Consider the following 72,089-nt stretch of genomic DNA (forward strand, 5'->3'; position numbering starts at 1 on the left):
CTGAATTACGTATTATAACACTAGGTTTATCTTAGCGTTTAGCGAGTGCTTTTATAGTGAATTAATAGTAAATGGATTCTTTAACAAAAATAAAGGTATTCTCAGAGCAATGTTTAATGTATTTGAGGTGGAGTAACGTTATGGAGGATGTAATTCACGGCTCGTATTTTTCATTGTGCCGAGCACCTTTGCTTCATGTTTCGGTTTACTTTCTGAGGCGAACTAGCAGGTAGGTATTTCAAGAACTTTTTTAGTCAAATAGATATTGTCATTATCTCATATCCTTGGTTCGAAACCAAAAAGTGCGGCGAAAAAGGGTCACAATAAACTCTACTGCCATAATAGGCATATTACCCTATAACTTGATATTTTTATTTGATTCATTCATAATAGTTTTAAAGTACCACACGCGACAAAAAAAATTTACTATGACTGACTTTAATATAATTTTCGATAGTAGTTTTACTTAGGATATATTTCTTAAATGTAACTAACAACAAAGATATTCAGCGCAACGGTTGGTATGCGTATCGATAGGTAGCATGCATGATTTATGTTGTATCTGAACTCTATTAACGACCGGGATCGGAACAATGACAGATTCACCAACCAAATGGTTTATTCGGATTCTGTGAATGTTGTTGCGCTTGCTGGGTAGCATAAGCTCCCGGGTACGTGCCATAGTAGGCAGTGCTGGGGCCTTGTGGAAAGCCCTGATATGCATCTGGAAGGTAAGAATAATTAGAGGATTTTTTTTATTTTGCGCAAGACCATTTCGTTTACTAGGATAAGGAAGTGTAGCGTACGGATTAAATCCTTGTGGCATGGGAGTTGGCACATACGCTGGGTACGGAACATTCGGTGTAGCACCATACGGCAACGGCATACCTTGAGGTTGCATCGGATACGGTGTGGCTTGTACAGGTGCAGGTGGTGATGCCGATTGTTCTAAAATGTTAACCAAAACTGTTATCATTTACTAAAAATCCTTTTTTTTTTTCAAAAACTTACCTTGCGTGGGAGTTGTCGATGCCAGATGCACAGGAATAGTAGGTGCTGCAGGTTGTACATGGCGACTTGCCTGTTGCGTTAAATCTTTCATCAATTCGTCCTTTTCAGTTTTTCGTGCAAAGCAATAATCGGATATTTTGTTTTGGAAAGTAATTAGCAATTGAGTTAAATCGTTGTAGAATTTGACCCCATCTTGAAGATTGTGTTGCAGTTCGGAAAATACATCATACGCAGAAGCGAGCTGAGTCAATACTGTTTCATTTGACTTATCCGATGTTCCTGACTCCGCTAGAAAATCTTGATGGGCCAGTTTAATGTCCTGAATCAATGATTCTTGGCGTGACAAATTGTCTTGAACCTGAGTCTGCAGTGGAGCGATAACCTTTCCAATTTCTGCAATAGAGATAGCAGGTTCATTGATAACGCCATCAGCCGCAAGTGCGGCTAAAAATTGATCTCTGAGGTTAACAGTTGCTGATCGAAGCTCAGATTCGACTACATCCCGCTCAGCTTTGATCGTCTCCACTGATTCCATAAAATTTTGCAACTTTTGTGCTGCTGAGGAATTGCATGCAGCACTGTTTACTGTACCACACGGAATTTCTACTGATAGTTGTTCTTGGGTCATCGACAACAACTCAATTCCTTTTCGATTTTTCTCGAATTTCTCGCTCACTGTCTTGTCAGCAGTAATGGCATTATCTATAATTTTACGATATGTTGCACAATTCTCACGAAATGTTTGGGTTAGTTTATTAGAAGGAGTTCGCGTCCATTGTTCGTTGAACTTATTCCTTAGCTGTTCATCCGAATCTCGTTCATCGTTTAGCATTCGTTCAGCCTGTGAAGATTATCATATTATATACAAAACAATTTTTGATTGAGTATTAAAAATTCGTGTTGCCCAACATTAGTCAACTTTTACTTGGTTATATTGATATTTCGAAAAATAAAATGATATTTTTATGAAGATTTAACAAATGCCCATGTCTTTTCAATGACTGTCAGTAATTTAAACAAACAACACTGAACTGAACATTGCATTGTTTTATGCCATATTTATCATACCATTTCCAGCAGATCTAAAACTTCAACTAACTGTTAAGTAAAAACAATTTAAAGTAACCGGCCCTGTAAAGACTAGCACATCCCTTTTTTACACTGAGCCGGTGTACTTTCCAAAAAATATTTAAATCTAATCTTATTTATACATATAATTAAAGGCAGCAAAAGATCTCCAAATCTAAAACCTAAAGCAAAAACATGAAGTCATTAATGGGGTTTTCGATTGATTGACAACGGTGTAGTGGAGTGCACTGAAACTGCACCGTTTTTGCACTTTCTAGCAGAAGTGCAGAAAACTGGGTATGTTCCATTGACACTTTTGCTAGAAAGTGCAAAACCAGTGCAATCCACTACACCGGTGTCAATCAATCGAAAATCCCATAAGAGTCAACTCCATTCTTTCGTTCTATAACAAAAACTACAAGGTAGCCCAATGGGGTTGCACGGGCTGTAGACGTAGGACTATACTACTTAATGTAAAATATTTATTTACTTAGCACATTTATAGTAATAATAAATCAAACATATTTCTTACGTATGGTTTAATCACAACCAATCAACATCGAATATTACATATTGAACCAAACCTTCTTGGTTATCAGGTCATTTCATTTGTAGTAGGTGATCGAATCCGATTAAACTTACTTAAGAAGATCTGAAGAAAGAAGATAGAAACTGTGACCGAACTAATATCTGGAACTAAATCTTTATAGAATAAGATTAGCTTGTGAAACCTTTTCGATTGTGTGTGGTAAAAAACCCGGATCAGTGAAGAAAAATCAAATTTTAGACAATATACAATCTTTACATTTCATGTATAGATCAAGCATTCTAGTTATATTTTGCCATTATTATAACTTTCCTAAAGTACGCATACAAATATAGCGAATGCAGGGGTCTTAATCATATATCGAAACTATAAAAATATAAGAATCGAAAACAATTTTATATATGCACAAGATGCGTTTTTGCAACGGGTTTTCAAGTGGCAGTGTATTCATTCATAAATAGGCTTTGTAGTATGTACCTATTAGTAGAATCAAAGTACTATAGGCTGAGTGGAAATGAATCACGTGATGGGGAAATGAATCAATGAATTGATCGAACGTAAATAATAAACTTTCGTTGTGCAATTTAGTAACAAATTAGATCTACCTACCTACACATTAGCTTCAAACATTAAACCCAAGCGCACAAAGCAAAATGAATCAACGCTGATGATGATGGGTAGAGCGAAAGAGACAACTAATACCACGACACTATGTTAACCGTGTTTGCAAATGGAGCTCGCATGAACAAACTATTTTGTGTACGAATAATTATACATAAAAGTGTGCTGGAAACGAGCACAACACAAAAGATAGCATACGGACAAGCTCATTCGCATTCACTGGGTAGCGTACCTCCACAGGCAGTGTAACGGACTTCTAGCTCAGCTACACTGGCTGTAAAAGCACACAGCGCAGTGATCTGCTTCGCCTGCCGCTCAACAGCGACTGAGCCGCTTCGGCGAAATCTGTCCGTTTAAATAGTCGATGATGACGTCATTAATAGAAGCGTAGCGCGCTAGGTACACAAATCTGTCGTGCTGGACTAGGGAAGCGCTATCTTCTGTGTGTAAATGCGCGATATTTTGATTAGGTTGTTCATTATTTAAATTTTTAATGCCATGATATCAAAAATCTTTGGGTTTATCTATTGGAATCTATTCTTAGAAGTATTTCGGGGCGACATGCGCAAAAAAATTAAAGGGTTGTGTACAGGACACGACCACGGTGACAATAAAAATGTAGCTTTTTTCAAGAGCGTGCAAATGTATTTTATCTATCACACATATCGACTCAAGTTCTTACTCACTCGCCTGTTTTTTATGTTACAATTTGCTATATACCCTCCCCATTAAAACATAATTTATTGAAGGTCTTTTAACGGTAATCTATTAATTAATCAAGTATCTCACTAGGTGATTGGCATTATTTGGCTAATCCATCTAGTAAAAATAGGCTGGTCTGTCCAGAAAATATATTTAAAAGAAAAGTTCCATATTTAGAACCGTGACGAGGAAGCCCACGCCCAGCAACGGAAATATACAGATTCTTCATGAAATATGAAATTTCATTTTCCATTTAAATTTTCAATAATGTATTAATGAACTTAAGTAAACAATCTTAAGGTTAAGTATTTCTTGATCGATTAGTGGTGAAAAAAATGAAATTATTTGATAAATTACATTGTTATGCAACGTTCGCACTACCAGTTAAAACGGGTTTTATGCTATCTTGGTGACATTTTCTCTTGTTGCTAATTATTAAAACGTGTTATAACTCTGTAGTGTAAACATTGTATTATTAAACCAATTCTGCAGCGTTTTATGTTATATAGGTGTTTTATGTGGTAATAGGACTGACATAATTATATCTTCAGTACAGCGGTTTGTTGCATAATTTCAAACAGATATATTTTAAAATTTAAATTAGTATACCTAACCGTTCTATTTGTTGTATACTTTAAAACGCAATTAGAACTGTGTTTTAACTACATAAGGCAGGACAGATACTCTGACTGGATAAACTGGGAAAACAATTTTAAGTCCAGTAACGATTAAGACATGGCTTGAATTTGAATCGAAAAAGAACACCCGCCTAAACTGCTGCTGGGACGGTAAGTTCTGTTTTAAAATTTTCCGTTGTGTACAGTACGAAACAAAAGTGTTTGAAATTAGAAAACAAAAAGTTCTGCTGGGAATGTGATTGTTTCCGATGCAATTACACTCAGGTTTTTTACGCAGGGGATACAGGCCGTGCAAATGAAAACCGCCGAAATTTCAAAAAAACGCGTAAATGAAAACCGCGGAAATTTCAAAATTCGCGTAAAAAATACCGCGTAATAAAACCTGAGTGTACTCCCCTATATAAAATACTACGCTGCTGAACAGTGCAATAACTACAGAAGCACGTTGTCAGATGCCTTACTGATAAAAAACATATAACCAAAATATGAAACATATGAAAACCAATAGGCTCTTTACCCTAGGCAGCTACAATGCGCCGTAAACATGGATTAACAAGTTACAACGCACACGCATGCATAAAAATAAATATATTTTATTCAAACGCAACACTCTTAAGCAGCACACACCGTATTGAATTCAATCCAAACCACCCCGTCCACCCACTTTGCAAATCATTCTGTGACACCGTGCTGGTACCCGAAAAATCCGCACACGGCCACCGCTGCCGAAAATGCATAGCGTCTACCGCTTATTGTAGTGCCCACACGCTGCAGCCATGATCTTACCCGTTCGACATAAGAACAAAAACTGATTCAAACGGGTACGCGTCACCTCCATTTATAAACTAACCGTATATGGTTTAGTCACATAGGTGCGAGTGTGTGCAAATGCCAACGTTGCCGAAAATCGATAGCGCTTATTGCATCGCCCGGAGACGATGCTGTTCGTATGAGACAAGAGCAACAACTGATTTGCGTCGCTTCTATTTATGACTTTTCGTCTTTCATTGAGTCCCTAAGCTGCCCTCTTTTGACGGCTGTGTCTGAGAAATCTGCCTCACGAATGGTAATTTTCCCGTTTTTCGTGAACTTTTTAATTTTACCAATTTCCAAAAGTCTACTTTTATTGGGGAGATATTAAATTATTACCAATATTTAAGTTAGGTGTTTCTGAATCGGTTGGTGTAGGAATGATTAAAATCCATCTAGTAATATCGGAGTTATAAGCGTGCAAACCTTACATAGTTTCGTTACATGGGAGATAGTTTAGATTTTAGAATGACACCTAGCCCCAGATAGTGGAGTAAGACATTTTTAATGTCAAAAGTTTAATTCAAATCCCCGAAATGTGAACATAAATTAATGATGCTCACAAACAAAACCTTACATCTATCTTTAAATACCTGCTATCAAATAAATGTTTGCAAGCACGATAGAAAAATAACTGGTCATAAATCAAATTATTCGTAAACGAAGAAAGTTTAACATATGCATCTTTATATATTCGGTGGTTTAATTAACATTAACTCTGAAATGTTCTATATGGACCCCACGTCCATTGATGGAATCCTGAAAAGGACTATTTGTGGGATGCACAAACACGCGTGCTATGGAATGAAAAGTACTAAACTAACTAAGGGCATTTGGTTTAACAAAAATAACATGCAGAATGGAATAATTAGTCAGCTGCACAAAAGGTTTGCCATCTTTTCTAACCGCACGCTACTTACATCAGATAAATATTTCGAAATGAAAAGAAACAACTTTTCTCTTCAGCATCTAATATGAAATACTGATAGCTTGAAACGTGACATCGGCTTTTATCACTTTCGCACTGATGATGGAAGGACTTCCTTCATGCAGAATAACGAAAAAATATTTGCGGATTTTTCACATCCTCCAATTTCTATAATACTTTTAAATAACTGTACATTTTTGTATTGTTTCGGAAGGATAATATTAAACAAATCACTGATTGTTGTAAATTTCAGGTTGTCAATGTACGCGCAAGCAAAACGTAACGAATATAAACGGCGAATTTAGGTTATCGCAGTCATTGTCAGGAATTTTTCAAATTTGTTCATCTTTGTTGGTTATAGCCCTGAAAAGGGCTTTTAATTTACAAAAATAACATGCGAAATGGAACAATCAGTCAGTCGCAACTACGGTTTGCCGTCTGTTCCAGCCGCGCGCTACTTACATCGGATAAATAATTAAAATTGGAAAGAAACAAACAACCTTCCCCTTCAGCAGATAATTTGAAATACTGATAGTTTGAAACGTGACATCGGCTTTTATCAGTTTCGCATTGTTGATAGAAGGACTGCCTTCATACAGAATAACGAAAAAAATATTTGCGGATTCTTTTTAGTACGGCTTTCGCTAGTTAGCAGTGTTGCCACATCCTCCAATTTTCTTAAACATTGCAGAATTTAGGATTATTTTTCCGAAAAATTATATTTAATAAATCACAGGCTTTCACCAATTTCAGCCTGGAAATGTACTTTAAGTAGCTTAAATTTAATTGGAACAAATGACAGATTGTTGCAAATTTCAGATTGTCGATATACGCGCAAGCTACAAATAACGAATATAAACTGCGCAATTGGATTATCGCTGTCAATGATTGGAAATATTCCAATTTGTTCTTTATTGTTATAGCCTTTAAAAGGACTTTTAATTTAACAATAATAACATGCAGAATGGAACAATTATTCAGCTTTAACTGAGGTTGTGCTTTCCGCATCAGAACAAAAGACGAAAGGTGCACGAATGCTAGCCGATTTTTTTTCCGTGATGCTCGAATTGACGAGTCTGCTTTACTGCTTTCTTTTGTGGCTTTCGTCCAACTAACGCACAAAAACAGTAACGCTTTGAGCGGATTTCTGAGAGGATTGGGATAGATTGGCGTAGCGGCGCTAGTGTTTATCGTATATTAATTCAAATGATTACACACGTTTTGACGTAGGACTACGTCTTTGTTTTCGATATAGGGGTGCACGTTGCAAATTGTAACGAAAAGTGGTCCAATTTTAAACGCATATAATTTAGCCATCTCACGATAAATTTTCAAATTTTTTGCTCGTATCGCCCCGAAATACTTCTAAGAATGGATTCCAATAGATAAACCCAAAGATTTTTGATATCATGGCATTAAAAATTTAAATAATGAACAACCTAGTCAAAATATCGCGCATTTACACATAGAAGATAGCGCTTCCCTAGTCCAGCACGACAGATTTGTGTACCTAGCGCGCTACGCTTCTGTGAATGACGTCATCATCGACTATTTAAACGGACGGATTTCGGCGAGCACGTTCAGTTGTCTGTTGAGCGGCAGGCAAAGCAGATCACTCCGCTGTTTAGCTAACTCAGCCAGTGTAGCTGAGTTAGAAGTCCGTTGCACTGCTTTCCAGCACACTTTTATGTATAATTATTCGTACACAAAATAGTTTGTACATGCGAGCTCCATTTGCAAACACGGTTAACATAATGTCGTGGTATTAGTTGTCTCTTTCGCTCTACCCATCATCATCAGCGTTGATTCATTTTGCTTTGTGCGCTTGGGTTTAATGTTTGAGGCGAATATGTAGGTAGGTAGATCTAATTTGTTACTAAATTGCACAACGAAAGTTTATTATTTACGTTCGATCAATTCATTGATTCATTTCCCCATCACGTGATTCATTTCCACTCAGCTTATAGTATTTCGATTCTACTAATAGGTACATACTGCAAAGCCTATTTATGAATGAATACACTGCCACTTGAAAAACCGTTGCAAAAACGCATCTTGTCCATATATAAAATTGTTTTCGATCCTTGTATATTTATAGTTTCGATATATGATAAAGACCACTGCATCGCTACATTTGTATGCGTACTTTGGGAAAGTTACAATAATGGCAAAATATAACTAGAATGCTTGGTCTATACATGAAATGTGATTATATTGTCTAAAATTTGATTTTTCTTCACTGGTCCGAGTTTTTAACCACAAACAATCGAAAAGTTTTTATAAGCTTATCTTATGCTATAAAAATTTAGTTCCAGATATTGGTTCGGTCACAGTTTTCTGTCTTCTTTCTTCATATCTTCTTAAATAAGTTTAATCGGATTCGATCACCTACTACAAATGAAGTGACCTGATAACCAAGAAGGTTTGGTTCAATATGTAATATTCGATGTTGATTGGTTGTGATTAAACCATACGTAAGTAGTATAGTCCTACGTCTACAGTTCGTGCAACCCCATAGGGCTGCCCCTTGTAGTTTTTTAAATATTTTTGTCCGATCATGGATGTCTGTTCTCTGTGTTATTGGTTTGACCATCTGGAGCATAATAAAATGAAATGGTCGGTTTTCCTACACACAATCGTTCAAAATACTACTTAATGGTCCTGTCAAAGATGTGATACAGCGCCATCTGGTCCAGGGGATTTTAGTTGTTTTGCGGCATGTTCAATCAATCTCGCAATCAATTCAGGCGTAACAACAAAAGTGCCCAAATTAATTACAACGGTGGGAACATCGGAAGCAGCATCTTCCACCTCTTGTCTTGAAGTAAAACTGCTCGAAAAAACTTCAGTGAAATGCCTCGCAAATCGTTCACATGAATCTGAAGCTGCAGTAGCGATTGCACTACCAAGAAAGATATTCGACAGTACCGATGGGTTTTTTCTTTTGGAATTTACAAATCGCCAAAAACACCGTGGATTTCGTCGCTGGTTAGTCTGTTAGTCGATACGCATTTACCGATCAATGGAAGTTAAAAACATTGGTAAGGGTCCGATGGCTGCGAAGTCTACGATGATAAGCGTTCCGCTCACGTTATAACTGACGCAACTTCAACGTACTCCAAGCAGGGGAAACGGGCGATTTGCAAGAGGAATATTCAAGCCACCGGTTAATTTACCCACAAAAACTATATATTAATATTGTTCAAATAATCAGAAAGAACAAAAATTATTCAACCGATAATTCAATTGGCGCCTGTTGCTACTATCGTTAACCGTCGACGATGGGATGCTTTCAGTATTTGTATGGATTGTAATGGCAAGCGGTGTATAATGTTTATCTGCGGGTAGTAGCAAAATAACGTTACTAGCGAAACTGTAGTTTCACAGTCGAAGGAGCAGAAAGCAAGATCGAGTGTGCGTCCGAGTAAATTACATATAAAATTTTTCTGCTCAAGACCCAAACATTACATTGTTACGAGCCGAATTTTAAATGCAGATGAAAAAAATCTCGGTGATCAGCAATCAGCCTTGAAATAATTGATTGCTTCTATCCGAAATTGCATTGCCGCTGATTCTTTCCTGTGTACTGGATGCAAAAAGTTTGTTTTGATTGTAATAGTGTGATAAATATGGCGAAAATGTGTACCAATGTGTTTCTGAATTACGTATTATAACACTAGGTTTATCTTAGCGTTTAGCGAGTGCTTTTATAGTGAATTAATAGTAAATGGATTCTTTAACAAAAATAAAGGTATTCTCAGAGCAATGTTTAATGTATTTGAGGTGGAGTAACGTTATGGAGGATGTAATTCACGGCTCGTATTTTTCATTGTGCCGAGCACCTTTGCTTCATGTTTCGGTTTACTTTCTGAGGCGAACTAGCAGGTAGGTATTTCAAGAACTTTTTTAGTCAATTAGATATTGTCATTATCTCATATCCTTGGTTCGAAACCAAAAAGTGCGGCGAAAAAGGGTCACAATAGACTCTACTGCCATAATAGGCATATTACCCTATAACTTGATATTTTTATTTGATTCATTCATAATAGTTTTAAAGTACCACACGCGACAAAAAAAAATTACTATGACTGACTTTAATATAATTTTCGATAGTAGTTTTACTTAGGATATATTTCTTAAATGTAACTAACAACAAAGATATTCAGCGCAACGGTTGGTATGCGTATCGATAGGTAGCATGCATGATTTATGTTGTATCTGAACTCTATTAACGACCGGGATCGGAACAATGACAGATTCACCAACCAAATGGTTTATTCGGATTCTGTGAATGTTGTTGCGCTTGCTGGGTAGCATAAGCTCCCGGGTACGTGCCATAGTAGGCAGTGCTGGGGCCTTGTGGAAAGCCCTGATATGCATCTGGAAGGTAAGAATAATTAGAGGATTTTTTTTATTTTGCGCAAGACCATTTCGTTTACTAGGATAAGGAAGTGTAGCGTACGGATTAAATCCTTGTGGCATGGGAGTTGGCACATACGCTGGGTACGGAACATTCGGTGTAGCACCATACGGCAACGGCATACCTTGAGGTTGCATCGGATACGGTGTGGCTTGTACAGGTGCAGGTGGTGATGCCGATTGTTCTAAAATGTTAACCAAAACTGTTATCATTTACTAAAAATCCTTTTTTTTCAAAAACTTACCTTGCGTGGGAGTTGTCGATGCCAGATGCACAGGAATAGTAGGTGTTGCAGGTTGTACATGGCGACTTGCCTGTTGCGTTAAATCTTTCATCAATTCGTCCTTTTCAGTTTTTCGTGCAAAGCAATAATCGGATATTTTGTTTTGGAAAGTAATTAGCAATTGAGTTAAATCGTTGTAGAATTTGACCCCATCTTGAAGATTGTGTTGCAGTTCGGAAAATACATCATACGCAGAAGCGAGCTGAGTCAATACTGTTTCATTTGACTTATCCGATGTTCCTGACTCCGCTAGAAAATCTTGATGGGCCAGTTTAATGTCCTGAATCAATGATTCTTGGCGTGACAAATTGTCTTGAACCTGAGTCTGCAGTGGAGCGATAACCTTTCCAATTTCTGCAATAGAGATAGCAGGTTCATTGATAACGCCATCAGCCGCAAGTGCGGCTAAAAATTGATCTCTGAGGTTAACAGTTGCTGATCGAAGCTCAGATTCGACTACATCCCGCTCAGCTTTGATCGTCTCCACTGATTCCATAAAATTTTGCAACTTTTGTGCTGCTGAGGAATTGCATGCAGCACTGTTTACTGTACCACACGGAATTTCTACTGATAGTTGTTCTTGGGTCATCGACAACAACTCAATTCCTTTTCGATTTTTCTCGAATTTCTCGCGCACTGTCTTGTCAGCAGTAATGGCATTATCTATAATTTTACGATATGTTGCACAATTCTCACGAAATGTTTGGGTTAGTTTATTAGAAGGAGTTCGCGTCCATTGTTCGTTGAACTTATTCCTTAGCTGTTCATCCGAATCTCGTTCATCGTTTAGCATTCGTTCAGCCTGTGAAGATTATCATATTATATACAAAACAATTTTTGATTGAGTATTAAAAATTCGTGTTGCCCAACATTAGTCAACTTTTACTTGGTTATATTGATATTTCGAAAAATAAAATGATATTTTTATGAAGATTTAACAAATGCCCATGTCTTTTCAATGACTGTCAGTAATTTAAACAAACAACACTGAACTGAACATTGCATTGTTTTATGCCATATTTATCATACCATTTCCAGCAGATCTAAAACTTCAACTAACTGTTAAGTAAAAACAATTTAAAGTAACCGGCCCTGTAAAGACTAGCACATCCCTTTTTTACACTGAGCCGGTGTACTTTCCAAAAAATATTTAAATCTAATCTTATTTATACATATAATTAAAGGCAGCAAAAGATCTCCAAATCTAAAACCTAAAGCAAAAACATGAAGTCATTAATGGGGTTTTCGATTGATTGACAACGGTGTAGTGGAGTGCACTGAAACTGCACCGTTTTTGCACTTTCTAGCAGAAGTGCAGAAAACTGGGTATGTTCCATTGACACTTTTGCTAGAAAGTGCAAAACCAGTGCAATCCACTACACCGGTGTCAATCAATCGAAAATCCCATAAGAGTCAACTCCATTCTTTCGTTCTATAACAAAAACTACAAGGTAGCCCAATGGGGTTGCACGGGCTGTAGACGTAGGACTATACTACTTAATGTAAAATATTTATTTACTTAGCACATTTATAGTAATAATAAATCAAACATATTTCTTACGTATGGTTTAATCACAACCAATCAACATCGAATATTACATATTGAACCAAACCTTCTTGGTTATCAGGTCATTTCATTTGTAGTAGGTGATCGAATCCGATTAAACTTACTTAAGAAGATCTGAAGAAAGAAGATAGAAACTGTGACCGAACTAATATCTGGAACTAAATCTTTATAGAATAAGATTAGCTTGTGAAACCTTTTCGATTGTGTGTGGTAAAAAACCCGGATCAGTGAAGAAAAATCAAATTTTAGACAATATACAATCTTTACATTTCATGTATAGATCAAGCATTCTAGTTATATTTTGCCATTATTATAACTTTCCTAAAGTACGCATACAAATATAGCGAATGCAGTGGTCTTAATCATATATCGAAACTATAAAAATATAAGAATCGAAAACAATTTTATATATGCACAAGATGCGTTTTTGCAACGGGTTTTCAAGTGGCAGTGTATTCATTCATAAATAGGCTTTGTAGTATGTACCTATTAGTAGAATCAAAGTACTATAGGCTGAGTGGAAATGAATCACGTGATGGGGAAATGAATCAATGAATTGATCGAACGTAAATAATAAACTTTCGTTGTGCAATTTAGTAACAAATTAGATCTACCTACCTACACATTAGCTTCAAACATTAAACCCAAGCGCACAAAGCAAAATGAATCAACGCTGATGATGATGGGTAGAGCGAAAGAGACAACTAATACCACGACACTATGTTAACCGTGTTTGCAAATGGAGCTCGCATGAACAAACTATTTTGTGTACGAATAATTATACATAAAAGTGTGCTGGAAACGAGCACAACACAAAAGATAGCATACGGACAAGCTCATTCGCATTCACTGGGTAGCGTACCTCCACAGGCAGTGTAACGGACTTCTAGCTCAGCTACACTGGCTGTAAAAGCACACAGCGCAGTGATCTGCTTCGCCTGCCGCTCAACAGCGACTGAGCCGCTTCGGCGAAATCCGTCCGTTTAAATAGTCGATGATGACGTCATTAATAGAAGCGTAGCGCGCTAGGTACACAAATCTGTCGTGCTGGACTAGGGAAGCGCTATCTTCTGTGTGTAAATGCGCGATATTTTGATTAGGTTGTTCATTATTTAAATTTTTAATGCCATGATATCAAAAATCTTTGGGTTTATCTATTGGAATCTATTCTTAGAAGTATTTCGGGGCGACATGCGCAAAAAAATTAAAGGGTTGTGTACAGGACACGACCACGGTGACAATAAAAATGTAGCTTTTTTCAAGAGCGTGCAAATGTATTTTATCTATCACACATATCGACTCAAGTTCTTGCTCACTCGCCTGTTTTTTATGTTACAATTTGCTATATACCCTCCCCATTAAAACATAATTTATTGAAGGTCTTTTAACGGTAATCTATTAATTAATCAAGTATCTCACTAGGTGATTGGCATTATTTGGCTAATCCATCTAGTAAAAATAGGCTGGTCTGTCCAGAAAATATATTTAAAAGAAAAGTTCCATATTTAGAACCGTGACGAGGAAGCCCACGCCCAGCAACGGAAATATACAGATTCTTCATGAAATATGAAATTTCATTTTCCATTTAAATTTTCAATAATGTATTAATGAACTTAAGTAAACAATCTTAAGGTTAAGTATTTCTTGATCGATTAGTGGTGAAAAAAATGAAATTATTTGATAAATTACATTGTTATGCAACGTTCGCACTACCAGTTAAAACGGGTTTTATGCTATCTTGGTGACATTTTCTCTTGTTGCTAATTATTAAAACGTGTTATAACTCTGTAGTGTAAACATTGTATTATTAAACCAATTCTGCAGCGTTTTATGTTATATAGGTGTTTTATGTGGTAATAGGACTGACATAATTATATCTTCAGTACAGCGGTTTGTTGCATAATTTCAAACAGATATATTTTAAAATTTAAATTAGTATACCTAACCGTTCTATTTGTTGTATACTTTAAAACGCAATTAGAACTGTGTTTTAACTACATAGGGCAGGACAGATACTCTGACTGGATAAACTGGGAAAACAATTTTAAGTCCAGTAACGATTAAGACATGGCTTGAATTTGAATCGAAAAAGAACACCCGCCTAAACTGCTGCTGGGACGGTAAGTTCTGTTTTAAAATTTTCCGTTGTGTACAGTACGAAACAAAAGTGTTTGAAATTAGAAAACAAAAAGTTCTGCTGGGAATGTGATTGTTTCCGATGCAATTACACTCAGGTTTTTTACGCAGGGGATACAGGCCGTGCAAATGAAAACCGCCGAAATTTCAAAAAAACGCGTAAATGAAAACCGCGGAAATTTCAAAATTCGCGTAAAAAATACCGCGTAATAAAACCTGAGTGTACTCCCCTATATAAAATACTACGCTGCTGAACAGTGCAATAACTACAGAAGCACGTTGTCAGATGCCTTACTGATAAAAAACATATAACCAAAATATGAAACATATGAAAACCAATAGGCTCTTTACCCTAGGCAGCTACAATGCGCCGTAAACATGGATTAACAAGTTACAACGCACACGCATGCATAAAAATAAATATATTTTATTCAAACGCAACACTCTTAAGCAGCACACACCGTATTGAATTAAATCCAAACCACCCCGTCCACCCACTTTGCAAATCATTCTGTGACACCGTGCTGGTACCCGAAAAATCCGCACACGGCCACCGCTGCCGAAAATGCATAGCGTCTACCGCTTATTGTAGTGCCCACACGCTGCAGCCATGATCTTACCCGTTCGACATAAGAACAAAAACTGATTCAAACGGGTACGCGTCACCTCTATTTATAAACTAACCGTATATGGTTTAGTCACATAGGTGCGAGTGTGTGCAAATGCCAACGTTGCCGAAAATCGATAGCGCTTATTGCATCGCCCGGAGACGATGCTGTTCGTATGAGACAAGAGCAACAACTGATTTGCGTCGCTTCTATTTATGACTTTTCGTCTTTCATTGAGTCCCTAAGCTGCCCTCTTTTGACGGCTGTGTCTGAGAAATCTGCCTCACGAATGGTAATTTTCCCGTTTTTCGTGAACTTTTTAATTTTACCAATTTCCAAAAGTCTACTTTTATTGGGGAGATATTAAATTATTACCAATATTTAAGTTAGGTGTTTCTGAATCGGTTGGTGTAGGAATGATTAAAATCCATCTAGTAATATCGGAGTTATAAGCGTGCAAACCTTACATAGTTTCGTTACATGGGAGATAGTTTAGATTTTAGAATGACACCTAGCCCCAGATAGTGGAGTAAGACATTTTTAATGTCAAAAGTTTAATTCAAATCCCCGAAATGTGAACATAAATTAATGATGCTCACAAACAAAACCTTACATCTATCTTTAAATACCTGCTATCAAATAAATGTTTGCAAGCACGATAGAAAAATAACTGGTCATAAATCAAATTATTCGTAAACGAAGAAAGTTTAACATATGCATCTTTATATATTCGGTGGTTTAATTAACATTAACTCTGAAATGTTCTATATGGACCCCACGTCCATTGATGGAATCCTGAAAAGGACTATTTGTGGGATGCACAAACACGCGTGCTATGGAATGAAAAGTACTAAACTAACTAAGGGCATTTGGTTTAACAAAAATAACATGCAGAATGGAATAATTAGTCAGCTGCACAAAAGGTTTGCCATCTTTTCTAACCGCACGCTACTTACATCAGATAAATATTTCGAAATGAAAAGAAACAACTTTTCTCTTCAGCATCTAATATGAAATACTGATAGCTTGAAACGTGACATCGGCTTTTATCACTTTCGCACTGATGATGGAAGGACTTCCTTCATGCAGAATAACGAAAAAATATTTGCGGATTTTTCACATCCTCCAATTTCTATAATACTTTTAAATAACTGTACATTTTTGTATTGTTTCGGAAGGATAATATTAAACAAATCACTGATTGTTGTAAATTTCAGGTTGTCAATGTACGCGCAAGCAAAACGTAACGAATATAAACGGCGAATTTAGGTTATCGCAGTCATTGTCAGGAATTTTTCAAATTTGTTCATCTTTGTTGGTTATAGCCCTGAAAAGGGCTTTTAATTTACAAAAATAACATGCGAAATGGAACAATCAGTCAGTCGCAACTACGGTTTGCCGTCTGTTCCAGCCGCGCGCTACTTACATCGGATAAATAATTAAAATTGGAAAGAAACAAACAACCTTCCCCTTCAGCAGATAATTTGAAATACTGATAGTTTGAAACGTGACATCGGCTTTTATCAGTTTCGCATTGTTGATAGAAGGACTGCCTTCATACAGAATAACGAAAAAAATATTTGCGGATTCTTTTTAGTACGGCTTTCGCTAGTTAGCAGTGTTGCCACATCCTCCAATTTTCTTAAACATTGCAGAATTTAGGATTATTTTTCCGAAAAATTATATTTAATAAATCACAGGCTTTCACCAATTTCAGCCTGGAAATGTACTTTAAGTAGCTTAAATTTAATTGGAACAAATGACAGATTGTTGCAAATTTCAGATTGTCGATATACGCGCAAGCTACAAATAACGAATATAAACTGCGCAATTGGATTATCGCTGTCAATGATTGGAAATATTCCAATTTGTTCTTTATTGTTATAGCCTTTAAAAGGACTTTTAATTTAACAATAATAACATGCAGAATGGAACAATTATTCAGCTTTAACTGAGGTTTGCCAACTCTTCCAGCCGCGCGCTATTTACATTGGATCACCCCCAGCGGTAGCAGTGATCATCGCAGCGCATTGTCAACATGCATGACTGCTACTGCTGTTCTTTACGGCCCGACGTTCGAAGGGAGAATGAAGTCGCTCAAGGAATGAAATTCTTTAAATAGTCGAGGATGACGTCATTCATAGAAGCGTAGTGTGCTGGGTGCTCCAATATGTCGTACGAGTCGCTATAGGCACGATGTTACTTGTCTGGCAAAACAGCAACAACTGATTCAAACAGTCACGCGGCACATTTATTTATAACTTTTCGTGCTCGTTTGAATCACTAAGCTGCTCCCTATCGACGGCGCTGCCGGGGATAGTTTGACTGATGTGTGGGAATTTTCACGTTTTCGAGATCTGTTCATTTTTGCTTGTTTTTCAATAGCGTGCTATTGAAATACAAAAACACTATAGCAATAAAACATAATTTCAGTTAATTTCGAATTGTTTGGTGATAACCAGACGGAAATCCGTTTATAAATAAGAAAGTTATTAGCGTTCAAAATAGTGACGCAAAAACGTGACATCGTTTGATTTTAGATTTTAGAATGACACCCTGCCTCAGATAGTGCAGTAAGACATTTTCAATGTCAAAAATTGAAAATTTATCGTGAGATGGCTGAATTATATGCGTTTAAAATTGGACCACTTTTCGTTACATACCTTTTTTGTAGAATTTGCAACGTGCACTATATCGAAAACAAAGACGTAGTCCTACGTCAAAACAATAACATCAGCAACAATAATAACTATGTCCGGAAGCAGGTACAGGCATGTCAGCACATCGTGGGAGACACCCGAAAACGGAGGCGACTAGGTATATCACGCAGTAGTGACTTCTTGATTAGCCTGACAAGGTCTCTGTATATCATAGAGCGAACAATAAATTCATGATGTTTGGCACGCTCGAAGCAGTAACGCCTGTTTATTTTTTAATGTAGAATACATTAAATCTTTCAATCTAGGGGGGTCGCGTCTCAAAATATTGGCTGTGGCAGCCCCGTCAGAAGTTGAACGTTAATAACTTTCATTATTCTAAACAGAATGATTTATTGTTTGGGCCACTTTGTCGAACATATGTTCAGCAATGTTGTTTCAAAATTTGGAGTATGTATAACATGCATTAATAACGAAAAATTGTGTATTGAAAAATCTTTCGAAAACTACTCGAAAATGGCGAAAATCTTCAGCGCATCTCGGTCAGAAACGTCAGTCAATATGGTGTACCAACCGAACACTTTAGTGATGAAAAGTTGTAAATATAGGTCCATTACAGATTTGTTTCTATTGTCATACGTATTTGACTGCTTGATGGGATTCCCTATACACATGAGACAATTATGCGTAGATCGGCAGTGTACATAGCTGGTCGATGTATCAATTTGGGTCGTTAAGTGCTACTTGCAAAGGGTATTATTGTCATTTCCGATGGGTGGAAGATAGCACACACACACACTCACCCGACATAATCGCGAAGAAAAGGGGAGCTAATTGGTTCACGAACACTGGTACCGAGAGAAATTCCGTTGCAGGGGAACTCACAGTCGGAGTAGGATAATATCCAAGGCAATCTCGATAAAGCTGGGAGCTAAATGGCTCAAGGAAGCGGGTATCGGTGTCGGGGGAAATTCTTCCGTCGGGGGACTATTGGTCGGAGTAGGTTGAGTTCACCGTTGAGGACTATCCATGTAGATCGTGATAAGGCCGGGAGTTGAATGACTCACGGAAACTTGAGCTAAATGGCTCAAGGAATCAGCACATCAACGGCTCACGGGGACGAGAGTTAAACGGCGACGTCATAGATGAAGACAAGAAGCGATAGAAGAGTCGTGAGATAAATCAAAGCTCATAGGTCGATCCACTCAATGAACCAAGTGAGGCTCCGAGATAGAGTAGAAGAAAGAGGTGCGACGAAAGCACCACTATGCCCCCACGAAGTAATGCCTTGTCGTAGTTCCGGGGGGAAGAAGGTCGTACAAAGTAAGGATTGTTTTTAGTGGATAGGTACGAACGTGAGTCCCGAACAGTGCCTATACACTTCAGGCCAGGTTTTTGAAGCTTTTAAAGCCTTACTATAAAAAACACACACAGCGCACGTATCGTCGACGATAGGTCGTCGGGACACCTGAGAACCAGAAGTCAAACCCTCCCCCCAACCCCCGGAATCGCAGGACTGACCTCGGCACCTAACCGACCAGCATCGAGATAACGGTTTCGAGCGAAATTTCAACGTCGGGAAATTTCTCTGTCGCTAGGCCTACCGTCGGGGACTAGTTAGAGTAGATCGGAAAGTAGCACCGGCTAATGGTCGTCGGGGCGCCTGTGAGCTGGAAGTCACCCTCCGCCCAGAATTGCTGGAGCGACTTCGGCATCTGCCCGGGTAGCATCAGTTTCGGAAGATTTTCCACTACCGGGGAACTCTTCGTTGGAGTAGGAAAGATTCACCGTCGGGGACCATTCCGAGTAGTCCGTAGCGAATCGTCGGCTTAAATCGTCGGGGCACCATTGAACCGGACGCAATCCTCTACCCGGAATCGCTGGACTGGCCTCGGCATTCTGCCGGACTGCATGGTCTAACTACTGAACGTGTGCAGGGTCGGCGTAAAAGCTTTGCCACCAGGTAAAAAAACACACGAAAAGACCGAGTTAAATCATCTGACCGAAGCTCGTTCGTGATTGGTTCCCGCTAATTTCATGCACCAAGCAAATCTTGAACAGTTTTTGTTCGAAGCTCCTCTTTCTCGATGGAAGTGAATTGATTTCATTCGATTGCCGAATTGATTTCAGTCGGTTGCAGCAAGTCTTAATAGGTGTCCGAAGGCTGCATGTCAAAACGAGGCGAGATGATTATAAGGATTTCGTGGATTAAAATCTCCCACCCGGAGAATATTTTCTATGACAAACAAATTAGCCCTTATTAGCGTTATAAAACCACTCAGAAGATTTTTATTTTCTGTGGGTGGAAAAATGCACGTATATGGTAAAAAACCGATTTTAAACCGAAGCTCGTTCCTGATTGGCTCGCTCTAATTTCAGGTACCGAGCTGCTAATCTTCAGGAAGTATTGATTGGAATGGCCGGTTTCTATTTGGTTGGACTACGTTTGGTCAGTGTTAAGTCAGACCGGACTAAGTGACATTGCATCGATTTCGAGAAAAACGAGTTTAAAGTATGAATCGCAGCATCCTTTACGTTATAATTAGAAATTTATTGTTGCCACAACTTTTGCTTAGGGGGTGACCGTAGCGTAGTTGGTAAATCGATTGCCTTGTACGCAGCGCACCTGGGTTCGAATCCCGACCACGCACATAGGATTAAGAATTTTCATGAGAGATTTTTCTAACCCGAAGAGGCGAATGACCTTAAGGTTAAAACCTCTATAATCAAAAAAACAAAAAAAAACTTTTGCTCATTGTAACATATTTCAAATCCGTTAAAATTCGAATGCAGCTGAAATTTTTTTTATCCAGTGCTATCATTATCTCATTGTTCATGATTTTGTCACTTAGTCAGGTCTGACTTAACACCGACCATTTAAACACTGGGGAGAAGGTGATTATTAAGATTCAGCCAGCTCCGTGAACCGACTGCAACAATTAGTTTGTGCTAGTAACGAGGGCCAATTGGAACAAGCATCTCCCACCCAGAGAACCTTTTCCTTTGGAAAATTAATTAGCCCTTATCAGCGCTATCAAACAGGAAACATAGAATTAAATTTGAACATCGCTTCCTTCACCTACTATTATTTTTATTTCCGTCGGGTCGAAATTAGCATACACACATGGAAAACCCCAATTTTAAATCATCTGACTGAATCCATTCCTTATTGGTTTCCGCAAAATACACGCAGCGAGCCAGAATCTTGAACTGTTTTTGTTCGAAGCTCCTCTTCTTTCTCAAAGCAAGTGAACTGATTTCATTCGATGACCTGCCCATTTGGCTTCGAATGCAAACTGAACCGATCACAAACACACTATTGGTAAGGGGTAGTGTGCGAGGGACGCGAGCGTTGATTTTCTTTTCTTTCTATGGATAGCCCCTTTGGCTTCGAACGTAAACTGAACCGAGTACAAAACCGGGGGTCGTATGCGAGTGCGGCATCATTCGTGTACTGACAACATTCGCTCGTCTGGTCGCGGTATAGAAGGAAAGGTGAACGAAAAGTAAAAATCCCGCTTGGTTCGTGCCGGTTTCCCGTTTCCTATCGATTGTTTGCTGAGAAAGGATCGCCGAGCGTGTCGGTGTCGTAGTACTCGTCTACCTGGCATCAGTGAATTTCTTGCCATCGTATTGGAGCTGACAGGAAATGCTACCCGTGATAACGAATAGATCAAAAGAAGGTTTGCTCAACTTGAAAAGCAAACTTTCAACTTAAAAAACAAACTTTCCGAAACAACGAAAAACCGCCCATTTCAGGGCGACTATTTTCTTCGCATAATGAATTTAATTGTTTCCAATACGGGCCATGGCGCGAATAATTCTTCGTTACTGCTGCTGATGCTGGCTGCCAATACGACAGTCAAATGAATGGTGAGAAAAATCGATTCGCGGAAATATGCACTACTATCACTCTCTCGTTCGTTTTCTTGCTATGTGCCTTTTCATTCTTTTTTGCTACTAATGCTAGCATAAAGCAGAGAGAATAGGAAGAGAGACGAATAGTGAAAATCAGTCAAAACAGCAACACTCCTTATGATGATTTCAATACTAGCATTTTGCAGCTTCCACAGTCAGCACTTTAAATGACTCCTATTATATTTCAAAAAAATCTATATGGTGATCGATTAATTTGTTTTGCAAATGGTGTCTATTTCGAACCAAAGAGATGAAATAAATCTAAAGCTTGTTTTTACTAATACATATACCCTGTAAGTAGGGGTTTGCCCACTACTCGGGTTCTTGTTTGCCCGGCAAACCCTTCTTTTCAAGGCGGCCTAGGTGCTCCTACCGGAATTTCGGATTTTCGTAACACAACAAAAAAGGTAGACAAACAAAATCAATAACAATTTACCGACTTTATTGTCCTCCAACTCTCCACTTCACTGCTGCTGCTGGTGACTCACTACTGCGGGCGGAAAGGCGGGCGGTTTCTTCCGACCGGCCGGGACAACAACGGCCGCGTTCTCCTTTGGTCGTTGGCTGCTCCGGCAGCAGTCCTTGACAATTAGGTAGGGAGGTGAGCTTGGCTCCTTTGTTGGAAACCTCCCTAGCGACGTTGGTGACAAATCACCGGATTCACTTGCTCCCCGCAAGGAATCCCGGAAGACACCGCAGTGTTCTTCCCAGGTGGAGCCGTTGTCCTACCTGCTTCCCTCTCCTTGACTGTTAGCTGTAGAGGAGAGCAACGCTCGTTCGATTTATCCTCTACAGCGAGAGGGGCGGTTGCGTCGGATCCTTAACCGTTAGCCGGGGAAGCGAAAACTCCTTTGTACTTAGCTAAAATAAAAATTCTGGACGTCTGTTGTTGCTCGTGGTCCATCACTTTCTTTCTCCTTTTTACGATGGCCGCCTTCTGCACGACCAAAACAAAGCGACACTCCGCCTCGATGCATAGCTGTCATCTCCCTTGCAGCATAACCAGCAACCAATTCAACAGCAAGAGGAGAGCGGTGACCTACCCAAGCCCTATGTTATTTATACAGAAATATGAAACCAAATTTTCTACATCTATCTGCACAAACAAAACCGTTCACATACGTGAAAATGAACAAAAATTTACAACTTTAACGTGAACGGTACCAAACAGCGGTGAGCATAATTTTATGTAAATAATTACACTCTACGGAGTGAATAGTTAAAAAAGGGTATATTTCCACCCAGTGCTAAATTGTTACCCTGACGGGTTACGATCTCGCCCACACCGGGTGGAAAAAAATCGACAATAATTTTTTTTTCTTAACCTAACACCTAACACCGACACAATAATAATAACGAAATGAATAAATAAATAAATAAACAAAGAAAAACTAACTAACCCCTAATCATTTCTTCCGCAACTTATAAATTTTCATCTCAAAAACTAATCGACAGGATGTCCTCATTGATGAAATCGACGAGAACATTTCAAATGGGCCGATAAACAAAACGTAAACAATTCCGGTTAATACTTACTTCAAATGGATACTAACAAAGCTTTATACATACCTTAAATAAGCGGATTCTGAAACCTGGCTGTCGGGGAAATAATGGATTATCGAAAAGGCACATAAGCAAAATAACTTGTTTTGCTTATGTTCCCTTTCACTTCCCTTAAAAATTAACGGCTCATAAACACCAAACAACAAAACGGAAAAAATTGTTTATGGGCCTTTTTCTTAACCCATTATTGCCCAACTTATTTTTCACGCGCATCACAAATTGAGTTTTCCAATCGGAAAAAAATAATGTGATCATTCCAGTAAAATTATTTTAGTACTCAAAGTAGCTGATATAATAAGGAACAACCAGTGAAAATTTCAGATTGATCGATTATTTGGTTCCTGAGATATCGTGATCGCCGCGAATGAACTTTTCAATAAAATACAACTCCGAGATAATCGAGTTTTACTGTCGGTGCAGCGAGTTAACAGCCTAGCATATCAAACACTACGCACCGCCTACGAGTGGTCAATGGATAGCGGTCTATGAATAGATGTAACTCAAGTTATAGTATTCCGATCTTAATAAAATTTTGAGAAAATTTTCCTCAGCGTATATAGTTTCAGAATGTCTAGTTATCAAAAATTCGAGTTTTTTAATCCTGACAAAAATGTGTAACCCCTTAAGGGAAAATTGAATAAAAAGAAAACATAAACACCGGATTAACCACTCTAACTTCTCTAAACACATTCTGCAAGAGTATATAAACAATATTAACTCATTGATAATGTCTGTTCTGCGTTATTGAATGAGTAACAGGAGTTATTCTTATCACCTACTATATATAGTAGGTTGGGCAATAATGGGTTAATGAAAAAGACTATACTTGAAAAGGGAACAAAAACATCGCAACACCAAGAAAGGGATCAAAATAAACGTCACATAATCATTTGCTGTAAACAAAAGGGCTCACCCGCACGCACTATAAGCTAACGTCTCGCCGAAAAGGGATTATGGGAGAGGGCACAAAACCAGTGCAATGTTTCAAAAGGGACCAAAACATTTATCTACAAAAAACTTTCAAAATACAATTTTTTTAATAAATCTGTTATATTATTCGGAAAAAATGGTTAATTTAGCACGACATTGAGTTGTTTGGTCCTTAAATCAAGCTCCTGTTCATAAATGGGAATATAAAGTACGAGGTAATTTTTCAGACGCCATTTTCTCAACATGAGCATATTGTATATAATGTCTTATGAAATGTTGACGTCGAAATGTTTGCCTGTGTTTGGTCTGATAATACTGACAGCATACGCGAAGCGAGAGGCTATCAGCCATCGTCATCATTCGGCTATGGGTTGAACCAGACCCTGTTCACTTTGACAAAATTCAGTCTTGAACTCAGCAAAGCCATCGAACGTGTTCACATAGAACTAATCATTTACCCATTTCACACAACTACACTACTAGAGTATCGCAAAGCGCGCGCATATGTGAGAGCTGTCATTTTTTGACATTGAAAATGTCTTACTGCACTATCTGGGGCAGAGTGTCATTCTAAAATCTAAAATCAAACGATGTCACGTTTTGCGTCACTATTTTGAACGCTAATAACTTTCTTATTTATGAACGGATTTCCGTCTGGTTATCACCAAACAATCCGGAATTAACTGAAATTATGTTTTATTGCTATAGTGTTTTTGTATTTCAATAGCACGCTATTGAAAAACAAGCAAAAGTGAACAGATCTCGAAAACGTGAAAATTCCCATACATCAGTCAAACTATCCCCGGCAGCGCCGTCGATAGGGAGCAGCTTACCCGAGCAAAGGCGGATAACAGAATGATTTCACATTGATAACATGTCCTGTGATCTTTGTTATATTTTTGATATTATGTTATCATCATTTTGAATTTCTGATAACTGGCTAGTAACAGAGTTTGTTATCAACACGGGTTCTGTTACTAATGTTTTAAATTTTGAATCTAATGATTGTACCTTTTTTGTAAATGTATTAATTTAGTTTATTTGCGATTAATTCAAAGTAGTTGTATATGGATACTTTATTTTTTTATTATTCTTCTTTTGATTTCCAAGTTTTTTCGCAACAAAATTTCATATAAAACCTATTCCTAGTTAACTTGTGTGTTTGGTTTGCATATGGAAATATAATTGGTTTTCGTATTATTCTGCTGAACTACAATGTTAACACAAAGTTTAATATCTTTCTGGACCTCTTTAAGATAAATTAGATCGCTTTTCTCGTACGAGTACATATTTACGTTAATTGTTGTTGTTAATAGTTTTACTCCAACAATATATATTTTGTTAGTTTTATCTGTCAAGATATGTTCAATATGAAAAAAAATTCCACTCATATTGACAAATGAATCGTCGTAGCCTAATTTTTCACAAGCTTTTCTGGTACAATATTGAACATTTTCATAAATAAATTTAGCATGGTAACTGAACTCCCTTTCACAAATAGTATGGTCAATAATTACATCGTTACCTATTTCGAAAAGTAGTGCATTATTAAACTTCAACTCATAGGATTGTTTTGCACGCCAAAGTCTAGTATGCCATGCTTTTATCGGAGTGCTTATAAACATTGATTTGTTTTGACAAATTCTATTGAAAATATATTTACTTGTTATTTGTAAAACAGGATGATTGTTACCTATTCTGAATGCTAGAATCATTCCATTTCCGTTTTCGTAAGGAAAAAGCGACGAGTTCCATAATGCTCCAAAATTTCTAGCGCATTCAGCCAAATGCATTAATACATGTACGTTGAAGAACATGTTTTCTTCACCAAACAATTTCTGAAAATTACGAACGAATTGTTCTAATTGTTTTTCTACTTTATTAATTGTTTTGTGTGTTAGATGGGTATCTAATAATTGGAAAATGCAAGTTGAGAGTAGACTAAAGTTTTCTAAATATGTTTGAGGTAAAATTCCAACCATACACGGATAAAAATAGTGAAACAACATGTTCTCCCAATCGCTTGCCTTATTTTTCTTCATATCTTCGATTTTCCCTGGATATCGAGGGAATGAGCTTGGCACCCGGATGTTCAACATACGTTGTTCAACTTCCTTTAACCTTTGCCCAATGTAATGAGGTTTAGAATGATTTGTCGACGCTGTATACAGTTCCCACATTTGCCTTACTACACCAAGTAGTACTGCATGCATATAGTCGGGTGGAAAACCTGCATAAAAAATAAGCAACAGATAAAATTCATGTAATATTCATCAAGTAGCTATTGCGTATTACCTATAACAATATCAAAGTAAGGAATGGATAGAAACACTGAAAGACCTTTGATTCCATAAATGGCGCTTCCTGTGCAATGAGCATCTATCATTTGACGTCTAGTCTCGGTATGGTTTCTGTACTGAGATTTCTTAAAAGGATAACGTAATTGATTGCCAAGTACAACTTTTCCTTCGTGTAAACACAATGAACAGCCAAATTTTCCATTAAACTGAGTCGAGTTCTGTAACTTCGGCCTGGCGACAGAATCCAAGCAGTTTTGTACGACAACAACTTTATACATATCGGTTCCTACAGATATTCCATTGCCCAATTTAATGATTTCTTCACAAAATTCTTTAAAAAATAAAGGTATATTCGGTTCGCCTTTGCTTAGCCATACTGCTGCTAGCAATAAATTGTTTTTATCGAAGCGAATTCGGGGTGGAAGATTATTCAAAGTGACAAATATGGGATAGCATGGCTTATTGATGCTCCAGCGGTATGCGGCGGCTCCATCAATGTTAATTGATAGTGTTATCAGTTTTTCAGGGATTTTCGCGGATATTCGCTTGACGATTTTACCATGACTAATATCACTAACCGCTTCCAAACGGACAGTATCTTCGTATTCAGAAATTTCTTTCTGATATTTAATCATTGTCTCTCTCAACTGCTGCTCAATAGGAATAACCATGAAAAAGTCAAATTGTTTGCTTCCACAATCTAGTATAGTGCAACTAGTATTATAATTTGGCACAGATTTGCCCAAACCAGACTGACATTCTGCGCAAAAATAAACACGATACTGTTCGTATGGATCGGGAAACGTTGCAGAAAATGTTTCGAAACTTTCAGCAAACAATTTAGATCCTGCCATCACATTCAGCATTCGAAGCAAATCGACTAATGCACTTTGAGTAAGATTATGTCTTATATAATAATTAATGATCATCAATTGAGCTTCTCCTAGGGTCACAACTGAGTCGAATTTAAGTTTTACATTTTTATCGGAAAGTACCTAAAAATGTAATCTATTAGTAAATTCTCATTTTCGATCATCCATAATTACCTTGCGTAATTCAAACCAGTCATTTTGGTTTTGTTCTGAAAAATATTCCACTCCGGGTTCAAAGTTTTCACTGGATGACTCGGAGCTTGCGCCAGATGAATCTTTAGATCTGTTTAATTCATCTTCATACATGGTACGAGTCTCATAATCGTTTATATACTCGACATCATCGTAATCACAGGAAGTAGACAGCTCTCCTGAACATTCAGGATTTATATCCAATGAACATCCTTCTTCTATGAAATATGTATTTGGTAGAACTGGTTGCTCGGGATATATATCTTCAACATCAGCATGTGATTTGCTCACTGCGGTCTGTTTTTTCTTCTACGAAGTTGACAAATTATGTCGATGTATTTTTTAAGTAATACATTAATATACAGAAGTAACTTACCTTATGGCCATATTTCGCATGAAAGAATTCTTTGGCAATGTAATAGTGCCTTTTATTTCGCCTAATATCCAGTTATAAAATGTTTTTAAACCAAACTCAATAACCTTGTTTGTAAATAGGCAACAACTTTTCTAGTGGATATAATTACAAAGGCGCAATTTCGTAGAACGATTTCTCCATACGTTCAGTCCAAAGAGAAGAGAGAAAAGACGAATAGTGTGAAGCCAAAAATACCTTATTAGGCAATCCATGTGACGTTTCTGATCAGCTGATTATTTCTTGTATACTTCTTCTGACGTTACTCCGAGGGGTGAGACGTCCGACAATATCGTTGATTCGGTCCAACATCAAACGAATCGGCCTAACGAAAGATGCTTGTCGGATGAGTTTTTCTGTTCGCAGGAGTAGACTTGTTGACACAACCCACCGCTGAATTGTCAAACAAACGTCTAATGGATTGCCTAATTGTGCAGACTAGAGTCAATATAGAGTTCCGTACAGAGGAATGCGCAACACTGCGTAGAATACAGACTATTTAATTTTTGTGGCAACCGGAATAGTTGCTGTAACTTTGAGTGACTTTGATCAAATTACAAAATAAATTCATACTGAATGAAAAATTATGCAACTTTATCGTGGCAAACGAAATATCCCAGAAAAAAACCACTTCAAACATTATTTCATCTGATTTATTGAATGCTAATTAATAATGAATAAAGTGTTTAAATTTATTCAATGAATTCGAACCAACGCAGGATTCAGGTTATTTTAAACGGATTTTTCTCGGATGAACTTGACACTCGAATAGAACAGCAACAAAACCATGTCACTGTGACAGAACAATAAGAACCATTTGCAGTGAAGTCCAATGTTATACTACAATACCAGAATAAAACTTTTACAGTTACCAAGGGGGTTAGTTATGTATTGATTTTTATTTTTTTTTTTCAATGTTATTTAACAAATTATTTTGTTCCACTCATTTTTTGCAGAAACAGTAACATTCAATGCTAATTTACTGTATTATTGTTTGTTCAAAAATGAAATTAATTGTTACTTGAAATTTTAGTGTAAATTTATGGCAAGAACACTGCTTTGAATAACGTTCAATCGCTCTTCAATCACTGAGAACTGACATATAAGTTGGAATTGAAGGTTACCAATTTGTTTGCTTTGCTCTCCGTATATCTCTCACTGGAGGATAACCATCGCCCGCTACTCGATTGTTTACACTTTTATGAGCTATCTTACTATATGCAAGCCGTGGTTGATGTTATTCCTGCACGTCTTACTTGCTCCATGACGTATGACTACTGTCAAAATAAGGACTGTGGCATATTAAAATTATTATTATGAGCCACGGCTTACATATACTAGGCTAGCTCGTTAGAGTGTAAACATTTGACGAGAGCGCGTCATAGAAATTGTCGGCGAAAACAATTACATGAAATTCATATATTGTTTGCTGCTAACGAATGATCGGCACCTGGTAAATCACAAGGAAGCTATGCGGATGTCCAAAACCTTTGCAATGATCAGTAAATTACGGTGGGATATGTTTTCTGTGGCATGCATTAAAATTCCCGATTTACGCAAATAATCACATAGATGCACTGATTATCCACTGTATCTAGTGTAATTATGGCGTAAGTTACGTCAAAAATCCATTGCACACTATTTTTTCCACCGTAAGCGCTCAAATATTGTCAATTAACAACTTTCGAGAAATCCGTTTGTTTATCTCAACGTTTTCTCTGACGTCACCGAAAACTGTCAATGCGCGGAATAGCAAGCCTCCTTTCTGTGAGCCGTGATTATGAGCTATTGGCCGCCATATCTGTCAGTGTCATTCAAATCGAGCACGAGATCTGTCAATGGCCCTCGTTCCAGAAGGATTCGAAGCGATACTCTTCGGATTGAGTGCTTTTGACAGGTCTCGTGCGCGATTGGAATGACATCGAGATTCAGTGTTTTTAGTTTACTCCTTTGGATACGTCAAATTTCCACTCATTCGTCTTGTTCAGACTTTTACTAGAGGAACATAGCATTTGACAACTTTGAAGGAATAAAGTATATATAGGAATGTTCAGTTTTCATTCGAGAAATCCATATTTTGTGTTGCGTAATCAGCAATGCATCAATATTATATTCATAATTTTATATAAATATTTGTTGATTTGTTTATAAGCGCGGTTTGTAAACAAATTTCGAATACGTTGTTGTCTGTTAATGCTATATTCGTAGTTTGGCGGTGACAAAATGCAGAACACTGACAGCTCTTATTTCAGAAATAGGACAATAGATGCTGATTGGCAGCGCCGAAAATCACCACCACCATTGATGATAATCTAAAAGGAATTCAAAATTATTCAATTGAGTCGCACTCAAATCAATATCAATGAAATGCGCCTCGTCGTTTTGTAAAAACACACCGAATCAATCGATAACAAGTATAGTTTTCCACCATTTGCATTTAATTTCCAAGTTTGTTTATCCACTTTGTTCGGCGTTTTGTTGAATGTAGGGCTAGTTTTTTGTAGGGGTTTGACGTCTTACACGCAACACAAAATACATTATGAATTTTAATTTTAATGGAAAGAAATGCATTTAATATCGCTGATTTAAAAATGCTTGGCAAGTGATCTGCCCCTAGATTAAATCCGAAGAAAATCTCTTAAAATCCTTCTCGAGCGAAGGCCATTGACATGTATCGTGCTCGATTGAAATAACATTGATAAATAAATTGTAAACAAACGGTAGAGGTGGCGAGTCTTTATAAAAATGAGATTCAGTTTCTTTAGATAAGAAGCATGACGACAGCTGTCAAAAATGGACCTGGAATCACGGAAGATCCCTTAAGCTTTACATAAACCAGTACACGCTACGTTACATAGCGGTACTTTCCGAAGCCCTGCTCAACCGGAATGACATTTGCTGCACTCTTTTTTTACTTGTCTGATCAGTTGCAAAGGCCTTAGTATAAAGGTACGCAAAGAGTGTGCAGAAAGTGAAGCCAAAAAAAAGTCTACCTATCAAGCAAAATTAGAATCTAACTTTGCTGCAGAGGTATCAGAGATAGATTGTCCTCGATAGGTAGGCTTTTTTTGACTTCACCCTTTGCGCAGCTGTTCTCTATAGACTGTGATCAGCTGTTCACAGGTTTTCTAAAAAACAGCTGATCAGCCAAATAAACAAAGAGCGCATCAAATGTCGTTCCGCTCGAGCTGGGGCTCGGAAAGAACCGCTATGTAACACAGCGTATTTTGCTTGATGTGCTTCCTCCTATTAGGTTTTACACCAACCTACATAACCCCAGAAATAAGCCGGAAGAACTTCGTTTGACAATTCTCGGTGGTTTGTTTACATAGAAGTTACGTGAGTTCGAATGTGACAGATGAGCACCCGTTGCACTCACACTCGCGCAACTGACAAAGTAAAGAAACCACCGAGAATTGTCAAACATGAACTTCATTCATCATGAGTTCATTCGTGTCGTCATCTTGTAGAACTCAATTGGGTTTTACACTAACCGACACAACCCTACAAAACGAGCCGGATGAACTTCGTTTTACAATTCTCGGTGGTCTATTTACGTGGGAGTTACGTGAGTTAAAATGCAACAGATGAGCACCCGTTGCACTCAAACTCACGCAAATAACAAAGTAAACCACCGAGAATTGTCAAACATGAACATTCATCATAAGTTCATTCGTGTTGTCATCTTGTAGAACTCAATACTTCTCTTCACAAAACCCTCATGCTCGTTTGGCTGTACTTTTTGACAGTTCGTTTAGCTGTCGTTTGCCCGTTTGACTGACAGATAATCAATGTTACATTTTCGACAATTCTTGAGCGTTTTTTCAAAACGTCATATCTGCAATGAGTTACTCTCTTTGTTTACTTTCTCTTCTGTTAATAATTCGTCACTTTAACATTTATCCCTCAACTCTTTGCATAATATGCTAGTTAAAACCACCGTCTTTTGATCTGTACTGTAAAATAAGTGAAAAGTGTTATATTGACGCCGTAAAAATCGAAAGAGAAAGTAAACAAAGAGAGTAACTCATTGCAGATATGACGTTTTGAAAAAACGCTCAAGAATTGTCGTCACTCTGCTTAAATACACTCTGGTTTGCACGTGTTGTCAAAGTTGTGTGTGATAATTATAACGGTCGTGTTTCATAATTTGATTAATTTTAAGCAGCAAATTTGAAAAAATGGGCCGTAAAAGAATACCAGCAGCTAAAAAACGAGTTCTACGAAGTGCAACAAACAAAAATATTGAGTTTGTAATAAATAGACTACCGGAGTTGAAGGTAATGTATGCATTTGGATTATTGCTAATCATAACCTAAATTTTCATGCATTTCTAGGAAGCGGAATCAGCAACTCCATCACCGAACAAATTGGTTAAAATCGACTCAGGAACAATTGATGTACAAAATAACACATCTAGCTCTGATGTACTAGTCAATCTAGAGAACAAGTTTGATACAAATATAGGATTTCTTGGCTCGGACAGCGATGATGACTACTCGTACGGAATTTCAACTCTACCATCCACAAAACCTCGAACATATCGAAGAAAGACAATCGATTTATTGGTAGGAGACTGGAATTCTGATAACCAGGATTTGAGTGTTGATAATGCTACCGAAGAGAATTGCGAAGAAATGTCTGAACCTACTCCGAAAATCCTGAAATCCTCTGGTAAGCGTTTTACAATATTATTCGTAATTGATGTAATAAAGTGATTGTTTTTAGAATGTACATGCGGTATGTCAAATGAGGCTAAGAAGTACAGAAATTTGTATGAGGCTCTGCGTCAAGAACTCACTGGTAAAATTGAGTTTGAATGTTGTCTGGTTGCGATATGAATGGTAAAAATAATTCTTCCACTTTACAGATTCGACGAAGGAAAGAACGAATGAGGAGAAACACGAGAAAATAGTTAGAGACAATGCTAAACTTACAGCACAGAACGCTAAACTGCAGGAAGCCTTAACTTCAAAGCTGCTGCCACAGCCTGTAGAGCCTTTTAAAGATGTAGCTGGGGATTTTCTGGATGCCGATACGATTCGTAAACTTTCACTTGAAGCTGACACTGATTATTTGTTCGTAAAATTTGTCATGATGAGGCTTTGGCCTGACGGATTCAGTGATCGATCTGTAACGGGCCGTGCGTCGAACAATCCTTCCGGATGTTCGAAGTCGACCAAATCGTTTCAAAATGAAGCCGAAAATAACAGAAGCGACCACCACTTGCAACCCCTGGATTCCAATCGTATTGGCAGCGCAGCAAACTGCGAGAATACTGAGAGAAGACAAGTCTCCAAGCGTCCTCTCGAAAAAGAAATGGTGCAATTTGTTTTATGTGTCTTTTATGGTTATGTTGGATATTTACAATAGCTTTAACACATTTTCTGTTTTTTAGCTTGTCTTTATCACCGTCGTATCTTTTTGCAGGATGATGCATACACAGCAAACGTTCATACCAAAGCAGGCAAGTCATTGATGACACGAGTGATTGCGAATGCTACGCGCAAATGAGCCATGTTTTACTGTTGTTGATTGTTTTATTTCAGGGATTATTTTTTGTTACAAAATTTTTAACCTGTGAATTGAATTTTTTGTTTCAAACTTATCGTTTGACACAGATGTGTGAAAATTACTACAATATTGAATTAAACTGTTTCAAGCGGCATAATTATATGTTTTTAATAAAAAATATCAGAAATCTAATCAGTTATCATTATATGGATAGGAATCCTAGTAAATAACAGGATTTGTTATCAAAACTGTTACAGCATTAGTTATCATCAAGAATCAGTTATAACAAAATGATAACTGGATGAATTATGGGATAGAATACAACATGTAACAGAATTTGGTATAAATTTGAAATCAATGATACTTTAATTTGTTATCAGTTTGATATTCGTAGTATAAACCTGCGTTATGATTTTTGTTATGTTGGCTGTTAATTCAAGCAAAATGGTAACAAATTTAGTTATCAAATAGATGATAACCAGATAACACAAATTATTATCATTGAGATATTTTCCTTTGCTCGGGTAGTGATTCAAACGAGCACGAAAAGTTATAAATAAATGTGCCGCGTGACTGTTTGAATCAGTTGTTGCTGTTTTGCCAGACAAGTAACATCGTGCCTATAGCGACTCGTACGACATATTGGAGCACCCAGCACACTACGCTTCTATGAATGACGTCATCCTCGACTATTTAAAGAATTTCATTCCTTGAGCGACTTCATTCTCCCTTCGAACGTCGGGCCGTAAAGAACAGCAGTAGCAGTCATGCATGTTGACAATGCGCTGCGATGAGTGCTGCATTTGATCACTGCTACCGCTGGGGGTGATCCAATGTAAATAGCGCGCGGCTGGAAGAGTTGGCAAACCTCAGTTAAAGCTGAATAATTGTTCCATTCTGCATGTTATTATTGTTAAATTAAAAGTCCTTTTAAAGGCTATAACAATAAAGAACAAATTGGAATATTTCCAATCATTGACAGCGATAATCCAATTGCGCAGTTTATATTCGTTATTTGTAGCTTGCGCGTATATCGACAATCTGAAATTTGCAACAATCTGTCATTTGTTCCAATTAAATTTAAGCTACTTAAAGTACATTTCCAGGCTGAAATCGGTGAAAACCTGTGATTTATTAAATATAATCTTTCGGAAACATAATCCAAAATTCTGCAATGTTTCAGAAAATTGGAGGATGTGGCAACACTGCTAACTAGCGAAAGCCGTACTAAAAAGAATCCTCAAATATTTTTTTCGTTATGCTGCATGAAGGCAGTCCTTCTATCACCAATGCGAAAGTGATAAAAGCCGATGTCACGTTTCATACTATCAGTATTTCAAATTATCTGCTGAAGGGGAAGGTTGTTTGTTTCTTTCCAATTTTAATTATTTATCCGATGTAAGTAGCGCGCGGCTGGAACAGACGGCGAACCGTAGTTGCGGCTGACTGATTGTTCCATTTCGCATGTTATTTTTGTAAATTAAAAGCCCTTTTCAGGGCTATAACCAACAAAGATGAACAAATTTGAAAAATTCCTGACAATGACTGCGATAACCTAAATTCGCCGTTTATATTCGTTACGTTTTGCTTGCGCGTACATTGACAACCTGAAATTTACAACAATCAGTGATTTGTTTAATATTATCCTTCCGAAACAATACAAAAATGTACAGTTATTTAAAAGTATATTGCCATGCTGAAATTGGCGAAAACCAAACCAAATCCAAAGGTCTGCAATATTATAGAAATTGGAGGATGTGAAAAATCCGCAAATATTTTTTCGTTATTCTGCATGAAGGAAGTCCTTCCATCATCAGTGCGAAAGTGATAAAAGCCGATGTCACGTTTCAAGCTATCAGTATTTCATATTAGATACTGAAGAGAAAGGTGGTTTCTTTTCATTTCGAAATATTTATCTGATGTAAGAAGCGTGCGGTTAGAAAAGATGGCAAACCTTTTTGTTATTTTTCTTAAACCAAATGCCCTTAGTTAAACCAAATGCCCTTAGTTAGTTTAGTACTTTTCATTCCATAGCACGCGTGTTTGTGCATCCCACAAATAGTCCTTTTCAGGATTCCATCAATGGACCCCACATATAGAACATTTCAGAGTTAATGTTAATTAAACCACCGAATATATAAAGATGCATATGTTAAACTTTCTTCGTTTACGAATAATTTGATTTATGAACAGTTATTTTTCTATCGTGCTTGCAAACATTTATTTGATAGCAGGTATTTAAAGATAGATGTAAGGTTTTGTTTGTAAACATCATTAATTTATGTTCACATTTCGGGGATTTGAATAAAACTTTTTTAAAACTTGAATTTGTCAAACTACAGATTATCAATTTTAATTTAAAAATTCAACAATTATCTCTAGTGAAGAAAAGCATGCCTGTGTGTAGTTCTGAAACAGTCGATGACATTAAGATTTTAATTTGGCCACGGATAATATTGCTTGCTCATAAAACTGGCTGCATTTTCAATGGCATCGTGGTCGTGTCTTGTACACAACCCTTAAATTTTTTCTTTTCGTCGCTCCAATGCACACGGCGCGTTTGTGAATATCGTTCTGTTCGAACCGACATGAGAGCGAAGAGAATGGTAGATAAAACGACATCATCAAAGAGAACGCAGCACATCCTTCTGAAGCGCATTAGCTAAGCGGTAAGGAATGACGGGTAGCAACTTGAAAAAGTATACTGAAAGAGACTGTTTGAAAAATATTTTTCGATTCTCGTTTTCATTCTGCGGCTCCCAATACAGATTGGATAGATCTATCGCCAAGTCCATAGCTGAGTCAGTCTGCTGGGACTCGCATTATTTTTTTTAAATAATGAAGTGTTCGGTCAGTTCCTAAAAGATCTACGCGCTGAAATCTTTCCTATTACTTTGAAACCATTATTATATGCTGCCTCCAAAATCTGCAGCCCTTTAATAAATATTACAGTGAGAACTGGTTGGCCTTTTTGGATTTAATTTTCTTTGTAAATGTTCACTATAAACGATATGCTCGCATATTTCATGAACGATACAAACAGTTCTCCAAACGAAAATTATAATCATTCCTCATTTTTGAAGTAGAATACTTCTAACGTTTCAATAAAATTTTCCCAGGTTTGAAATGCGAATATCTTCCGTTCTACTGATCGAAATCGCAATATTTTTGCACTATCTGATCGGAAATTCGTGCACGTATTTCGTATAAAATTTCGGAATTAGTGCGACTACTATAAATAAACCAAAACAAGGATTTTTAGAAAATCCTTCGAAAACAGCGATGAAAATGCGCAATTTGCAAGCACATCTCACGCAAAGCCGTCAAAAAGGAGTATGTAAGCGTTTCATTACATACGAGAATATTATATATACAGGTCACGCGAGCTTGTTATGTATCAGTGGGTGCTCGCTTACCACACGAGCAACATACTCGTCCGGACGGTACAATGAGCGGTATCATGTTTGCGTTCCCGTACCAAGCGTCATCGCACGGTTCTTCGTGATAAAATCCAGGGAATCACCAAATCCGCCATTCGGCGTCTGGCTCGTCGTGGTGGTGTAAAATGCATCTCCGATTTAATCTACGAATGTTGATGGTGTGCAGGAAAATGTCATCCGAGATGCCGTGACCTACACTGAACACGCCAAGCGCAAAACCTCAATGAATGTCGTCTATACTCTGAAGCGGCAGGGACGCACTTTGTATGGATTTGGAAGTTGAAAAGGTAGAACTCACTTGTATCATTATAAAAAAGGCCCTTTTCAGGGCTACCAAAATCATTTCAAAGAATAAGTTTGCATTTTCTGTTTCATGGACTGTTTCTCCCTGGAGAGCAATTTGGGTTAAACCCTAAATTATGATTTATTTCAGTACGCAAATTGCAAATATGGTCAGAAACAAACTGGAGTGAAGTGGAAAACATTTTTACTAGGCGCATTCAAAAAAGGTTTCAATTCTCAAACATTTTACAAAGATGCGTATTACATTACTCTCTTTACCCTGAGTGTTCGATAATCTCCGTATTGGAAACACAATTTCAGTTTTGTTCTTGGGAAGCAGTACGGCTTGGATATTTGGCAACACACCGCCCTGAGCAATTGTCACTCCGGAGAGCAGTTTGTTCAACTTTTCGTTGTTACGAATCACCAGCTGCTGAAGACGTGGGATAATTCGTCTTTTTGTTCTCACGGGCAGCATTTCCTTCCAATTTCAACACTTTAGCAGCAAGGTATTCCATTACAGCTACTAAGTAAACGGCACTCCGATGCGTTCAACACAATTTGCTTGTGTATCAACCAACGAAGGGGAAGGGCTACGAAGAAGACATATTGAGGACAACACAAAAAAGGACGAGCTTACATTGTGCTGTAGTCAGGTATAAAAACTCAGCATGCTGTTGCTCACACTCAGTTCGTTTGCAGCATCAGCATGCAGCAGTTCGTTCGCAGCATCTCCCGCGAAATTCAAACCGCCATCCGTTTGCTGCTGTCACAGAAGAGTTGGCCAAGCACGCCATCTCAGATGGCACCAAAACTGTTACCATATACACCAGCTCCAAGTAAAAATTTCGAGCACTGCCCAAACAAAAGGCCCTTTTCAGGGCCATCAATTTATCAACAAAGAATCGAATTGAAATTTTGTTATTACAAGCATCCGGAAGAAGCTTGCCAAGAGCGTTCGATGGCAAGTAAGCTACTTGTGAACAATATCGTCGATTTCACGTAGAATGACACAAAATAAAAAGGTATCATTTGTGTGTTTTTTTACAGTTTCGTGTTTACTAGGCGCATTCAAAAAAGGTTTCAATTCTCAAACATTTTACCAAGGTGCCGTATTACATTACTCTTTTTACCCTGAGTGTTCGATAACCTCCGTATTGGAAACACAATTTCAATTTTGTTCTTTGTCAAAAATATTTGGTCGACAAACGAAGGGGAGGAGCTACGAAGAACACATATTGAGGACAACACAAAAAAGGACGAGCTTACGTTGTGATGTAGTCAGGTATAAAAACTCAGCATGCTGTTGTTCACGATCAGTTCGTTTGCAGTATCGTAACTGAAACTGTACATCTACGTCTACAAGGTGCTGAAAGAGGTCCATCCAGATACCAGAGTCTCGTCGAGCATCATAAACAGATTTATAAGACATTTTCGAATGCAGCAAACGAGGTCTCCCGCCTGACTCATTACAACAAGCGTTTGACAATAACCTCCCGCGAAATTCAAGCCGCCGTCCGTTTGCTGCTGTCAGAAGAGTTGGCCAAGCCGTCTCAGATGGCACCAAAGCTGTTACCAAATACACCAGCTCCAAGTAAATTCCGAACACTGCCCAAACAAAAGGCCCTTTTTAGGGCCATCAATTTATCGACAAAGAATCGAATTGAAATTTTGTTATTACAAGCTTCAGAAAGTGGCTTGCATGAGCGTTGGATGGAAAGTGAGCCACTTGTGAACAATATCGTCGCTTTCACGTAGAATGGCACAAAATCAAAAGTTATTTGTGATTTGTAGACAGTTTAGTGTAATGATTCAATTTACAAAAATCGAACGTTTTCTAACGTTTCGATACAGGTGCTCCGTTTCAAAATTTTCTGCCAGAATGCTGCCTGTTTTTTAAACGTGAAAATCTGCTGTACTGAATGAAAACCTTCGATTTTTGCGCTGATTGGAAATAGTTGTGACTAATTCTGTAGAATGTACAATTACTGAAAATAACGGATTTTGTGAAAGCAGTAGTTGGTCCGTACAATTCGATTCCAAGCGAGCCAGACTAGTTTTCGTTGGAAAGTCCACCTCTGACAATAGAAGTAAACTATTTTATTTTGAATTCAACTACAACTTCCTTGAAAACAGCACAGCTAAAAAACTTTTGGGAAAAATGCGCAAACCTAAATTTTCCACTATAATGGAAACTACCTGTGCCCCCGCCGCACAGCATCACCAAGATTGATAGTAATTCAAGCCGGGAGGAAAGAGGTTGTAAGGCAATGGAAATCGAAAATTTCATTTATATCTTACTGGAGTATAATTGGCTGGTCCAGAAAAGAACTTGTTGGTTTGTGGTTTATTTTGGGTCACAATTTAGGCCCGCTCGATTGCTGATAGCTGTGAATTTCTCGCAGGGCGACAGTTTCTGTTCGGTAGCGATGAGGCTTTCCAACGCCAACCGTTACTGGGGCACTTTTACACGGCCTTCGTTGCTTACTGCTTGCGGGGAGGCTTTCCTCCGGTGGACTTACGAGTATGTTTGGTACGGGCCATGTAGCGAAAAAATGCTGATCTGCTACTTCTCTGATGCTGGTAGTAGGACGACGGTCAAACGCTCGTTTTCGTGCCTTCATTTATAAAAGTTCAACAATATTTTCAAAGAATGTTGCAAATTGACAACTTGATAATTCCAAAAATACTCCAAATAAACTATGTATGTGCAAAAGACGACAAAATCGCAAAGAAATTGCTATTCCAGCACAGAATTTCCTGTCGGGAAATTGTTTTTTGGCGGGTAAATTTGCTCGATAGAAATGCAGTTCGTCGATTGGTCCATTCAGATTCGCAATTTCAATTTTGTTCATAGTCAAAAATGTGTGATCGTCCTGAAAAGGACAGTTTTTACAGCAATATGCATTTCATTTGCGAGTTTCAGCGTTCGATTTATGCTTTTTTTCGGTCTTCTTGGGAGGACTCCTGATTGGATGCTTTGTTTTTGAGCAACGGTCACTTGTTTGTGCAACTTTTTCGATGTTACGAATCGCCAGCTGCTGAAGACGTGGGCTAATTCGTCTTTTTGTTGTAACGGGCAGCATTTCCTTCCCATTTCAACACTTTAACAGCAAGGTATTCCATTACAGCTACTAAGTAAACGGCACTCCGACGCGTTCAACACAATTTACTTGTGTATCGACCAACGAAACGGGAGGAGCTACGAAGAACACATATTGAGGACAACACAAAAAAGGACGAGCTTACATTGTGCTGTAGTCAGGTATAAAAACTTAGCATGCTGCTGCTCAATATCAGTTTGTTTGTATCGTCTTATCATTTACGTCGATCCAAATGTTTCCGAACATTGTTAAAGGATACAAGAAGAAGCGGCCGTCCGTTTGTAGCTGTCAGAAAAGTTCACCAAGCACGCCGTCTCAGATGGCACAATACACTAGCTCCAACTAAATTCCGAATACTGCCCAAACAAATGGCCCTTTTCAGGGCCATCATTTATCAATAAAGAATCGAATTGAAGTTTTGTTATTACAAGCATCAGAAAGTGGCTTGCCAAGAGCGCTGGATAGTAAGTGAGCCCCTTGTGAACAATATCGTCGGTATGTCGTAGAATGGCACGAAATAAAAAGGTATCATTTGTGTGATTTGTTGACAGTTTCGTGTAATGATTCAATTTATAATAACATTCATTAAATGCTCTTTTTAGGATTACCATATAGATAAATATGTTCGAATATTTTAGATTTCGATGCACGTGTATTGATATTTCGGTATTTCCATTAGAAATAACGAAATAACTGCTTTTAATACAACCTATCAGAAGATAGTCAAAATTGTAGCATTTGTATAACCAGTCTAAAGTGTATTCTACTTCACTCCGGTTATGTCTCTGACATTACCCAACCATCTTTTTTTTTCTTCGAAACCAGGTGGAACAGTTATAGTTAAGTCAGTCCTGGTACGGGTCAGGTGGATAGTTTGGGTAATGGCTGAGCTGGTCCATGCGGACGACATGCACTCCATAGGAGAAGAAGGGATGATAGACGAGGAAGGATATGAAAGGTTTGTTGAGCGTAATGTTAAGTCATTTAGTATGTCCGTCCATAAGTCAGTACATTGTCAGTATTATATCCGACTTTTCTTGATCTATCTTTTTTTGAGTTGTCCTACTTTCGCATATTCACGTGTATTCTAGAATGATCGCGCGCGGACCGTGAATTTGATACTTAATTTTTCGTGTGCGGTTCAGATTCTAGAAAAAAGTGGGTTCTTACATATCACTAGAGTTCTCAGTCATGTCGCCAAGGAACGTGTTACCTTGTGGATATGAGCTTTATTTTTCGATTGGTATAACTGAATATATGGACCTAAGTTACTAGAATAGAGGATAAAGATTTCCGGACGTGATCGATTCATGATCGCGCGCATTTGCGGGTTCGCGTTTGAGACCGCGTTTGTAACTTCGTAAGTACTAAAACGTTCACGTTTTTACCGGAGTGCTGCGATCGTGAATGTAGGTGTGCGTAGATGATCGCGAAGAGCTCAAGTATTGTTTGTTGACGTGTTTGTCGCGCGTGCTCGTGTGTATGTGCCACGCGGAACGTCATTCTGATATTTAGTTTTCGGTGTACGGATCACATTCTGACAGGGAGTGAGTTACTTCATATCACTAGATTTCCCGGTCATGTCGCCATGGACCGTGTTGTCCAGTGTATATGAGAGCTTTCTTTTTAATTGATTCAATTGAAAGCATGGACCTAGACTTCTGGAATCGAGGATAGAGACTTCCTGACGTGAACGATTAATGATCGCGCGAGTGGGGGAACTGTAGGTTCACGCTTGAGACTGCGTTTGAGTGATTACAAGTGCTGAGACGTTCATATTATCACCGGGATGTTATAATGTCTGGAAGAGCGCGGGTATAGGTTGCGTGGATGGTCGCGAAGGGCTCAAGCATTTTTATATTTGTTTGTCGCGTGTATGTGACTTTGTACATACGATTTTTATGTAGTTTAGTGGATATGAGCATTATATTTTTGATTGGTCCACTTGAAGGTATTGGATTTATGCTACTAGGGTCGAGAATAGGGGATTCCGGACGAAACCGATTCATGATCGCGCGAACACGCGCATTTGGAGGTTCACTCTCGAGACCGGGATTGTTAATTTATAAGTGCTAAACCATTCACTTAGTCACCGGGGTGTTATACTTTTTACGAGATCGTGGGTGTGGTCGTGCGTGGATGATCACGAAGGACTCGAGCGTTTGTATGTGGACGTTTTTGTCGCGTGTGCTAGTATGTATGTAACTTCGCGTGGACACATTATTTTTATTAGCGTGCGCATGTTCGCGTATTCTTCAATGATCGCGCGTGAACGTCTTGTCTAGTTTTTATTTCTATTGGTCCAACTAAAAGCATGAATTTGGGCTGCTAGGATCAAGGGCGGAGACTTCCGGACGTGACCGATTCATGATTGCGCGAGCTTAGGTTCTTAGGTTCCAACGTTCACCTAATCAATCGGGGTGTTTTAATATTGGCAAGATCGCGGGCGTTCGTATTTGTGACCAGGTTTGTGTTATCGCGTAGGCCACGTTTGTGCGTTTGGAATGAGAGATTGTTAGTGTATATGAGAAAATAAGCAATTTGTGTTAGTGAGTGTTAGCATGGATCTAATTGAAAATATAGCAACAAAAGAAGGGTGCCTGTAGAGAGAATTGGGCCTAATAAACCCACATTGTATATTATTAGACCATGGCAGTGGATAATAAAGGTCACCAAGTTAAGTACTAAAATTGATCACAATGTAGCTTAACTAAAAAGAAAATAATTGTATCCCAAGTTTCTGTGATATAATCACTGTAATACTGCTTTGGTGGAAAAGCCCCCGAACCACATCAAGGTACAGTATCATGCCGAGGGCTTTTTAGCATTTGTGCATCCGACGGAATTAGATACAAAATTGTACATATTTCCAATCAGATAGCACAATAATCTTATTTTTTCATTCGGTACAACGGCAGATATTCACGTTTAAAAAATCGGGTTTAATTCCGGCAGAAAATTTTGGAACGGGACCCCTATATTAAAGCTACCAGTACACTGTTTGTCATAACGTGAAATATTTGATGAAGCAAAATTTGATCAAATAAACGTGTTAGAAAAACAAATTTGACAAGGCCAGTACACGAGATCAACTCTTATACAAACTTTGTTCATCAAATATTTGCATTGATGCGTTACCGGACGTTACGCCTAATATTGTTTGACAAACATAATAAAACAAGTTTGATGGATCAGTACACTGTTTGTCAAATATAGTCAAACCGGCGTATACGTCAAACAAATCGTCATGCGAAAAAATGTTTGTGCTGTTTGAACTTCATGAATTTTCAAGAGTGCAAACAGTTGAAATATTTGTGTTAGCGCAGGAATGCGATATCTATAGAGTACGTCTCCTGAATAAGTTTTACAGCGACACAGAGCATTTCAACACCATTATAAATACTTCAGGCGAGCTATTTTGAACGTTTAAATTGGCTGAGTTTTATGTATGTCAGCTGGAGGAAAACAAAACCCCAATTAGTGTGTGTGAAAGGAATTGCATAGAACTCTACAAGGTCTACCCCAAAAAAGTTTAGGCAGACTTCAATTGGACAAAAAATGATTAGAACGGGAATTTGAAAAATATTTAATCCTCTTGTATTGTTGGACATACAAAACGGCGATGAACACGGTATGGATTTTAGTTGCATTTCTTGCTCACTTGTTTATGTACTTTCTCACATTTACAGTTAAGTGGCCATATTCCTCCCACAGCTCCGACAGATGTGGTTTCTGCGCTGGCCTATGCAGAGCACTCTTTCGGCGCGTGCTTGCCGTTACGGAAGAACGAAAGGAACAAATCAGGTGCACCCTGACGATGCCAAATTTCTCCATTGCCTCGCTAGTGCAATCTAACTACATTACATGTTACAAACGCCGCCGAACCCTCATACAGCAGTTAATTATTTCCGAAAGCTGCTTTCAGATTTGGCCTGGCGCGGAAGAAGTTGACATCAAAGTGGATCCAGAGTTAGTACACGAGGACGCGGACGATGAGCGATCAGACATCGAAAACGCAGTGGGAGATGCTGATGAATTAAACATTTTCCTTTGGAACCAAAAACCGAAATGCGCATCAAGGGAGAGAATGGGAAGATTTACGTTATTAGCGGGATGGGAGAGGAAAAAGTTGAAAAGGGTGATTTGCAGAACGATTCGATGGCACACGAGTAGGATAAGGTTTTACTTATTTTCTTTTCTGTAAATTCCAATTATATACTGTTTACTGTTACAGGTGAAAAGCCCTTCAAATGTGTCCCCACTGTTCGAAAACATTCACTCAATCGATAACGCTGAAGATACACGTCAGGTTGCACACCCGGGAAAACTCCGTACGTGTGCGAATACTGCTACCGAAGGTTCACTCAATCCTACAATCTGACGGTGCACCTGCGAACCCAACACAACCAGATAGTATAAGACGCGAAGTCGACGTGCTGCCCGAGCACAAATGTCGCGTATGTAGCAAGGTCTACCGATCGGCGAAAAGTTTCCGGCTGCACGAGAAGTTGCATGCCACCGGGAAACTGTACCACATGAGCAACAAAAACAAACACAAACGGTTCGACAGAGGTTTTGAGAGATCTGGAGACGGACGATAGAGAGGCGATTTGCCGAAGCTAAAATAACTTTCTCGTTCCCAAATTGTTAAAGCCACCAAGCACAATACCGGGCGACTTGAGCAATTTGTCCTGAGCATGTTTTTGGGAAGTGGTGAGGATAGTGTACGCGTTTATTGGGTAGTATTTGGCGCACCAACATTAGTAGCGTAAATATCCAGCGCCAGACGCAGGTTCCGTTTGATGGATTCGATGGAATCGCTATCGACAGACTCTTCATCATCTCGACTTCCATGAGCTCATTCAGTACTTTATGATAAAATAACAATAGTCAACACAGGCTACGGTCCGACCAGGATATAGAATTCAACTAGATACATTCGACAATAATACCACGCAAGACTGGCAGTATACTCAACTGCTGTATGCTTTTCAAGAGCAGCTGATGAACTATCGGAAAGGATTCAAAAGAAATGGCATTTGCTTACATTTCAGCATGTATCAAAAAATTAAATTCAAATAATTTGTACCTTTCCGATTTATTTAAGGCATAATTTTCCTGGAAAGACAAATACCAACAATATCAAAATAGCGCCGAATTTTTTTTTAACGTGTCGAATGAATTATTTAAAGTCACGTAAATAAAACAATCAATCAGCCGAATTTCAAACCTTAACTTTTTTTCGTTTGGCAACAAATTCTGTCAAAACAAATCAGTTTCGCGTACGGCGTATTTTGCTATCCTGAATGAGCAGAGCATGTTTGTCAAACTTCTCCATCAACAAGTTTGACAAATTTCTCCATTAACAAGTTTGACAAACTTCTCCATCAACAAGTTTGACAAACTTCTCCATCGACAAGTTTGACAAACTGCAGCGTTACGCTGTTTGTAGTTTTGACAAACTGGTCAGTACACTGTTTGACAAATAGACAAATAATCGCTTTGACAAACACGAATGAAAAATTTGGCAAACTGTGTTTGATCAAATATTGGAAGAGCCAGTACACAGCAGTTCAAATTTATTTCACGAAAGATGTCAAATATTTGACGTTATTACAAACAGTGTACTGGTAGCTTAAAACGTTAGAAGTATTCTACTTCAAAAAATATTTTTCTTCACGGACAACGACTTCACGGCCCCCTAGGGGTCTGCGGGCCCTAGGTTGAGAATCACTGTGCTAGACCATTACAACCACCATACTGGCATATTCCATCATTATAACGATCACTTGAATATCAATTCAGTAAAACTCACACACTAAACGGAATGACGGCAGAACCACCTTTGGTGGTAACATCTCAATTACCTTTGGATGTGCCTTTTACTCAACTTTTATGCTTGAGATGGAACTCTGTTCTCTCTGCCAATATTGATGTTGCTTCTCAGTTTTGCACGACCCAGGGCAGCTTGACCTTAATCGATGTTACGTTAAATTCGTTATTCGTTGGTTTTATTCACCCCGCTCCCCTAGTACGTCTCAAATTTTTAGTTCTCCTCGGTGATTCATGGCTTTTCCCTGTCAATACGCGACATCATTTATGAACGCCTTTGGTAATATCTTTAGAGCAGACAATCCAATGAAAAATAGGATTGATAGGATTTCTGTGCGTTTTTAGCACTTTGTGTCATATCTTTATACAAACCAAATCAAAAGTTAATATAACGACAGGTTATTGTGTACTATAGTTGACAATAAACTACTAATTACAAATTACTTTCTCAATAAGGAACGAAAAACTGAAAACTTACCTCATCTAAAATCTCCCGGTTTCGGTTCAACAATTCGGGCAATTCGTCGATCATTTTCTTCAATCCTTCTAGACCATTTTTTTCACGAACTGTTTTAGCTTTCTCTAGCAGCGATGGGGGCAAGGTTGAACCACTAGCAGTTATCTCAATTGCCGCTGGAAGATTGTAGCTCGAAAGTAAACTATTCAACGTTTGAGTTGCTTCTCTTAACTTCATAATCTCACCTAAAAAAAAAATCTTAAGAATCTTCTCCGACATAGATGCAGCCGTTATCCAAATAAATATTCCATGTATATAGGAAATCCTACAGAACATGTGACATTTATGCGTATACTGGCATGGTAGGTTGTGAAAATTAACCATTAATGATTTCATTTTTTCTCGAATCACACGCTGCCATCGCATGATGCAGTACAACTGGAATCAGATCGACGAATAAATCTTTAAAATTTAGGTTCATTGTGGTGGGGAATGGTAAGACTTTCGCTAGTTGTGCTTTGCCTGGACCAGGTAGCGAATTGATATCAGGAATCATTTCGTTGTAGATAAAATCGTTATCCTTTTTCGCTTCAAATAAATTTCGTTGTGCTTTACCAAGATACTCTTCCAAAAACATCAATTTTCCAGAGCGAGACTGTGCTATTTTGAAAAGGTCAACAGATTTTTGCAAGCGGGATATTTCCTCTCCCACTGCCTTGTTGTTTTTTGAAACTAGACTATGATAGAACATAGTGAGAGCATGGAACCCAGCCTGTTTCCCAGCAACAGTTGGAATCCACTCCTTGTCCCATAGAGTACGAATTGAATCTTTCTGCAGTAATCGCAAGGCATCCGAATACATTTCTTCACACTGGCAGCATAGCTTTGCAACTACTAAATCCTTCATGTTGTCTTTGATCGCCTTGAACACAAAAATTTCTTGAGCTTGAGCTAACATCAAACTAGCCAGCGCACTCAATGTTTCTGGTGTCAAATCTATGGTTGGTTCCTGCGCTATAATTGCTGGAACGACACTTTTCAGGTGTGTAAAAATTCCTGCACTTTGCTGAAAAAGTTTAGCTGCCAGTTTCAGGCCATCGTCATTATCCAGACTCTGTGAAGCGGCTACACCACTTTGGAGAGCGGCTATATTGAAGAGGATGCACACTTTTTCGTAACTCAGAGATGCAATGGCTTAAATGAATAGATGATATATTAGGAGTACCATCATAAAAAAAAAATACTCACTAAGGCTCGCTCGCCCTCCAAAAATAGACCCTTTATCGAATGCATCTTTCCATTTGAACGGGACCTGGAAATCTTGAACAAGTATTTTCGTCTCCAAGGCACACAATTGGTCGTAATAGCTGTAATAAAATTAAAATAAACAGAAAAATGGTCTGACGTTCTCTGTTGAGTTGGCGCATTTTACATACCCGTAAATAATTTCCAAAGAACTTTCATACTTTTCAAAAACTTTCCAAATTGCTGTACTTCTTTGTTGATTAAATTTGTTTATTGCCTCGCCGATTTCAGATGTCTTTTCTGGTCCCAAGTTGTTGTATGAGCTCTTAATCAAATTGTTCAGCGGCCTGACCATATCGACATCCGTAGGTTTCTTTGAAGGAATAGACAGCAATTCCGTCATTTTTTACCAGTTCAGTAGAAAAGAACTTTAAAAAAAAAAAAACAGTTCAGATTTCAATAAACTCGTGTGTTGAAATGATGAATCATGAAATTGAGCCTCGAAGAAAATTCCTTGTCGTTTTACACTGAAGCAAAAAAGATATCCGAACTTCATGTCAGATGTCATGTCACGACAGGTCACGACTACCCACATTACTTTTACAGTAAACGGCAAGTTACGGCGGATAGCCTAGAACAACGTTTCAATAGCCTACCAATCGCCAGCATCTAGTTTAACCTGCCTGTCCGCCATTTCGTTTACTGGGTACAGACACTTTATATAACAGACTAGCGGAGAGAAAAACAGTAAAACTAGCAACCATGAATGTAAACTGGCATCACGGAAGCTCACATACCCAGTTAAGTTCAGCCGGAAATGAACCGGAATTCTGGCTGGTTCCAGTTCGTATTCCGGCTCCAGTGACACAACCGATTCTAGTTAGAATCGGTTGTTGCACTGGAGCCGGAATACGAACTGGAACCAGCCAGAATTCCAGTTCATTTCCGGCTGAACTTTACTGGGTAAGCTTTCCATAGCCCGAATAGAAATGTACAGTAACAAAACCATGATTTTCACTGTGACAGTACAGTAATTTTACAATAATTTACAGTAAGTTTTAGTGTTATGCTACAATACAAAAACAATAAACTTTAACTTTTTTACAGTAAATTTCAATGTAAAATAGACTTTTACAGTGAAAAAGGGGGGTGGTTATGTATCTTAACATTAAAAAAATCAATTTTTCTCCATACATTGTTTTCTCGAAAACAGTAATATTTAATGTGAATGCACTGTATCAGTTTTTTGCTGAACGGTGAAATTTATTGTTACATGAAATTTTATTGTAAATCTACTGTGAGAACTTGGTATCGAACAATGTTGAAACAGTAATAACAATAATATTTATTGTTTTAGGATTGTTTGTAGGGTAAATGCTATTGTAAAATTCTATCCGGGAGGCTTCCTCTTGCACTTCCCCTCTCAAACCCATCATGCTCGTTTGGCTGCACTTTTTGACAGTCCGTTTGGCTGCAATTTTTGACACTTCGCTAGTCTGTGTATAAAGTGTCTGTAGTCACGACTACAGACACTTTATATAACAAGAGTACTTATTCAAAAGGTCCTAAGTGACATTGAGCTCGAACTGAGAAAAACGAGGCTGAAGTTTCATGGACCTAAAACAAATCCCTATTAGAGAGCAATTATGTGTTTTGATGAAACAATTATGCCAATATAGTCTATGGACTATGCCTTTTAGGTAAATAATACTAAAAAAATGAAATGTTTAGTGCTAATGTAGTTTTGAAGCGCTTTAAAATGATGCGTCCTTTTGAAAATTATAGGACCATTCACATAGGTCTATTTTTCGGGCCTAAGAATCATACGACGCTGCACATAAGACTTTTTTCAGCAAAGGTAGCTCTTACGACGAATATTGAATATCTTCAAAGTTTTCGACAAAATGAGCACCGGAATACGAATGTTCTTCATTACAATGGTAAATAGTTGATCTAGATTTAACAGAAGTCTTGCAGAAAAAAATTGCGGGAAACTTTAGTTTATATTAAGAAACCATTGGCTGGAAGTGGTTAAAACCAACGAATGGCATGTTACTTTAGAATAACTAAGCTTTCCAATTATCATTTAATTTATTATACTTTCTAAATTCAACTTCGAAAATAAGTCGCATGAACAGAAGAAAATAATTTCTTTTATTTTGATGCTTAGGACGTTTTTACTAGGTACCTATGTGCAGTGGGAAAACCATAGAATGAAATGAATCATGCGTCGTTTTTGCATGGCGCCTATGAGCAGTTGCAGATGTTTTGAAATGTTTCATGCATAGGTCCTTTCAATTTAAAAGGTCTCAAGTGCAAAATTTCAAAATATGATCATGAAAACTTTGCGACTTTTTATATAATGCTTGTTATTTTGATAAATACTGGGTGTAATGAATCCTGGTTTTCGGTATTCGTTAGCTATTAGCTGCAAATAACTCAGTTTGTTTACATTTGTCACTAAGGACCATTTGAATCAGCACTCTTGATAACAGACTAGCGGAGAGAAAAACAGTAAAACTAGCAACCATGAATGTAAACTGCCCTCTAAGAACGGTTGGTTTCAAAATTGTCCAATGAAGGACGTTCGTTGGACCAATTTGGACAACGTCCAAATAACCGTTCAACAAGCGTCCATAGTTGGACCCGTGTTGAACGATTTTGAAACAATTTTTTGGACGTCTTAGTGGGTGGCATCACGGAAGCTCCCATAACCCTCTAAGAACGGTTGGTTTCAAAATCGTCCAATGAAGGGCGTTCGTTGGACCAATTTGGACAACGTCCAAATAACCGTTCAACGAACGTCCATCGTTGGACCCGTGTTTAACGATTTTGAAACAATTTTTTGGACGTCTCAGTGGGAACCCAGTTAAACTCATTCCGGAACCGGTTCGGATTTCTGAATGCAGTCATTATGGATTCCAAATCAAATGCAACAACCGATTCCGTCTCAGAATCGGTTGTTGCATTTGATTTGGAATCCGTAATGACTCCATTCAGGATTCCAAATCAAATTCCGAATGGTTTGACCGGGAAGCTTTGCATAGGCTTCCTCTTGCACACTTAAAATCCATTACCTACCAGTAGGTAATTTTAATTTGCTGTCCTTATTTCACTGCCGGAAAACAAGCGAGAGGGAATGATTTTTTAACTCAAAATTATTGGGATGAAGTTTAGTCGGCTTTGGGGAATATCCCATTATTTTTGGGTAAATTTGGACTCCCTCTCTTTCGTTTTTCGTTGGAGGAAGTAGGATGCACAGATTTAGAATTACCTACTGCTAGGTAATGCAAGTTTTCTGTGTGCACTTCCCCTCTCAAACCCATCATGCTCGTTTGGCTGCACTTTTTGACAGTCCGTTTGGCTGCAATTTTTGACACTTCGCTAGTCTGTGTATAAAGTGTCTGTAGTTACGACAAAATAACCCAGTAAAGTAACAGCCGGAAAATGAGTCGGAATTCGCGTCATCGAAGGTACGGTATCGCCATCTACAAAAGTTGGGCCTGTTAGAGCACTCTAGTTAGAGTGTGGCCAAGAGGCCATGACGTATCCAAAGGAACATGAAATTTGACGTATTCCTATTGTGTATACGTCAAATTCCATGTTCGTTTGGATACGTCATGGCCACACTCTAACTAAAGTGCTCTAGGGCCTGTGGGTGATGCAAATGCAAACAAATGATGTTAATTTTTCGTCAGTTTTCAAATCTCGACAAACATATGATTACGGCTTAAAAGCCAACTGTCAAAATTCTCTTTGAAAGTAAATTTCGGACAAACCGTTACTCATCAATCACAGATGTTTGTAGTAAACAAAAGAGCAAAGTTTTCTTTCATTAACTGATGTATACTGTGTTCAGCCATTAACGGTTTGTCCGCAATTTCCTTTCAAAGAGAATTTTGACAGTTGGCTTTTAAGCCGTAATTATATGTTTGTCGAGAAATGGACCATTTTCAAATTTTCAAGAATATTGAGTTAATTAAATAAGTGAAAGGGGTTAAATAGACTTCCGCTAAACCATTCTGCTAAGCACCACACCTTTGTCAATGGTTTTTAGCAGAAAATATGGAATAAGAATTTCACGTTTCAGCATAGGTTTTCCTCTTGGTTAATTGCAAATTGTGATTTTAATATACAAATATATTGAAACGTAATTTTAATGATATGGGCCAATAGAGCATCAGCCCAATAAAGCATAACGTATATAGTTTGGTAGTTTTTTGCTTGAGAACGTGAAGAAAAGTTCTTATAAACTGGTCGAATTTCACTGAAAGTATAACTATCAAAAACACTCGTGATTCTGAACAGAAGTATGGAAATTCGGAATCCACCGAATTTTGACCGGTGTGTATTGCTACTTATGACAAGCGGAAACATCTGCCCAGCCAAAAACTACCTTGATAGCGTTCAACTGCTCAAAACCCACCCGTGTTTCTTTAAAGCAAACTATGTGCAAGTATATAGTCCTAAAATCTTATTCGCCATTACTCTTCGTGGTTAAAGACATCCGTCTGCGTGGTTGAAAACTGCAGATAACCTGCACATCAGTATATTTTTCATTTTGTTCCATATACATTGATAGCTCCTGGCGGTATAAATATGGCCAACAAAAAATACACATTTCTCCATAACAAACTAATTGCATTAAGAGAAATTTTTACCATAAGTTGGATACATATTGCTTTTCAATCTGTAAATAAAATTTTGGGCGAAAAGGTGAATTTTCAATACTTTTTATCATTTTGAAAACTTATTTGTTTTTTACTTCACAAAAATGCGTTATGTTGAGGACGCAAAATAAATATGTTCTACGACTTTTTTTACTCGTTTCTTTACCAAATTAGCTCGTTTGATGATTTTTGTTTTGATTGGTACTAACAATTTCATGTATTTATGAAAAACAGTTGAAAACGGCACGTTTAAAATTATTCATTTTCTATCATCCATTTGTTTACATGAACTTCACGCACACAAGCTGTCAAACTCAGCTTCGTAGTCGCGAATGCCGGTTGGTTCCTAAAGCTTAGTATGCACCTCTTGCGAAATGAGGTCGCGAAATATTTTTCCTTCTTCCGTGCGGAATTTTGACATTTTTGCTCGCGAAAACTAGTCTGTGTGTTTGCTGTTAGATGTCGCTTTTGATAATTGAAAAACGACATCAGCTGTTGTTTGTTTATTTCTTTTTTATATTTCTGCTGTCATTTGAATGTTTTAAATGGTGTATTTTATTAATTCATCACCGATGTGTATGTGATAATTGTAAATCTATTTGCCATTCATGAAGCTATCAGGGAAGTGACGTACTCAGCGTGAAACATGTTTTGAGCATGATTAATCATAATGCTTATTTGTGACGGTTCCGGATGTCTCTCAGGGAAGTACAGTCTGACCAATTTAGACAGCACAATTCCTGAAATCGGAAATTTAAATCATTGGCCGGCCATTTTCTATCTAAATTGGCTGCTTCTACCGTTTCCAGAAGACCCAGGGAAATGATCGAAATTCGCTAAACCAAATTTATTGCAATTATCCGAATCGTAAGTCTAAATTGGCGTGTGACCACTAAAAAGCATACAAGTCTCGGGGAAACTACCTTTCGAAACACGTTTCGGAATCTGGAATGAATTCCAGCGCAAATATAACAACCAACTCCGACTCAGACTGTATCAGGTCCAACTAAACCCTAGGCTTTAAACTTTGGGTGACGTTAAAAATCGATTATGATAACAACACAGAGAACAGACGTCCATCTTCAGCATTCAACTTGTGTAAAATCTCTAACGGTTTCGAAGGTAGTTTGGATATCTAAACCAGGTGCGCTACTGTCGTCATGTTTTTTGTGGCTGAGTGCGACAGAATTGACAGCGGCTATTCCTCTACCCAGTCAAACTAGTCCGGAACCGATTCGAACTTCCAGCATGAATTCCAGCTCAAATGCGTCAACCGATAGAGTCGGAATCGGTTGTTTTCTTTGAACTAGATTCCATGCTGAATCCATCCAGAATTTCAAAACGGTTCCGGAATCGATTTGACGGATAGTTGGGATAGGTTGGTGTGGCGGCGCTAGTGTTTTCGTCTATTAATTCAAATGTTTTCACACGTTTTTTAAATTTTTTGTTCGATCACGGGTGTCTGTTCTCTGTGATAACAATGGCTACTACTAAAAGTTCTGGAAGTCTCAGCGAATGCTACCAATAATCAGTACAGATATAAACCTATTGTTAAATTGTGTAATTCAAATTTATTGCCATAAGTAATTCGTGGTAATTATTATTGCATGAAACACAAGAAAAGGCTAGAGAAAAAGTTTAAGGAATCCCGGGGAAGTGTATCATGGTCTGAATCACTGGATTATATTATATAACTAAATTGTTCACTTAACGAAACTGAAGGTCAAACGAATCGTCAACCAATCGGATCAACAACTGCTGTACTTCAAGAATACCGTATATGCTATAGCACGTTTACTTAATCACCAGGCTGCTTTTTATATGCTAGACGGTGGGTGCCGGTATGCGTGAATGATAACGTTTGCGACCGGGTTTGTATTATCGCGAAGTTCTCAAGCGTTGCTATGTGATGCGCGCATTTATGTGACGTGTCTAGTAGTGCATTCATAATCATTGAGTATTGTATATCAACTATAAAACATTGATCATTAAATACGAAATATCACGCATTGAGTATGGATATTAAACATTGAATAATACATTTTATATATTAAATATCAAACGTTAAATATTCAACAATAAATAATAAATATAAAATAAAAAATATAAAATATTAAATGTTAAATATTATATATTAAATACACTAAAGACCCGATTTAATCAGCCGCCGATTTTGTCACCCTCATATGAAAATTGATAGTTGGTAGTTTGATGGGCTGTAGCAGTCGAACCAAGTTGAATTCGAGTAAATCCTTTCTTGGGCATATTTTTATTATCTTAGGGATCCAAAATATGCGAAAATAACAATCTGATTTTTTTTAAATTTTTGCACTCTCAGACCCGCTAATCCGCTTCGTGAGTCCTCATATTATGCCGGACTAAGTATGGGAAAAATTAAATAACCCGTTTGGAATGTTTTGGTGCGAAAAAAACCTAAAAAAAAACACATATGAAATTTCAAACGCTGGGTTGATAGGGTATCAATTATTACAGAGAAAATTCGGCTAATATCCTTATATTTAGCATAAAAACGAATAATCCCAGGTAACCAACAAGCATTAGTGTATGCAGTAAAGTAGCGTAAAATTTGCATTCCGGATGCTTCTTGCAGTATGCTGGCATTCGTTATGCATAACTGTTGTTAATCAGCATTTGAAAAACTGTTTAAAAACTTCTTGCCAGTAAGCAGCATTCTGAGTGCACAACAGTAGTAAAAAAGCATTTTCATAGCACAGCAGTAATGTAGCCGTATATTTTGCCAAAAGCGACTTTTAAATAGCATTTAAAACGACTTAAGTGCTTATCAAGTAGCCGTTAAGACGCATTCAGCATGCTTATTGGTTACTTGGGATATCTTCAACACGCAGAAAAATAATTTTTAATGTCAAATAATATGAGGGTTGAAATAATAAATTTACCAAGTTGTTCTGTGTTCAATAAAAAATACATGTTTATATAAATAAAACAATTGTTGAAATAATTCTGAAGAATTTATTGGATCAAACATGGAAAATAGTTGGACCAACAAAATTTTTTATTGATTTTATCATAACAACAATCGAAACAACAAACAACTTTGTTGAATCAATGAGGTTATTTTGTTGAATAAAACTAATAAAATATTTGGATCAATGCATGTCAAATGTTCAATACAAAAAACATTTTTGTTAAATCAAATAATATCTTTTATTGTTTTAAACACAACAAATATTTGAATCAATGCATAGCAAATATTGAAGCAAAACCAATTTTATTGTATATAAAATATGCCTATTCTTTAATAGGAATCAAAGGCCAACTGTCATGGTGACAAATTTAGAACAAACCATTACTCACTGACAACAGATAACATCAGTACAAATGAACCTCACAAAGTAAATACTTGCCATTGACTTATTGGACTTTCTCTAAAAACAGGCTACAAACGCATTAATTATACGCAGTCAAATCATTCTGGAACCGCTTCGGAATCCTGAATGGATGCAGTATGGCCCAGTCAAACCCATTCCGGGATCGGTTAGGAATTCTGAATGGATTCATTATGAGTTCCAGCTCAAAGGCAACAACCGATTCCGACTCAACCGTTTGTTGCATTTGAGCGAGAATCCATAAGGGATTCCAAACCTGTTCCGGAGTAGGTTTGCTTGGAATAACATGAAATTTTATTACATGCAGCGCATACGATTCCAATCACCGTCCCTTTATATAGTACCTTTGGCCGTGCGCGTGGTTTATTCCAGATATGCGCTATAGTGCTTCAGAGTCTCGGCTTTTCCAAAAAGATTGCAAAAGGCGCACGAATACGCTGTGTCTTCCTGTTGGACCAGAGATGGTGAAGTACAGGAAACTTCCCTCTCGAACGGGTATTATTTATCTCTGGTGCGGTGACGTGTTTTCAGTTCTGCGATTATCGTTTTTAAGCCACAAAGGGTGTTTTGGTTGAGTCCTGGAATAGAGGAAGGCACCATAAAACGCACCGTGTGCATTCGACTTAATTTATTCACTAACCTTTGTGCGACATCATGATTATTTTCAAGCTGCACTTGCGCTCTTCGAGTCCGGAAAATCTGAGCACTATACGAATTCACCGAAAACTGAATTCCCTGATTTAAAAATAGCGAATTTTTCCAGCATTGACGCACGTGGAAAAAGTTTTCTTCTTCGTAGCAACTTTTATTTTTTATTTGTTTCAATTCAACAAGGACTGTTGATGTAATGCATTCAGTCCTTCTGAATCAATTAGCTGCATGGTTTTGTTAGAATCACTGATTTGTTTGGAACAAACAATAGTTTTGTCGATCTTCGAAAAGCACAGATAACAAAACTTGTAAGATTGATTCAAAAGATATTTTGGTTGATCTAACCAAAAAAAATAAGATTGCTTTAATAAATTCCTTGGTTCACAATAAAGAATTTTTATCGATTAAAAATGAAGAAATAATTTATAGAATCAAACATGCACAATTCTTTTGCGTGAACCTTGCGAGAAAATTCATTTAGCAGCTTTTTTGAATGATTTTAACACTTCTCTCCTCTCTCATGCCGTTTTGTTGGTTCGTTGCATCAAACCTTTGTAGCACGCCGCAAAATCGTTCTTGGACGACTGGCTATCTACTCCTAACGGAAACGTAATTCAAACAGGGGACTATCATCATACCGGCTTGAACCTTCGATCGAACCGGTCACAAATCTTGATAGCTCCTGGTTTACCTAGAGTTTTTCAACAGCAACAGTCTTTTTCAAGGCTACGTATATTTTCGCTCGATCAGTCTTTCTCAAGACTACCTATATTTTTTCGACAATTAGTCTTTTTCAAAACTACCTACTTTACTCAATCAATCTTTTTCAAGACTAAAACATTTTTCAAGAACAATTCAGCCTAAAGAAATATTTAATTCTTCCAACATGCCTGGGTCCTCCCAGAAAGGCCGTGTGCCGAAAATTAAAGCTAAACGGAAAAGGGTATCTTCTCCACCCGAAAATTCAATTGACTGCAGCAACTCATTCGATGTTTTATCCGAATGTGAAGTTGATGAAATTTCTAAATTTCCTCGCATTGCACATAATGCCAATGAGAAGAAAACGCAATCACCTCCGCCTATAACAGTGATGATCTCCGACTTCAAAGCCTTTCGAACTGAGCTTTCGACGTTCCTTCCGGACGTAAAAGTCTCTTTTCAGATTGGCCGAAGAGGAGAATGTCGAGTTACAGCGGAGGAATTGATTGGCCACAAACGACTACTCCAGTATCTTACGGAGAAGTTATATAAATTTTATTCATATGATTTCAAGACAGATAGACCATTCAAGGCTGTCTTGAAAGGGCTACCTCAAGGTCTAAGTTTCGATGAAATATCCAACGAATTGAAAAATTTACTTGGCTTTTCTCCATCACAAGTTATTCTTATGAAGAGAAAGGCTACCGGCGATGACACGCAAGTACGCTCTGAAATTAACCAGGAGCTATATTTAATTCATTTTAACCGTAATGAGGTTAATAATTTGAAACTAATTGAAAAAGCACGTTTTATGTTCCACGTGCGAGTAAAGTGGGAACATTATAGACGACATGGGGGCAGAATTCAAAATCTGACCCAGTGTCGTAGATGCCAAGGCTTTGGGCACGGCACAAAAAATTGTCATTTGGATTCCAAATGTATGATCTGTGGTGATAAATCGCACGCGAAAGATACTTGTCCGGTGAAAAAAACCACAAAAAGTTTAAAATGCGCTAATTGTAGCGAAAATCATAAATAGAATTTCTGGGGTTGTCCTGTTCGAGAAAAATTATAAATTCTCGTTCTAGACAACAAAAACAACAAAAAAAAATTTACCTACTTCTTTAGGTACACTTCAAGAAAACACGCCCAAACGTGTTAATCCGATTCAAAATAGATTAACAACTTCTTCTACCTCCGTCACACCATCCTACAATGGTGTGTCATCTTATGCTTCAGTGGCAGGTAGCAATGCCAAAATAACGGCTATAACTACCAAGCCCTTAATCTCGTTTGCACCCAACGCTTCCTTTAGTCCAATGGATCTAGGTAGCGTAACGGAAGAAAAATTAAAATACCTACAGGAGGCTATGTTACCTATGATGATTTCCTTGTTAAATTCTAAGTCCATTGAAGCTTTTCAAGCGGGTTGGGAATTTGCTAACAAAATTGTAATGAAATTAAAGTTTAACAATGACTTTAAATAATCATATAAATTTATTAAATTGGAATGCTCGTTCATTAAAAACTTGCGAAGACGAATTTTTCAACTTCTTGAGGATACGTAATGTGCATATAGCCGTTGTGACCGAAACTTTGTTAAAACCAAATCAATAGAAATTCTTCAAAAGGGCTAATGAGACTTTTGTAAACAAACCTATTTCGCTCATTTTTCCGCTACAGATTTGAATTTTATGAAAAATACACATGAATCAACATCTTTGCCCTTGGTAGAATCAATTTCAAATGTTTTCTGTGTTAAAATGATAACAAATTAAGAGAAATCAGCAAAACAAAAGTTTGTTTACAAATCTTATTAGCCCAATTCAAATGTTGATATGGAAATATTAAATTGAAGAGTAACTCTAATTTTGTTATTCATCAATTTGATCGAATTGTTGGATTCGGCGGAGGAATCGCAATAGCGGTTAATCGCAGGATCAAACATTCCGTTACGCCGTCTCTTGAGAGTTTGGGTATCGAAGTTGAAATTGATCTTGGTATCATTTTTATTGCTGCAGCCTATTTGCCTTTTCAGTGCACTGGCGAGCAAATTAATTTGTTGAAGGGAGACTTACAAAAACTTACAAGAAATCGGTCGAAATTCTTCATAATCAGTGATTTTAACGCCAAACACCGAGCCTGGAATAATGCTCAAAGCAATTCCAACGGTAAACTACTTTTTAATGATTGCTCTTCTGGTTATTATTCAGTTTTGTTCCCGAATGGTCCTACATGCTATTCGTCTGTAAGGAATCCATCAACAATTGATTTGGTTTTGACAGATCAAAGTCACATTTGTAGCGAATTGATTACACATGCTGACTTTGATTCTGATCATCTTCCAGTAACTTTTTCACTTTCTCAAGAAGCTGTTTCCAATCCCATTAGCTCAGTGTACAATTATCACAAAGCGAATTGGGAAAGGTACAAAACTTATATTGAGAATAATTTTAATCATGACCTTGATTTACAAAATAAAGCTGACATTGATACGGCATTACAAAATTTAAGTATATCTATAGTTGATGCTAGAAATTTATCAGTACCAACAACACAGAAAAAATTTAATACTCCTATTATCGACGACGATCTTCAACTTGTGATTCGCTTGAAGAATGTTCGAAGACGTCAATATCAACGTTCTCGTGATCCTGCTATGAAATGTATCTATCAGGATCTACAAAAAGAAATTAAGCATAGATTCACACTCTTAAGAAATGAAAATTTTGCGAAAGTGGTTGAACAAATCAAGCCAAATTCTAAACCTTTCTGGAAACTTTCTAAGGTTCTTAAGAAACCTCAGAAACCAATTCCAGCTTTGAAGGAAGGTAACCACATTCTTCTTACAAACGAAGAAAAAGCTCAAAAACTTGCTCAGCAGTTTGAAAGCGTCCATAATTTTAATCTCAATGTTGTGAGTCCTATTGAAACCGAAGTCTTACAAAAATATGAAAACGTTTCAAATCAAGTATTGTCTCTAGACGATATTGTTGAAACAAATTATGATGAGGTCAAATCCATCATAAAAACCTCTTAATCCACCTAGCGGTGCAATTGTGCCTTTCTCAATCATGAATCACGAGAATGTGTGCGTTGTTTATATTCATTAAAAACTTTTAAATGCATATATTACATTTTATTATTATACATCACATGACAACTATATACAGGAAAATAAATCATTATTCGAGTTCTAAAATTTTGAAAAAGAAAAAACAGCCACGGTAATATTGAACTGAAAAAAGGTGCGAAATCGGCAAAGTCCCAAAAAGTCGATTTTTATAAAAAAATTTCGAGATCACATAAAATCTCGACGCTTCATGCATTTTAAAGATGTTTGGCATCAAAAATACGAATTCGATTTCTGAAATTTCATGAGGTCCCCCCTTTGAAAAAAAGAATTGAGTTCCGGCTTATATGGGAATTTCATATGTGACCGGACGGTTTAGTCTATATTTCCAGAACCATATAAGCGATCCGTACGAAATTTTATAGACATCTATGGGGATATTATAGCTATCATTTGGGACTAAGTTTGTGAAAATTGGCCCAACCATTTCCGGGAAACTGATGTGAGTTCGTAAATTTTGAAAGATGGCCGCTTTTCCCGGGCACTTCCGGAACCGTCTATGGTGGTTAATGTAGTCAACGAAAGTTTGGTTGGCCGTCGGTGACCTAGAACAGCAAATTTAAGTTGTTTGAGAGACATTTTAGCGAAATTTTTACCTTTTTTGCATTCATCGGAGTATCGGTTTGAATCACAATTTGCTATGTGATCGCACGCCACAACCTGTAACTCCGGAACCGGAAGTCGGATCGGGATGAAATTAAATAGCCATTTACGGGGACGCAATACCTTTCATTTGAGGCCAAGTTTAGTCGAATCGGTCTAGCCATCTCCGAGAAACCGATGTGACTGTTATTCTGAATTTAGATACTTCCGCCGGGGCTTCCGGAACCGATGATGGTGGCCAATGTGGCCAAATAGACTTTGAATGGATGTTAGTGACCTAATACTACAAATCGAAGCAGTTGTGGTCATATTTTGGAAAATTTTTCACCTTTATACATTCATTGCAGAATTTATTAAAATCGACATTTTCTGCGTGTTCGTACTTATCACCCTGTAATTCCGGAACCGGAAATCGGATCCATTAGAAATTCAATAGCAGCCTATGGGAACGTTGCACCTTTCATTTGAGACTAAGTTTGTCAAAATCGGTTCCGCCATCTCTGAGAAAAATGAGTGACATTTTTGGTCACATACACACACACATACACACACATACATACATACACACAGACATTTGCCGAACTCGACGAACTGAATCGAATGGTGTATGTCACTCGGCCCTCCGGGCCTCCGTTAAAAAGTCGGTTTTCAGAGCAATTGCAATACCTTTCTATTGAGAAAGGCAAAAAGTTAAAAAATATGAAAGCTCCAGCTTATGATGGAATTTTCAACATTCTTCTTAAAAACCTTCCATAAATCACCATGAGATACTTGGTCAAAATATTAAACAAATGTTTTGAATTAGCATACTTCCCTGAGAGATGGAAAAATGCCAAGATTATTCCTATTTTGAAGCCAGATAAAAAACCCAGCAGAAGCATCTAGCTATCGACCAATTAGCTTACTCTCTTCTATTAGTAAATTATTTGAAAAAATCATCCTAACTAGAATGATGTCGCATATCAATGAGAATTCTATTGTTCTTCCTGAGCAGTTTGGATTTCGTATTGGACATTCAACTACTCATCAACTTGTGAGAGTAACTAACATGATAAAGGCAAATATCTCAGAGGGCTATTTCACTGGAGTTGCTCTTCTAGACATCGAAAAAGCTTTCGACAGTGTTTGGCACAAAGGTTTAATTGCCAAAATGTGGGATTTCAATTTTCCACAAAAAAAAAATATCTAACCGTACCCTACAGGTTTCTTATCAGAATTGTAAATCTAATAAGCTACCCGTTAAAGCAGGCGTCCCTCAAGGATCAAGCGTCGCACCAATACTTTACAATATTTTTACCTCTGATCTTCCAAATCTACCTACAGGCTGTAAAAAGTCACTTTTCTGTGATGATACTAGCATCTCAGCCATTGGAAGGAGTCTTCGTATTATCTGCAGTCGACTGCAACGAAGCTTGAATATTTTCAATGATTACCTGAAAAAATTTCCACTAATGCGGCAAAAACACAATTGATTATGTTTCCACATAAGCCAAGAGCTTCTTCTCTTAAACCAAATAATAACCATATTATTAAATTTAATGGTTTGAATTTATCGTGGACAGATCAAGTTAAATACTTGGGTTTGATTTTCGATAAAAAAAACTCACTTTTAAGGATCACATTGAAGGAATCCAAACAAAATGCAACAAATATATAAAATGTTTATATCCTCTTATAAATAGGAATTCTGCCTAAAGAACAAACTATTAATTTATAAACAAATATTTAGACCGGCAATGCTATAGCAGTGCCAATCTGGGCAAGTTGTTGCGCTACTAGGAAGAAAACGCTTCAAAGGATTCAGAATAAAATTCTGAAAATGATTTTGAAGCGTCCTCCCTGGTTTAGCACAAATGAGTTGCACAGACTTGCAAACATAGAAACATTAGAAATTATGACGAACAGTATTATAGGCAACTTCCGACAAAAATCGTTGCAATCTTCAATTGTAACGATTAGCTCTTTTTATAGTTTATAAGTTAGTTTATAAGATTTGTTTAGCTCCTTATTCAGAAGACAAGTAGGTTTAAAACATCCTACTGAAAAAAAAAATACTTAACTGCGAAAGCATATTATAACTTAATAATAATTAACTGAATCATGTAAACAATAGGGATGAAAAGTCAACACTTGTGGCTGAACACCCAATATACTAAATTAGAAATGTAATGCAAACAAAACAATATAATCAAATAGAGAATAATATATAAAAACCTGTTTTAATCCACCTAGCGGTGCAATTGTGCCTTTCTCATTTCTCTAAACTATGGCACGGAGGCTTTTTATGTTCAACATAATTGTGGAAATGTCCATTACATTCTTAGTACACTTTGCACCTTTACACAATGGCATGCCAGCCACGAACTTGATGAGCTACGTGTCGACGGTGAAACACTTGAAACAAAAAAATATCATACTTCATTAGCCTAATCAGCATTAGATCAATGTTATCTGCTTGCTAACTCATTTTGTCATGCGGGGGTGGGTGGGAGGAGGGCGAAAGTCCCATGAACGAACGACTTCCCAGCTTAAATTGGTATGCTTTGTGATATAGTGGTGGTTTAAAGATGATGGGGTTGAAAGGTAGGGGTATGAGGGCTGGATGGGGTGGTGGTCTGAGGGGTGATTTAAGGAGATTTTTAAAGGAGGGGCGCGAACAGTAGAGGGGGGGTGTAACCCCTCTCCGTAAACCATCAACTACGCCCCTGTTAAAATCCAGAAACCCTAAACGAGTCGAAAAAAAAAATTTGGCCGGGATTAGGTTGACGTTTTTCAGAGTGATTGCATAACCTTTCTATATGTGAAAGGCAAAAATGTGCCAAAATCCAAAAAAGTGAATCGTAGTCAATTTTTTTTTCGAGTTTACATCAAATCTCGACGTTTCATGCACCTTGAACACATTTAGCATCAAAAATAAAAAATCAGTTTTTAATTTTTCCTATAGTTTATATGAGAAATTTCTGTGTGGCCTAAGTTTGGGCAAATCAGTCCAGCCATCTCTGAGAAAAATGAGTGACATTATTTGACACATACGCACATACATACACACACACACACACATACACACACACATACACACACACATACATACATACACACACACATACAGACTTTTTCCGATCTCGACGAACTGAGTCGAATGGGATATGACACTCGGCCCTCCGGGCCGGGATTAGATTGACGTTTTTCAGAGTGATTGCATAACCTTTCTATATGAGAAAGGCAAAAAACTGGGGACTACCGTACCACACTCGATTGTTAAGCGGAGGGCTTAAGCGCCACCTCTAATGAGGACCCTGCGCCAATGTTGAATTGCCCGGTATGAGACCTGACCTCAGGTAGGTTCAGTTCGTTCCTTGGAAAAGGTCGAAAAATGGTCCAGCAGTCCCCAAAATTCACCCACAGAAGACTTACAGCATTTCACTTCACTCAGGAGAACACAACACCCGAAACTACCCTAACCGAAACGGTACTGAAGCTTTCCGTGTGAGCTTTCGGTTATCATCACTGGAAGTTACCTGTTACTCACACGAGAGGTCGACACCGTCAGGGAACGGATTCACTGTACCTTTCACACTTCCCAGTGGATTCAAATCTAAAATTTACGCGCGCGTCGGAAATCTTTCACCATGCTACTATCGTGAATCAAATAAGCGGATAGGGATCTAAATATCTAAGTTTATTCAGGAGTTCAAAAGGAATATCTTAGAGTTCGCATGGATATATTTAAATTATAATTCACTTTGTTTCTTCTACCTATCCTTCATATGCGTGTCTTATTCTACTTTCCATTCTCCTCACTTCGTATCATACAGCACGCGCTGTAGCCCGCAGGCTAAATTTCGGGGAACGCCACAAAATGTTATGGGTCGTTTAATTACGATTCATCTCGTCTATCACATGTGCACACGGATGGGGAAAAATAGAGCTCTTTGTGTACTTACAGGCCTTTTGTTTGATTTATGCTATCGACTTAGCTTACGATGAGCCACCGGCTGGTTGTTTGCGACGGTCGATGGTTGTGCCGGCGACGTAGACGTGGTTCTCTCGATGCTAACACTAGAGCTGTTTGTAGTTCCCTATCAGGGTGGATCCAAACAGCGTGGAAAGCGGTCTAACTTCGACGGATGTTTCAATCGGGCGCGGTGTTGACGGCGCGGCCCCTTCTGGTTGTTGGAGGACGGTTAACCAGAATCTTTGCGCAGGAGAACTCGACGGAAGATGCCGCTTCGCTTGGACGAGTGGATTCTAGATGGGATACAAAAAGCCGTCGGGTGGCTGTACGACAACGGAATTATTAGACCACGCACATGGCACGCACATTACTTCTGCGAAATTACCTTTCTGTTTTTTCTAGCAAACGAAACTTGGCTATCACTGTCTGTTTTACTTATCTAACCAAGCACTGAAATGAAACGCGGGAGATTAGCACTTTGATAGATTTCGGCTTTTACTTAACTACCTCGACTACCGCGATTATTGAAAAGAAAAAACACTTCCGAAACGTTTTCGAGACTCCAGGCAAATGAACGAGTAACTTGTTGCCCTCAGATAGGAAACCTCGAAAGACGGTTTTACCGGAAACAAGTCAGCCGAACGATCCTGATAGCCTCGACTATTGTAATTCTCCCGGGTAAAATGTATCTCGCTTACGCAGGCTTCATCAGATCTTGCTTTCGCATCTTCCCACCAAATCAAAGGACACGAGGTAAAGATGACCTTTGGGCCTAGATCCGAATGCTTATTCTCGCGATAAGAGAATTACTCTTCTAACCTAGCGGATCGCAGTGCGTTATGGAATTTCTGTTGGTTGCATACGTTACAGGCGAAGTTTAATTAACCTTCTTTCTTGGTCTGGTCAATATTAAACAGTGACACCCCAAAGTATCTGAACAGTTAGAAATTAATTGTTATTTGAATTCAGTAGACAATTTAAACACATTAAGTAATAACAATAGTAGTATTAATAATAATTCATATTTACAAAGTAACGTACGTAAGGCGTACCTGTTACACCATCTTTCCCTCAAACTTTGTAATAATTTTAAGAAAAAGAACATTTTCTTACGAGAATTTACATAAAAAATATTCTGGTTAGAACCAGGCATGATTTGCAACGTATTAAGCATTTGTTAGCCTTGAATGCACTGATTCAACGTTAAAATCAGCGAGAAAGTTGTGAGTTCCCTCGGGGTCCTAAAGAGGAAATCATTTTGCTTTAAGCTTAGTATGCACCTCTTGCGAAATGAGGTCGCGAAATATTTTTCCTTCTTCCGTGCGGAATTTTGACATTTGCTCGCGAAAACTAGTCTGTGTGTTTGCTGTTAGATGTCGCTTTTGATAACTGAAAAACGACATCAGCTGTTGTTTGTTTATTTCTTTTTGACATTAAAAATGTCTTACTCCACTATCTGGGGCTAGGTGTCATTCTAAAATCTAAACTATCTCCCATGTAACGAAACTATGTAAGGTTTGCACGCTTATAACTCCGATATTACTAGATGGATTTTAATCATTCATACACCAACCGATTCAGAAACACCTAACTTAAATATTGGTAATAATTTAATATCTCCCCAATAAAAGTAGACTTTTGGAAATTGATAAAATTAAAAAGTTCACGAAAACGGGAAAATTACCATTCGTGAGGCAGATTTCTCAGACACAGCCGTCCATAGAGGGCACCTTATTGGCTCAATCACACACGAAAAGTCATAAATAGAAGCGACGCATGTCCGTTTAAATCAGTTGTTGCTCTTATCCCATGCGAGCAACTTCGTTTCCGGGCGATGCAATAAGCGCTATCGATTTTCAGCAACGTTGGCATTTGCACACACTCGCACCTAAGTGACTAAACCATATACGCAGCTAGTTTATAAATAGAGGTGACGCGTACACGTTTGAATCAGTTTTTGTTCTTATGTCGAACGGGTAGGATCATGGCACTACAATAAGCGGTAGACGCTATGCATTTTCGGCAGCGGTGGCCGTGTGCGGATTTTTCGGGTACCAGCACGGTGTCACAGAATGATTTGCAAAGTGGGTGGACGGGGTGGTTTGGATTTAATTCAATACGGTGTGTGTTGCTTAAGAGTGTTGCGTTTGAAAAAAATATATTTATTTTTATGCATGCGTTTGCGTTGTAACTTGTTAATCCATGTTTACAGCGCTTTGTAGCTGCCTATTGAGTTTCATATTTCGGTTATATGTTTTTTATCAGTAAGGCATCTGACAACGTGCTTCTGTAGTTATTGCACTGTTCAGCAGCGTAATATTTTATATAGGAGAGTACACTCAGGTTTTTTACGCGTTTTTTGCGCGGTATTTTTTACGCGGATTTTGAAATTTACGCGGTTTTCATTTACGCGTTTTTTGAAATTAACGTGGTTTTCATTTACGCGGCCTGTATTCCCTGCGTAAAAAAAACTTGAGTGTAATTGCATCGGAAACAATCACATTCCCAGGAGAACTTTTTGTTTTCTAATTTCAAACACTTTTGTTTCGTACTGCACACAACGGAAAATTTTAAAACAGAACTTACCGTCCAAGCAGCAGTTTAAGCGGGTGTTCTTTTTCGATTGAAATTCAAGCCATGTCTTAAGCGTTACTGGACTTAAAATTGTTTTCCCAGTTTATGCAGTCAAAGTATCTGTCCTGCCCTATGTATTTAAAACACAGTTCTAATTGCGTTTAAAAGTACTATACCAATACTTTACAATATTTTTACCTCTGATCTTCCAAATCTACCTACAGGCTGTAAAAGTCACTTTTCTGTGATGATACTAGCATCTCAGCCACTGGAAGGAGTCTTCGTATTATCTGCAGTCGACTGCAACGAAGCTTGAATATTTTCAATGATTACATGGTAGTTCAAAGTATGAAATTTCATACGCTGGGATGAACCGATTTTTTTCCTAAGGCGAAATTATTTTCTCTTTGGGACCTGAAGAGGTTTTACAACATTCTCGCTAATTTTAACCTTAAATCTGTGCATTCAAGGCTAAACAAATTCTTAATACATCACAAATTATGCTTGATTCTAACCAGAATATATTTTTATATAAATTTTCGTAAGCAAATGTTCCTTGTCTTAAAATAATTACAAAGTTTAAGGGAAAGGTGCAACGAATCTATCACGAGACGAAACGGTATGAGCGAGTGGGGAGTGTTAAAATCATTCAAAAAAGCTGATAAGGGGCCATTCATATACCACGTGGATTAAAAAACCTTCAGTTTTGGCTGCCTCCTCCCCCTACATGGACAAGCGTGGACAATTCATGTACCCCTGCCGCTTTCAGCATAACAGACCCATTTGCAAAATCATTGAACCGATCAAAACGCATTTGAAATTACTCACTGTTTTTGCACCTAGTACCAAACTCTTATAACGTATATAAAATTGTTTAAAAAACACGCATATTTAATGAAAAATGAGTGTGGGACTCTTATGCTGCAATTCATTAGCATAGTCTGCTGAATATACGCATAGTAGTTTCATTGTCTATGTGCTATGGCTTCGGAAACGTCCCCAGCAAACCAGTAAGCACTAAAGTAAGCAGCATCTTGACTATTTAAGAGCTGTCCGATGTTTATAAGCTTTATATGGGCTTTACAAATGTTTATAAGCTGCATAGCAGATTTGCAAATTTTTTATACAAGCTTTGCGAATGTTTATAAGCATTACGAACATTAAGCATTAAAATAGACCGTATATGGGTATATGAAGCTATACTTTAGAGCCTAAAAACCCTGTAGTTGTAAGCCGTAAGCGGTAGCCAGCGATGCCGGTAATGCTTGATACTTCAATTAATATAAAGGAATGAAGTCCAAATCAAAACAAATAGGATATGGCGCACTGTGTAAGCTCAAGAATAAGCTTATCGGCTTCGGAGATTTGTCACAAACAAATTAAATTTAACTAAATCTTTGAGCTATAAAATGATACGAAACTGCGATGAATAAATTTTAGGTTAGTGTAGGAAGGGAAGTAATTAAGTAAAAATAAAATATTCCCAAGACCATGCTTCTGTTTGTCGGTGAGTGAAATCAACTTCCAATAGAAACAAAAAACGTTTGATTTAAGAACCGCAAATATCATTTATATAACCAAATGCCCAAATGGATCAAACAGCTAGCGCACTGGAACAACTTATTCCCCATATATTCTAGAAGCAGAAGTTCGAGCCTGGATCAAACGCTGTATAGAAAAAAGTGAAACACATGTGGCAGATAGACCATGAAAGATAGAAAGAGAGAAGAACAGTTTTTCCTCCATTTTCGTTTTGTTTTTTTTTCAACCTTTTTCAAATTGTTTTGACATTCCTCCATAGGCGCGGTGGAAAAGTGGAAGTAGGCTGTATATCAGCCGAATATTTCGCCAAAAGTGGCTTTTGAACAGCACTCATGTACAATATGATGCCTATAAGCTCAGTTAGCCTTGTTCTATACGCGACTATAGAACCGAATTGATGCCATTTTTACGGCTTAGTGGTTACTTGGGGAAATATTTGTTTAATGTCATAAACTCATTTCAATGGGATTCTTGATTAATAAAAATATACTTGAGTGCTAAATTAGACAATATCTTCACACAAACTGAGTTTTATTGGATTCTGAGATGATTATGCCTTTCATTGGTTTAGTTTTCGATAAAAATACACTGAAAAAAAAAATTCTGTTTGGAGAAGAAAAAGTTTTTTTCAAATAACTTTTTTTCCTTGAAAGTGCCTAACTTGAATTTTTGATGGTAGGTTTGGAACATAATTACCTATCTTAGAACAAAATTTCATCCAAATCAAAGATGGGTTTTTTTGTAAATCGACTTTAAATTTTTTAAATCGATTTTTCAGTGTAGGAGTCGATGAAGAATTTTTTCAATATTTTTTTCAAAAATTTGACTAATTTTGTGAAAATTACTCCTACGATATTTTTTTGTAGGATTTGTCATTTGTAGACTATAGCGATTTGAAAAAATTGGTAAAATAGTTTGACCCTTTTCAAAAGATAGTCTAGATCATTTTTGGAAAAACAAAGTATGCAAAGTGGATTTTCGTCACAAAGTCTCCATGTACAGAAAGTTTCATTAAAATCTGAGAGGTTGCTGCCAACTCTGAATAGCGTGAAATTTGTCTATATCTGTAGGCTTTGCAAATCAACTTAAAATTGGACAGAGAATGGACAAAAATCGAAAACGAAAAAAGCAGTTTTTTCCACACCGTGTGTTAGATCTTCATAAAAATCAATCAGCTTATGTAGAATATTGTTACAGTACTGCTGATTGATTTTTAGGAAGATCTAACACACGGTGTGGAAAAAACTGCTTTTTTCGTTTTCGATTTTTGCGCTTTCTCTGTTCAACCTTAAAGGCCTCCGACCCGTCCCTGCGTCTGTGATTCCAAGCTCTACTACATAGTTTTTTGAGTCGAACAAGTTCTGTATTCCACCAAAGTGTTCCTCTAGAACCGAGCCTCTTTGTATGCTGCTATTATGAGTGAGTTTATTTTATCCACCACCTCATCCAAATCACGTGGAAATTCAATCGTCAGAAGATACCCTTGGAACCTAGTCGCCATGCCCCTTCGAAGAGATCCCAGTTTGTAGATTTAGGATTACACTTTTTGTACGATTTGTACGGGACGTTTAAATGCTCAAAGACGACGTACTTATGATCAGATAACGACAGTTTGAGCTCGTTTGGTACGAGCCAGTTTGCCTACTCATGCGTAATACTATCAAAGCAGAGAGTTACATCTAACACTACTTCTGTGTGAGCTCGGGCAAATATTGTGCGATTTCCTATATAAAGTAAGTGAAGATTTATACTGTTTAAGTATTCTATCAATTCGGTGCCTCTTAAATTGATATCTGAGCTGCCTCATATTATGTGGTGGGCATTGCATTGCCGCCGATTATGAGGGGAAACCCATTTCTGCCACAGTATGATACAACCCATTTGAAATTATCAGAAGGTGATAGTTCATTATGTGGCAAATATGCCGAGCAATAGACATATTTCTTGTTTATGTTATCAACAGTCATATTGACTGTGATATGTGGGTATATTTTGAAAAGGTTTTAGTGGATTTGACAACTCAAAATCATGTATTGTACATATTACAATGATTCTGCTGAACCCCGGCAACCAACGGGGGTGGGCAGCAGAGGGTTAAGAGTTTCCTCATTTATATTGCTTAGACATTGAATGGGATTTTTTTGTGTGTAGGTGGGGGTATGCGTCGGACACCCCCTCAACTTATTTTAGATAAGCGAGGTGAATGAAGGGAATGCAGGTCAGATGGATGAGGGTGGGATGATATAGGTTGGGGTGTGTAAGGAAAAGGAGGAGGGTGTGAAGGAGGGGGCAACACCCGACCGAATATTATACCATCCATTTAAGGCTTAGATTGTGAAAATCGGTTCAGTTATTATTAAGGAACCGATAAGACTTTAATTCTGGAATATGTTCGAAACCTGGGACTTCCGGAACAGTTGATAGTACACAATATATTCAAATAATCTTTGATTGCCCATCGACGATCTAGGCCTGCAAATCGAAGTAATTTGATGTTATTTCAATACAGTTTTAACCTATTAACCCTCTGCTGCCCAAATTTTGTTTCTCTTCAAAAAACTTAGGGGGGGGGGGCTGGTAAAGGTTTCAGCGAAAAAAAAACATTTTTTGTGATTTTTTTAGAACTTTGCGTGAAGCAAATTTATCAAAACTTTTGTACATTATAGTGTATCATTTAAATAACATGCTGTAATTTTTCTATGCAAAAATATCTCCAAACGACTCGGTGGCGAAGCTTTTTGTACAACGTCTCTGGAAAAAAACATGATTTGCGGTGTTACCTGCCATTCAAAAACTACTTAAACGATTTCCTTCCAACTTTGCATACACATTCTATG

The 72,089-nt window shown here is 37.8% G+C and overlaps 2 protein-coding genes across 2 annotated transcripts in view; both read right to left on the bottom strand.

Moving 5' to 3' along the window:
* Nucleotides 1-2,404, bottom strand: part of LOC131689533 (programmed cell death 6-interacting protein-like) — a 4,768-nt gene extending 2,364 nt beyond the window's left edge. The window contains exons 1-3 of the mRNA XM_058974727.1: nt 1,012-2,404; nt 784-948; nt 1-724 (exon numbers count right to left, since the gene is read on the bottom strand). The exon at nt 1-724 is cut by the window's left edge and continues 2,364 nt beyond it. Of these exons, the coding sequence (XP_058830710.1) occupies nt 603-724; nt 784-948; nt 1,012-1,843 (1,119 nt within the window). The 5' untranslated portion in view covers nt 1,844-2,404 and the 3' untranslated portion in view covers nt 1-602. The remainder of the gene's footprint in view (nt 725-783; nt 949-1,011) is intronic.
* Nucleotides 2,405-10,418: 8,014 nt separating this feature from the next.
* On the bottom strand, nt 10,419-48,596 carry LOC131689529 (programmed cell death 6-interacting protein). The gene is made up of 7 exons (XM_058974724.1): nt 48,249-48,596; nt 48,061-48,179; nt 47,194-48,006; nt 46,834-47,057; nt 10,990-11,830; nt 10,765-10,929; nt 10,419-10,705 (listed from the first exon to the last, which is right to left on the bottom strand). Exons 1-7 carry the CDS (start codon nt 48,458-48,460, stop codon nt 10,584-10,586), a joined length of 2,496 nt encoding a protein of 831 aa, XP_058830707.1. The 5' UTR covers nt 48,461-48,596; the 3' UTR covers nt 10,419-10,583.
* Nucleotides 48,597-72,089: the final 23,493 nt, after the last annotated feature.

The sequence above is a fragment of the Topomyia yanbarensis genome, chromosome 3, assembly GCF_030247195.1.
Source record: "Topomyia yanbarensis strain Yona2022 chromosome 3, ASM3024719v1, whole genome shotgun sequence".
Taxonomy (NCBI): Eukaryota; Metazoa; Arthropoda; class Insecta; order Diptera; family Culicidae; genus Topomyia; species Topomyia yanbarensis.

Bases quoted from the DNA above. Each gene is read 5' to 3' on its own strand.
- LOC131689529 (XM_058974724.1), bottom strand. From the start codon at position 48,460: ATGACGGAATTGCTGTCTATTCCTTCAAAGAAACCTACGGATGTCGAT. The intron at 48,180-48,248 runs GTATGTAAAATG...ATTTTATTACAG, and splicing joins TCTTTGGAAATTATTTACGG to CTATTACGACCAATTGTGTG. The intron at 10,930-10,989 runs GTAAGTTTTTGA...TTAACATTTTAG, and splicing joins ATCGACAACTCCCACGCAAG to AACAATCGGCATCACCACCT.